Below are 72089 nucleotides of genomic sequence, written 5' to 3'. Positions count from 1 at the left end.
GTTACAGACCCTGTGGCAACAAGAGAGCCTCAGTGGGGAGAAAGCAAAAGATCACAGAACCACAGAATCTTAAAATCATAGAACATCCTGAGCTGAAAGGGATCTGTAAGGATCATCGAGTCCAATCCTGGCTCCACACAGCACCACTTAAAAATCAAACCCTGTGTCTGAGAGTATTGCCCAAACACTCCTTGAACTCCAGCAGCTCATGCTCTGCCCTGGGCAGGCTGTTCCATGCCCACCGCCCCCCAGTGCAGACCCTGTCCCCAACCCCCAGCTGCCCTCCCCTGTCGCAGCTCCATGCCATTCCCTCAGGCCCTGTCGCTGTCACACAGAGCAGAGCTCAGCGCTGTCCCTCCATTCCTTGCGAGGAGCTGCAGTCACCATCAGGCCTCCCCTCAGCTCCTCTGCTCTGGGCTGTGCAAACAAGGATGCTTCAGCTGCTCCTCACATGTTCCCCTGTAGATACTTCACCATCTTTGTAGCCCTTTGAGGCCAGCAATGCCATATTGATGCATCCCAAGATGCATCCCTGCATCATGGCATGAGAAGGCATTTATCAGCACCTGGATCTTGCCTCCTTTCTTGTTCCTTTCCAGCTGACACCTATCAACCAGCAAGGTTGCCTGCCTGTTCAGTTGCATAACTCCAAATTCAGCCACCTCCAGCAGTTTTTCTCATACTGATCCCCTTGTTTGCTGTCCTGGGGAGAGAGATTTGCTCCCTTGCAGGCACGGGAAAGGCAGCAGTGACACAGCAGCCACCTCTGCACATCCTGCTCACAGCAACCTACCTACGCTACCCCTACAAAAAAAATCATTCCAAGAAAAGCGCCTTCTTAAATTGTGGTGATATGGGTGATTTTAAGCTGTCACCACGCTGCCGCACAGATCTGCTCTCTGTGGCTGAAGTTTTCAGTACCGTCTTTCACTTCCTGTTAGTACTGATTCTTGTGGCTCCAGCTCTGTATTACTTTGAAAATTTGCCCTTATGTATCTCCTAAGATCTATCAGCTCAGTTTACCGACACAATCAAATCTTTACTGCTTTCAATGCTGCAGAGCCAATATAGCTGAACAGCAAGTTATGTCTTCTTCTTGCAGCATCATCAAAATTGCCAGCCAAAGTTTGGTTTCTGATGCTTTATTACTGCCAATGAAGATGTACAGAGCCAAAAAAAAAAAAAAAAAAAAACCACCAAATTTTCTACCAGAGCAGAGAATGAGCGTCTGAGAGCAAGTCTGAATTGGATAAAGTAGAGCCAATGTGACGCTTTCTCATTTGAACTCTATGATGGACTAAATTCTCAAACTGTCAGTATTATGATCATAAATTTTGGTACCCATGGCAGTTAATGGCTATTAGTTAAGAGCAATTAAGACCAATTAATAGGCAGTTTATCCCAGCATGTCCCACATTTCATCTTGAGTGTATTTAATTGAAAACACAAATAACCACGATGACACTTTTTGCTTGCCAAAGCCATGTGCCCAACAGTGGGTACAAACTATATGTAAACAATGTGGGGCAGCATAATAAAAATTTGTTTTTAAAAGTCCTAGTCTAAAAATAAAAAAGAAAACAGATGTTCAATACCAAATGCACACAATACAAGGACCCTTGGAAATGAAGCCTGAAGCATCTAACCTAGAGTCACAGAATAGTCCAAGTTGGAAGGGATCTGTAAGGATCATCAAGTCCAACTTCTGGCTCCAAACAGGACCACCCAAAAATCAGACCATATGTCTGGGAGCATTGTCCAGATGCTTCTTGAACTCCAGCAGCTTAGGACAATGACAACTTCCTTGCCTCAAGGTTAGAAGAAAATTGGGCTTTGAGGCAGAGGGTTCACCTGTCTCTGCTGTTGGAGAGGGTCCAGAGGAGGGCCACAAAGATGATCAGGGGACTGGAGCTCCTCCCCTACAAAGACAGGCTGAGTGAGCTGTGCTTGTTCAGCCTGGAAAAAAGAAGGCTGTGGGGTGACCTCATTGCAGCCTTACAGTACCTAAAGGGAGCCTACAAACAGGAGGGGAATCAACTCTTTGAAAGGGTAGATAACTGCAGTATGAGGGGAAATGGTTTTAAGTTGAAGGAGGGAAGATTTAGGTTGGATATCAGGGGGAAATTCTTTACTATGAGAGTGGTGAGGTGCTGGCACAGGCACCTCAGAGAGGTTGTGGATGCCCTATCCCTAGAGGTATTCAAGGCCAGATTGGATGGGGCCCTGGGCAGCCTGGTCTAGTATTAAATGTGGAGGTTGGTGGCCCTGCGTGTGGCAGGGGGGTTGGAGATTCATGATCCTTGAGGTCCATTCCAACCCTGGCCATTCTGTGATTCTGTGATTCTGTGCTGTAAGCTTGGCTAATTGCCCTCAGCCTACAAAGCAACGGCAACACAGATTTTCCCTGCTTCTGTCTGCACTGATCAAGTCATCCTCCTTATGATCCAGAACAGGATGTCCTAGGCCTGTGGGAGGCTCTGGCAAGAGATAACAGCAGTAGGATTTGTCTTCCCATCAGACGTCCATGGCTTAGTACCCTTCAATTCTAGGTAGCAGCCACAAGTAATGTAACATAGAGCTGGATGGGGAAAATCAAAAGTCAAAAGCCACTGTAGCCATCTGTTGTGTATTCTTCTACCTGAAGTTTGTTACCGTGGAAATGGCAGGATATCAGTGCTGGGTGAAGCGAATCCTGTGCTGCAATTGTGAAGACCTTTGATTTAATAAAATAAGACATTATGGTCATTGTAATCATCATTATTATTGTCATTATTATTGTTTGTACAGCACATCTTCCAGTTTTAAAGGCCTGCAGAAACCTGACAGCTGATATGAGGATTAATGTTGTCATTTGCTATGGTTACCAGCAAACCTTTTATTCAAGTCATTGCTGCAAGTTAAACTGTTTTCACATTCTCACTTGTTTTATGGCTGCAGCAAGCTGTTAAGGTAGGACTTGGCATTTGTCTGTTGAAACAAAAATGTGGGCAACTGATTCATTGTCGGTTATGCTGTTTTGTGTACTTTCTTTTTTCAGCACTTCAGATAATGCATAAGCAGGTTTGTGCTAACTCTTAGGGCCCTTCAATAGGTAACACTGGTTCTGATCCACTTCTTGTCAACCATTCTTTTTCTTTTCAAGTAGTTTAAGCACGTTCTTCAACAAACAGATATTAAATGAAATGTATGCAATCTAAACATGTAAGTTGAAAGTAAAGGGATGGAAATAAAAGGGCAACTGCATTGCAGTTATAAAATTAAGCCATGTCAATGTGCCCATTTCCACTAAAATATTGCGCGTTAAAGGTTACCACAAAGGCCACATTGCAGCAATAGTTTGATTTGTGCCTCTGTTCTCTATACGGTATATTAGTCCTGTCTTCATTTTGTCAGCCAATATGCTAGTCTAAAAGAAGGTATGCAATTAAGAGTGAAAAAAGCACAAATAAACAGTGCCATCTTTTGGGCACTGCTTAAACTCCACAATTATTAAATTCCAGATATACGTAATGTGTGAATACTATATAGGAATCCACATATACACCCCATCTTTGTTACAAGTGACTTTAGTGTATTACCTTTACCACTTCTTCATAGGTAGCCACAGGGACTCAAACTGGTAGATGACCTGTTTTCCCCTGTGGCATCCCGGGATCCTGCAGCACAGGGTGCAACACGATGTTTGCTACTGAGGCTGCCTCATGGTGCCTCCATGGTTGGATATAAATCCTGTGAAGAAGTGGATGGATGAATGGGTATTCCTTGTGAATTTCTGTGTTTTGAAACTCAGGGAATAGGAGAATAATGTGAAAATGTGGTGTTCTTGTTTCTCATATAGGCAGAAGAGAGCTCTGTCCTCTCTTCTGATATAACATGAAGTCCAGTGGATTACATGTAATATTGTACTCTGGGACAGTTTTCAAGCTCAAAGAGGGAGATTTAGATTGGACCCAAAGAAGTATTTTACAATAAGGATGGTGACACACAGGAATAGGTTGCCCAGAGAGGTAGTGGTTGCTCTATCCTTTGAGACATTCAAGGTCAGCCTGGATAGGGCTCTGAGCACCTGATTTACCTGTAGATGACACTGTTCTTTGCAGAGGAGTTGGACAAGACATTTGAAAGTCCCTTCAATCTCAAATGATTCTATGATTCTGTGAATTTCTGAATGCCGCAACAAATGCCAAAGCCATATAGAGTTTCTCAGGTGTTTCCTGGTTCTATGTTCGCTCAGCTAGGAGTTAGGCCATGAAAGCTCCTCTGAGAATCTAATTCTACCTTGAAAGGAAACTGACTGTTGAGTCACGCTTTACTAACAAAGTAGCTACAGAAAGAGTTTATGCAAGGCTGGGGGCTAATTACAGAATGTTAGTAAAGTGTTGCACTTACCAGGAATACGTGTATTACAGCAGTCACCACCATAGTAGCAGACAGTATCATGGCTGTCAACACAGTGGATTATAATGAAGGACTAAGCAGTTCCTGAAACACTGAGTAGCTAAATGGACAGAATGGGACTGTATAAGGTGATAAGGCACCTGTACCTCTGCTCCAGTGTAAAAGCAAAATAGTAATTTGTACCTGACTTAGGCAGAGTGCATTTTTTCTCCAGCTTTGATCAAGTTTGTGTTTAGTCCTGAATAACATGACATTTCAGAGACTTAATACTCAGTGTTTCCACGTAACTTCAGTACACTGTGAAGACCAGAAGGCAGAGCCCTAACAAATCCTTCCCTGGTCTCATTTCCTGGAGATAAATCCTTCAGTGATGTACAGGTACTGGCATTCAATTGAGTCCTGTCCTAGACTCCACCAGGATGAGTGCAGACATTATGATACAATATTCAAAGACAGAAATTGTCTTACATTTGAAACAGTAAATGATGCAGTTAGGTGCTGCAGGAATATAGATAGGCAGAAAAAGAGTGAGCTCCCAAAGCAAAGAAAAACAAATTATTTTGTGGCACAGATTTTGAAAGATGTTTAGGCTCCTAAATCTTAAGAAATCAGTTAGGGTTGAGTTATCTGTGATGTTCAGCTGTACAAAATTCCACATGGCTCTTCATCTGCTGTCTCTGTATTCTCTCCTTTCTTTTCCTTGTACAGATCTATGATGGAAATGTTCTTGTATTCTTATGTTACCAGCTAAAGGTACTATTATTTAACATCTCTCTCAGGAAGACCAACACAGAAAGAAATAATCTAGGAGAAGGAGAATTAGACTACAAAGCAACATAACTTGGACAAGGATCCACAACTGAAAGAGTTTCTCTCCAATTTTGACATCTTTAGATCCCCACTGCAATTCTTTACCTGATCTGTGGCCTAAGTGACATGTCACTCATCAGGTTATGGAGAATGCCTTAGCTTTCTCTATCTAATACTGTTCTGCTTTTGGTTTTTCTTTTTAAAGTTCCCAGCTGCTGAATTTGTTAATATTTTCCCAATAGCAGGGAGAATTTTGAAGACGTATGTGCTGTCCTTATTTCTGTAAACTTAATATGCTCTGTTTACTCGGAAGTGTTTGGCAGCAGTAGCCACAGCCCAGTTGCGTATGTCACACAGCGCACGTTGCAGAGAGATCAGCATACAGATACATCTACTCTGCTTACCAAGCATATTGTTTGCTGCTTTACAAACTGTGAAAGGCTTGATTAAATTCAGATACTGTGTGTTTGCCAACCTGGCTTGAGGTCACAGTGGTGGAATCAAAATCTCATTAGAACTGAACTGTACACTGAAGAATAAATCACTGTCTTTCTTCAACTGCAGACTCTTCACGTCTGATGTGCATTGTTTCTGTGTGCAGTGCCTTTTGTTTGGATTGGTCCTTGGTAATAAAGACTGTATCCAGTTGCCTTCTGGTGGCCAAAAGATATTGTTTGACACTGTATAGTTCAAATGTATTTCAGGTTGTTCTCATCTATATTGTTGCTGTGGTAAAGGCACAGAATCAGCAAGGATGCAACAGTGGGGGTCTGCTACACATTGCTTGGTCAAGAGGAAGCAGTGGGTGACACCTTAATAAAGCAACTGCATGAAGAATCCTTGTGTCTGGCCCATGCTCTCAAGGGGAATTTTACCCACTCCAGCCTCTGCTGAAAGGGAAGCATGGTGGGGCTCAGGCAAGCCAGGAGGTTTCTGGGATGTACTGAGGGCAAATTTTATACAGGCACTGTATACAACAACATCTTTGAGAGATTCTCTCCACAAAGAGTTGTTGCTTCAGTTGATTATGTTAACCTTATATCAATAATACAGAGGCAGCTGGAATTATTTTAGTTAGAAAACAATGCTGTTCTCACAAAAAGGCCTTTTTCCATGAGAAAATTTTCAGTTTTGCTCAAAATCATTTTGATTTTCTGTCAAGCAAATGGAGCAGACAGCAGTCCAGCTGCTGACTTGGAAAGCTCTTTCAGCTTTCATGGTGGCAAAAAGACAAATGGACAAAGGCCTGGTGAAGGGGAAGCTAAAGGCCACATACAGACTACTCCAAGATATATGCTATTGTCTGGCCAGAAAAATCCTACAGAAACTTCTGAGCCCTTTCTGCTTTTTTTTTTTTGCCACTGCTGAAGGCAATCTCCCTTTTTCTGGGGAATTCCACAGCAGTCCATTTTCCCTTGCCCTCAGCAACTCATCATCATGCCTAGGGAATCATTCAGCTGTCTTGGAAGGTGGGGTGGCCCCAGAAATGCAGGATCCATACAGGGTATCAAAAGTTGTTCTCACTGAGAATAAACAGGTCCATCTGGATAGCTCTGGGTAGGTGCTTAAGATTCCTAACTGGATGTATCTAAAAATTTGGTATGTAACCGTTAATGTCAAAGTGACCACAGAGATTCCTTGTGCCAACAGGAAGAGTACCTCCACAGGGAGCTTCTTTCTACCTTTTACTGTGGGTTCAGTCCCCAGTCAGGATATCAGTTGTCTCTACTGACCATCAGAAGAGACTAGATGGATAATTAAATGTATTAGTCTCATTTGGATGGCTGAAAGAGAGGTGGTCTCAATACTGAGTTGGCATCTTACAACACTTTTCACTCTGTTAAAATACACCTTATTTTACGGGGACAGCCCGAGGCCTCTCTGCCTCTCCACAATTCCTCTTACATCTCTTGATCTTGTTTATGCCTTTACAAAGGATTAAAGCAATATTTCAGAAATCTAACCCTCATGGGAGTAGCACTCAAAAGACCAGGAACAGTTATGTCCTGCTGGTGGTGGTCCATTTTATCTATCCACTTAGTGATAGCATTCTTTTGGCATCTGTAGTGTTGAATCATTTATTAAGTCTTTGTAGTTAGACAACACAAGAACCTTCTTGAACCCTTTGTGTTGCTTTGGTTCCAGGGAACCGAAATGAACATTTAGGTTAGAAGCAAAATTTTTCATTTGCCATTATACGTCTACAAAATATGCAGAAGCATATATGTAGCTATGTATATTTCATCATAAACCTACTCTATAGTTTACCTTGATACCTCTGCTTTTCAGCTTTTAGATGAAAGCTAAAAGTGACAATTTGGGGAAATAACCCACGTGCACATCTACACGTTTACTAGGAGAATTAAAATGAATAACTTCTCATCACATCTGTGGTGATTTCAAGGACTGGAAAGCACATGATGAATACTAGCATGTGCTGAGGTTATACCAGGTAACAGCATCACTTGAAATTTTACCAGATAACCCATTTCCTGCTTCGGATTTGTATTATGTATTTCAAGTGAAGAGGAAATTCTAGGTAGAATTCTGATGTCTGATGAGAAGCAGCTGCCAGTACATGAAGAAAGGGAAGGTCCCTAAATTTGTGCCCTTTATAACACACCAAATTTGAAGAACATGGTGCATGTGGGAATGAGAACAGTAGGAAAGAGGACAATGCCTAGATCTTGGAAGTATTCAGAGCCTGCAGCCAAAACGAGCGTTGGTGGGGGCAAGTAAGGTGCTCAGCAGGTGTAAAAGAAGTCATTGTAACAAAGCTCATGTTTGTGCCAAATGGATGTATGGCTCCCATGGAGCGGGAAAGGGTAGTGGCTGCAGAGATTCCCCCAGACAAAAAAAAAAAAAAACCATCTGTTGCCATACCATCAAAGAGAATTTCAAGGCCTCAGGAGAGGTCTGAGCACACCAACCAGGGGCAGCAGGTGCAGTACTGTTTGCAGGAGAACGTGGCCCCATTTTCTCTCTTCACAGCAGCCATCCCACTGTTGCTCATTCTCCCTCACAGACAGTATTTGGGATGCCTCCAATTCTACAGAGCAGGCAGAAAGACTTGGTGGAGAAAAGCTTAGTCTGGGTTTTTCTGAGCTACTGAAGGCATTTTAGTTCTCAGCTCTCAGCAAAATGAGCAGCTAAACCCCCGAGTTCAGGTTCTAAAACTTCAGCCAGATTGTGCATTGCTGTTGTTATTCTGTACTCAGATACATTTGACCAGGCATATTCATTATGATTCTAAATAATTAGCGTCCCAGTTACTGTTTGCTACGACACCAAGGAAGGATGTAGTGGGAATGCTAAGAACATGCAGATAGAAACTATTTCTTGCACAGAAATCTCTGCTCACAGGAATCAGAGATGTCAAAGTGTCAAAAGAGTTAGTTTTGGTCAATTGATTCCATGGACGTGGTGGGCATCTGAGGCTGCTTTTCCCGTTAATGAGTCTGAAGAGCCCATTGAGTATTCTCACTTTAGCTGTATAATTTCCAAGAGCTACCTCTTTGCTTGATGTTGTGAGGTTTATTAGCACTAAGATGATTTGTTGATGATTTTAGAAAGTGATATTCTAAATGTCTTCTCTGACCCCTGAAAACTCAAGTGATTTCTGAGTTTGGCACAGAAAACCTCCCCATTACTTATGTAATTTATAGGAATGAACCCAGAAAAGACTGTGTCAAACATTCCTGCTCACAAAACTTTAAATGACTCAGTAGCAGTTCAAACCACATCAATGTTTGCAGCATCAATTATTTTGAAAGGGAAATACATTTCCATTTTCATGAGGCGGAGGAAGATAAAGTGATGTTTTATGAACTTTCTCTTATGTGTCAAGCTGGCTCGGTTGAATTTTGGATAGCACTTAAACACGTCGGGGCTTTTCCAGGAAATGATAATTTACAAGCTTTTGAAACTCATACTCCCCCTCTTCACTAGTCAGAAAGTATGACCTAGTTTATGTTTCAGCATGAAGATGTGACCTAGTTTTACAGGTAGCCTGCACCCATTGTGCTCAGCTCAGCATTGAAAAATTTGGAAAACTCTTCATGAAAAGTGAGCTGGACTGTCTCTTTGAATCATTACTCCTTTTTATCTGGCCCCTGAAAAGCTAACAGTACTGCCTAATTTAGAAAGCTCAGGACATTAAAAAAAAAAAAAGACATCCTTGATTTGTTCTCTCAGCAACGCTTCTTGATCTAGCTCCAATGATTGCAAAAAATCCAACCTGATCTCCTTCCATGATCTAGCAACTCGCCTGGTGGTTGAGGGAAAAGCTGTTGATGCAGTCTACCTTGACTTCAGCACAGCTTTCGACACTGCCTCCCATAGTATTCTCCTGGAGATACTGGCTGCCTGTGGCTTGGACAGGTACACTCTTGGCTGGATAAAGAACTGGCTAAATGGCCAGGTCCACAGGATGGTGGTGAATGGAGTCAAATCCAGCTGGCGACTGGTCTGGAGTGGTGTTCCTCAGGGGTCGGTGCTGGGGCCTGTCCTCTTCAGTATCTTTATTGATGACCTGGATGAGGGCATTGAGAGCACCCTCAGTAAATTCGCAGATGACATGAAGTTTGCTAGAAGAGTTGATTTGACTGGGGGTAGCAAGGCCCTACATAGGGATGTGGATAGGTTGGATTGCTGAGTTGAGGCCAACAGGAGGAGTTCAACAAGACCAAGTGCCAGGTCCTGCACTTAGGCCACCACAACCCCAGGCAACGCTACAGGCTTGGGGATGAGTGGCTGGAAGACTGTGTAGAGGAAACAGACCAGGGGATGTTGATTGATGCTCAGCTGAACATGAGCTAGCAGTGTGCCCAGGTGGCCAAGAAGGCCAATGGCATCCTGGCTTGTATCAGAGAGAAAGCAGCCAGCAGGAGCAGGGAGGTGATCATCCTTCTGCACCAGTACCCTCTGCACTGGTGAGGATGCACCTTGAGTACTGTGTCCAGTTTTGGGATCCTCACTGCAAGAAAGACATTGAGGTCCTGGAGCATGTTTAGAGAAGGGCAACAAAACTGTGAGGGATCTGGAGCACAGGCCTTATGAGGAGCAGCAGAGGGAGTTAGTATTATTTAGTCTGGAGAAGAGGAGGCTCAGGGGAGACCTCATTGCTCTCTGTAACTACCTGAAGGGAGGTTGTAATGAGCTGAGGGTCGGCCTCTTCTCTTGTGTAACTAGTGATAGGACCAGAGGGAATCACCTCAAGTTGTACTGGGGAGGATTCAGACTGGATGTTAGGAAATACTTCTTTTCCAAAAGGGTGGTCTGACGCTGCAATGGGCTGCTCAGGGAGGTGGTGGAATCACAAATCTGGAGCTGTTCAGGGAGAATTTAGACGTTGTGTTGAGGGACATGGTTTAGTGAGAACTACTGGTGATAGGCAAACAGCTGACTGGATGATCTCGAAGGTCTTTTCGAACCTTGGTGGTTCTATGATTCTATGAAAATGTTTGGAGGCTCTGCTGCACATCTCCAGAAAGGATGATCACTGGAGGACCACAGCTCAAGGCCATTTCAACTTTGAATCCAGGGTGCAGTTGCCCAGTGGAGGAGCACAGGCACAGAGAATGGCTGCTGCTGCCAGTAAGGGGCAACACAGGAGAAACACAGTGGATGCATAAGTAAAACACAGCTGTCATTTTTCCTCCTCACACAAAGTATGAAATTACCGAGGAAAATGGTCCTTGTCTGTTCTACTTCATGGCACCTTTAAACACACAGTAAATACAAAAAGAGCCTGGACTTGTTAGTGGGCTTGGTATTATTATTATCCTTGGAGACTCTTTCAACCCAAGCCATTCTGTGACTCTATGATTACAGTAATACAGTAAAAGTCTTACTTCTTACTGTAGGACAAACAGAAGAGTGCTTTCCTCATCTATACCTGAGACAGGTGGGATTTGCTCAGGTGGGCCCAGTGCTAATTAGAAAAGTTTGCTAGAAAACCTTTAGGAGCAAAGACAGACAGTGACAATATTTCTAGAGCAGAAATGGTCAGGTGGGTTTTCTGGGTGCACTTTTCCACTCAAATATTTTTATTCTAGTGAATTATGTCAATTCTAGCAAAAGAATCAGAACCTTAATGAACATATCCTGTAGCAGATACCACCTGAGAAATCTCCATGAGATCACGTATTAATTTTCCAGATTTTTCAGTGCACTAGATAAGGATTTGTCTTAAACAGTGCAAATAATGGAGAGCACTGTTTATCATCACACCCAGGCTGATGAACAAGAAAAGAAATAATATTGGAGAGGGAAGTTTTAAAAGTATTGCCTAACCAAGGAAGGAAATAAAACGGAGTTTTCTTTGTGTGGAAAGATGTATGTGGTCACAACCATGGCTTTGGAGCCATGAATCAGAATGTTAAAAAGACATTTCCAGGCTGAACCAACAGCTAGATCAGCAACCTGTAGGTGTTCCTGCTTACTCCAGGGGTGTTGGACTAGATGGTCTTTAAGGTCCCTTCCAACTCAAATGAATCTAAGAATTCTTTGAAATTCTTGACTCAGAAGGTGCTGAGGCACTGGCAAAGAGAAGCTGTGGGTGCCCCATCCCTGGAGGCACTCAAGGCCATGTTGGATGGGGCCCCGGGAAGCCTGAGCTGGTGGATGGCAGCCCTTCCCACAGCAGGGAGTTGGAACTGGATCAGCTTTGAGGATCCTTCCAACCTGAACCATTCAGTGATCTAATAAACAGCTCACTTCTATGGCAGAAGACACATCAAAGTGCACTGCACTGAAGTATAGCAGTGATGTATAATGTGAGCCTTCAGAGGCATGTGCTCAGTTAATTTTCCTCCTAACAAAAGATAAGTGACCTACAAACATGAGTGCTGCGGGGATTCATGGTGATGGTTATGTGTCATCTCTTTTGCACGCAAATAGGAACGGATTAGATGAACAAAGTGTTGCAAGGGTTACTTAAACCACCTAAAACTAGGTCACATTCAGAAATTCAAAGAAAACTTCTGAGTTTACTGATACATTTTTAGCAAGCAACACTCTTCCGAGTATGCAGGAGATATGACAATATGAGAAATACCAGTATTCTGTTCAGCTTGGTCTTTTTTCGCTTTAAAATTACACCTGTAATGAACTTTTGGGTAAAGGTTATAGAATGTGAAGCAAATGCAGAGCAAGGGGTTTGTTTGTACCCAAACTCGGCTGCCTGTTTCCATGGCCTGAAGCAGCGTTCTGCTCAGTGTCACCTTCAGTCCCCTTTCAGCCTCTGTGAAAACCCGGCTGGCATGTGCAAGGCTCCATGTCCAGTCCAAGCTACTGACTCCAAACAATAGACCACGATGAAAGATAGCTCATCGGTAACCATCGGGCAGCATCAGCTGTAATTACTTTGAAAGGAGGAGCTGGTATTAAACCCATGGTACATTCTTGGTGTTGGTCCTTATTTTAGTGGCTCTTACAGTCTGTTATTTTTTCCTCCCTCTAATGGCCAAGAGGGAGAGGAGATCCTGCCCTGGCAGCAGGAACTTGCTCCAGCAGACTCTTTGGTAACGGGCCCATTCCCATTGTTGATTCAGACTGTCTCGTGTTGGGAGAAAACCCACACTCATAGGCCTTTTTTGCCACTGTCAGAACTTAGATTACTTTTCATTGAATGTGTCTGCAGCCTATAGCAGCCATAAAGGCCATCTGGGAGTTTGGCAGAGGGCAGCAGATGCTGACTGGAGCCTCCTCTGCTCTCTGTCTTTCAGTTTCACAAGTGTCAGTGATACCTGGGCAAAACCAAAGAAAATAAAACAAAAAAGCCTCCATAACACTAACACTGAATTTGTGCTTGAGTTATGTCTTACAAAATTTGCACAAGCACATACGATAAGGCAACATGAAAGCCCCTGGAAATCAGGTGTTACCTGTGTTCCCTCCAAGTTAGGATGGAGCAACCAGGTACTCCTGTTCCTGACTGCCAGTCAGGAATGTTGGAAAGAGACGTGTTGTGTTGGACATTGGTAAGCAAAGACAGCGTTGCCTATTCAGCTGTTAGTAATGTTGCCAAAGTCACTTGGCACTGTCCTTTTAACACAGACAACAGAAATGCCAAAAAGAATTATAAACACCGTGGCAGATCTCTCGAGAGGCACAAAAGAAAAATATGACACCACTGAGCAAAATAAAGGGCAATATTATTCCCTGTTACAAGTAGACTACATATGTTTGAAATAGATGCAGCTAGTGAAACTAGCTAGAAGAAGCACCACTTGCGTTGCTGCTAAGTTTTAAAGCAGTTCACACAGCACAGAGTGACAAACACCAGTACACACCGAAATAGCTACCTTTCAAAAAGGCTTAAAAAGAAATTGTCATATATAATACTAATCTTATTGCTGTCAGCAGAAAAAAAACGTCCTCTGGTTTCAAAGTGAGATGCTAAGCCCTTTCTTACCGTACAATATTAACTGAGATTAATGAAACTGAATGAATTGTAACAAGCAATTTATGTATTTGGGGGGAATTTTTCGTATTCAGCAAGTCTCACAGCACAGCTGGGCCAATAGAGTTCTCAATTATCTCTTTTTATGCGAGCTGCTTTGTTTCACAATCTCACACATCAGCAAAATTCTGCAAATATACAGATGGCATATACCAGGGAACAAGAGCAAACTTGAGGAAATTTGTTTGGATGTTTTCAAATAAATCATGGGAGCATTTCTGTTCGGCGTTTTTAAAAACGTCTTTTTAAAAAGATGGTTTTTAAATGTCACTTTAAACAAAGCTGAAAAAGTAAAAATAGCCACTTAGCAAAGCAGAAGCAGAATAAAGCACTGCTAATCCACAGGAAGCAAAACACAGGAGTGCAGTTCAAGGCAATCAATTTAGTGTAAACTAATTTAGTGTATTACTTTTTATATTTATAACAAAGCTAATTAGGTTTCAGTAAAGTGACCTTTTCTTATTCATAGGGTATAACAGCCCTTTTAGAGTTGAGATGAAATTCGGAGAAGTGGTGATTCAACAGTACAGTTATAGGTGACAATAGATGGTAGAACAGACAGCTGTTTCAGGGATTAGTAAGCAAACTAAAAATGCTTTCTGCTGCCAGATTATTCCCGAATACAACGCTCTCTATTGAGGGTGATAAATCAAGAAGGCAAGAGTTAGGCCTGGACCTCCATTGCCCACCTGGGCTTGTTTTAGCTATCTCACCAGGTCTTGACCTGTTCTGAGGAGTTCTCCCCACCGAGCCCTATGGTATATTCTCAATTCCATGAAATCAAGAGATAACTTTGTGGATTGAAGTGCTGCTCTTGCATTATTTCAAGCTGTTTCAGCTCAGAGACACAGAACAAAAGTGCTCAATGGGGAATCCTATAGAGTCTTGGTAGGACTTGGTAGCATCTCTCAAGTACTAGTGGGGACTGGCTTAAGTGCAAGGTTGTTCTCTATTCAGTGTCTCCTAATTCCAATCCCCCTCCATTTAGCAGGACAGAAATCATAAAATCACTGAATGGCTTACATTACAAGGGACCTTGAAGACCATCCAGTTCCAACCCCTTGCTGTGGGCAGTGTTACTTGCTGCCCAGAGCCCCATCCAAGTCATTCTTGAATGCCTGCAGGGATGGGGCATCCACAGCTTCTCTGGACACCCTTGCCAGCACCTCACTGCCCTTTGAGCAAAGAATTTCTCCGTAACGTATAAACTAAATCTCCCCTCTTTCAGTTTAAAGCCATTTCCCCTTGTCCTATCATTGTCAGACCTTGTAAAAAGTCAGTCCCCTCCTGCTTATAAGCTCCCTTCAAGTGCTGGAAGGCCACAATGAGGTCACCCAGGAGCCTTCTCCAAGCTGAACAAGCCCAACTGCAAACAGGGCTAGCCTGTCTTCATAGGGAGAGGTGCTCCAGCGCACAGATCATCTTCATGCCCTGCTCTGGACCCACTCCAACAGCTCCACAGCCTTCTTGTGCGAGGGACCCCAGGTCTGATCGCAGTACGACAGATGGAGCCTCACAAGAGCTGAGTAGAAGGGGACAATCACCTCCCTCTCCCTGATGGCTACCCCTCTTTGATGCAGCCCAGGATACTGCTGGTCTTCTGGGCTGCAAGAACAACATCACTATCCAATTGATTTTTCTTCAGCAAAGATTTGGAGTTGTGATGAACAAACAATCATTAAACCAGAAGGACTTTTTTTTTTCTTGAAGTTTCATTCGTGCATGTGATATTGCGCAGCAGAGCAGTTGAGTGACACTAACATTGCTGCAGGAAACCAGGAAACTGGTTAAACCCAAAAAGCAGATCATCTGGGAGATATTTATACAAAAAGGAAAGACAATCTGCAAATAACTGTTTAGTGCCCAGACAGCAAAATTAGTATGGACAGGTTTTGCCTGTTGCTAGACATTGGTTGCTCTGGATAACAGCAGGGTGGAGAACATACACTTCACTCAGCCTGATGACTACTAAAGAGTAGGTTAAAACCTTTCAAATTGATGGGACATGAGCTAAAAGCATTCAGTACAAAGGAATACGTACACTTCCCAAATAATTACCTTCTGTGCAGACTGTGGCTGTGTCTCAAGTGCTCCAAAATTCATACTCTGTGGGGCAGGGGATGCTGTTTGTGAATCCACTCCTTACAGGGTAGGGGCTCCCAGAATTGCCCATCAGAGCAATTACTCACACCTGGTAGCGCAGTTTTTTTGGGCACTATTGGAGCCCAGTAACTATAGAGTGAGGCAGCAGCTCCGTCGTGGCTGTAAAGATATGAGAGCACCTGAAATGTGAGTTCAGCTGCCAAAAAAGGATTCTGGCATCCTCTGCTAAATGAACAACTGAGGATCTCTCATGCAGTGAATGCATCGAGAACCAGAAGGTTAGAAAAATGAAAGGAATCTATCATTTTGTGACTTGCAGCTTGTAAGGAGTGGAAAGTAATTGGAGCCTGTGCTTGTCTTCTGTCAGAGCTAAATGTGAATGGTTTGTAGTTAGTGATGTGCAGTCTGGGGAAAAGCAGCACCTCTCACAGGAGGGGAAAATATTGCTTATGGTCACATTCATGAAGTTTTTTTTATTGGAGACTAATTTTGTAATGGAAATGTATAAGTATGTGATGATTGTTTGGAGTCTTCTGAATCTGAGACATCAAACCATGTTCATTTGCTGTCTGAATATATAGCAAAGCCACCTTAGAGGGCAAAGGAGAGGAATGCTTTGATCTGACCTACAGCTGCTGCTACCACCAGGAAAAAGAGCAGTAAGCCAATGAGCGGGGTGAGCAGGATGCCTACAGCTGGAAGGAGCCAGAGAAAGAAAAAGATAAACAGAAAAGGAAACACTCACTGGTTCGAGAGTTTGGGGAGGGATGGGAAGGAGTCCCCAAGCACCAAAATAAGCAGTTGTAAGCCCATGTATGAAAATCTACTTTTTCAGCAAGAATACAAGAAAAGCATACTTAGGTGGAAGTTTTTCACACGAGGGAAGGGTGACGCACTGGAACAGGTTGCCCAAGGAGGCTGTGGATGCCCCATCCCTGGAGGCATTCAAGGCCAGGCTGGATGTGGCTCTGGGCAGCCTGGTCTGCTGGTTGGTGACCCTGCACATAGCAGGGGGTTGGAACTCGATGATCATTGAGGTCCTTTTCAACCCAGGCCATTCTATGATTCTATGATTAATGTGAATGATTACATGCAAATACACATAATTCCAGATAAACTATTTCCAAGTATGATTTTTCTAACTTGGAATTTCAGCAAACTATCATTCTCTACCTACAGACCAACATCATGTTTGAAGATTATAAACTGAAGGTCCCCTTTACTTTTCTTAACCAAGATGACATTATCTTCTCAGTGTAAGTATCTTCATTAATTTATTAGCCAACTCTCTTTGTTAACTGTGTCCCAACAAAGCAATTATTATAAATGAAGCAGACAAACTGCCACTTCTGGAGAAGGCTTGATTGAGCAGGTGGTTCTACTTTCTATGCTTAAACACACAGGCTGCCTTAAATACCCTGTTCAAGCTTTCCAACCTGGGGCTGCTGAGATATAAAAAGCAAAATCAAACTTTACTAGTAGCATTACACTGAAATTCATGCTTTGTTTTAAACAAACGTAAGAGGCAGAAGGACCAAGGAAGATGTGCAGATTAGGACCTCCATACAATGCTACAGGCTTGGGAAAGGCTAGAAAGCTATGTGGAGGAAAAGGACCTGAGGCTGTTAGCTGACAGCTGCCTGAACATGAGCCAGCAGTGTGCCCAGGTGGCCAAAAAGGCCAATGGCATCCTTGCTTATATAAGAAACAGTGCAGCCAACAGCAGCAGGGAGGTGATCTGTACTCCGTAACCCTCTATGCTCAGCGCTGGTGAGGCCACACCTCAAATACTGTGTTCAGTTTTGGGCCCCTCATCACAAAAAAGATAGAGGCAGAGAAGGGCAATGAAGCTGGAGAAGAGTCTGGTGCACAAGTCTTATGGGCAGTGGATGAGGGAACTGGGATTGTTCAGTCTGGAGGATGAGGGGAACCATCATTCTCTACAGTGGCCAGAATGGAGGTTGTGGTTAGGTGGGGGTCAACCTCTTCCCCCAGGTAATAGTGATAGGACTAGAGGGAACTGCCTCAACTTGTGCCAGAGGAGGCTCAGGTTGGATATTGGGAAAAATTTCTTCTCAGAAGGAGTGGGGATGTATTGGAACAAGCTGCCCAGCGGAGTGATTGACTGTCCTGTCTCTGAAGGTGTTCAAGAAACACGCAGCTGTGGCACTGAGGGACACAGCGTAGTGAGCAATAGCAGCCCAATCATCCACCAACCACTAAATGACTTCAGTGGTCTTTTCCAACTTCAATTCTATGATTTCATATTTGCTTATTATTTTGTAGAGAGCACAGCCAGAACAGCGATTCTAATTACAGTTCCTAATTACAATTCCATGGTAGTGCACGTAGCCCCTTGAGGAGTGCTTTGTCCCATCCTTCCCACCTGGTTCACAACACAGCTGGACAATTTGCATACCAAGGATACTTAACTTAAAAAGAAAAAAAAAATAATCATTTAGGTCCCAAGTCATCACACAAGGGAAATTTACAGCCCCATATTGCATTGTTAATTTTGTGCACCTGCAATATTACTAATCAGCACTGATGCGCCACAGAGAAGCTTCTTGGAGAGTGACCTGTAGCTCTTAAAAATTTGAAAGAAAAGGCTTTAATTCTTCTGTAAGTTCTGGCTTTGAACTGGTAACTGTGTGGTGTGAAACAAAATCGAATCCATTGTTTCCAGTTATATTTCCAACACCTGATCTTACCCTGCTTGAAAGTGATAGATGCATGTGCCAAAGTTTATAATCAAATCAAGAATCCATAGAATTTGGTGCAATTCTCAAAATAGTTGACTTGTGCTTCAGTTTTCTTAAGGAGTCATACCATACCCAGCCTGCATATTATGAAGAAAACTATTAAAGCTGTACATGAAATACAAAAGCACAGAGAAATAAAGAAACCACACACATTTTTTTTCTTAGAAATATATTTTGTAAGAAAACAATATTAACATTAAAAAGAAATGTTTATTACATTATTACATACACAGTATAAAATAATTGCTTGAATTCAAATCCATTAATTATAAAAAAAAAAAAAAAAAAGAAGTCTGAGGATTTGTATGAAGCCTCATTTCTTACAGACGAGCCTTTTGCCTTCTGTGATTCCTACTGCATTGAAGAGCAGTAGGTTTTCCCATCATCCTAAGAGTACCCAAACACTCCTAAATCCTCTCTCATCCCCTCCTCACCAACTGTTGTTCCCTGCCTAGATGTGCCCTCAATATCACTGGTAGTATTTGCAGCTCAACCCCTACATTCCCCATACCCACCCTCAGATTCCTACCACCTACCATTTTTAGCCAAGCAACTATACAAGAAACAACACACGTAGCGGCTAGCTAGAAGTTTCCCCATATTAAATTGTTGGCTAATATGAACAGTGGCCAGCCACTGACAAATAATGCAAAATGGCTGAGTTTTTCTCAGCTGTCAGTTCTCACAAAAATCCTGTAAGATTACCTCTTAACACTGCCATTCATCCGCCACATCTGGCAGAAAGGCACAGAGTTTCAAAAGCTACAAGGGGAGAAAAGGACAGGCAATGCAATGACATGAGCTTCACTTTTTCAGGAAACTAGGCTAAAAAAAAAAAAAATGTCATTACAGAATTTGTAACTTGCAGAGTTCATTGTAGGAAAACTTGCCTGCTTAGTAACTATAAATACCCCCAATATATTTCTGTGGCTTTTTTTTTTTTTTTTTTTTAATGTCATGCCAGCTTCGTAATGTTAATTACCCTCCAGGTTGGAAAGACACCCAGTGACCAGCATTCTGGTGTGACTACTCATGATTTTGGTGTGAAATACCCTCCTCTCCTCCCAGTAATACTGACAAGTTTAACAGAAATCTATTAAGTTAAAAAGAACAAAGATATATTACATTTGCTAATTGCAAACAACCTCTTTTAGCTGCAGTTTTTCCCATTGGGATTAAAAAGTGCACTAGTTTAACATGTCTGTACATTAAAAACAGTATAAAACATTAAATATACAAACAGCAAGAGAATTTAAATATCTCGTATCAAATACTATAGGACAATATAATTTACATTTTTTTTTCTTTACACAAAACATTACACCTGAAATATAACTTTAGATATTACAGAATATAAAAATACATATTTTTTTTTGTCTAAAAAATGTCTTTGCAGGTTCTGGCACAATGTAATACTTTAAAGGCATACTGTACTTTGGCAATCTGTATTTGCAATTAGCTGTGCAACAATAAGAATGACCTGTAATTAACCTTGTAGAACTGCAAGGCCAGATGATCTTCCTCCTTCCTGGAATAGCCCTTTTAGTCAGATAAAAACTTAATTTGAACTGTTTAGGTGTTGTACAACTCATTTCTGCCAGGGCTTGAAAGCTCCAACCTTAATCCAGCAAAGCAAGAACATGCTTAACTAAACATGTGAAAAACCACATCAAATGCAATGGAATTAGTCATACGTTCACAATCTTTGCTGTCTCAGGGTCAGAACACCCAGCCCCAAGCAAATCTGAGCATCAAACTCAATCTGGAAGCCAGTTTCTGCCCTGCCCTGTTTGTGCCAATACTTGCAAGAGTAGCACAGGCTATAAAGTACAGTCAGGGTGTGGAAACAGAGTAATATTAATTGCTCTACTTTCAGTAAAATCAGTGTAAAATCATAATTCTACCAAAGCCAATGGAAACATAGGAAGTAAAATTAGCATAAGACTGAATCAGGAGATCTATATTATTATATCCTTGATTTATGGAACTGTTGCTAGAATCAGCACAGGGCAAAACGTGTCTTTAGAGATATATGTTTTATACAGATGCAATTGCGTTGCAAAAGATTTTCATCTCTGTCTTCAAGTTGTGTCTGGACCACAAGCCCCCACCCCCCCAATATTTCAGTACACTTAAAAGATTCAGTCTAAATCCCTTACTTTAAATGCCCCAAAGTAAGTTGCTTCTTGTGATGAATCCAGTAACAATGGGTTTGATACCTGGATACTTATCATATCGCCAGTTTTTAATTTTAAAAATCCTCCAATGTTTACAGAATAAAAATGAAATTCTGAATTCCCTGACCAGTATTTGGTGCTTCCTCCCTTCATCAACACATCAGAGCGCCTTATTTTAAGGTTTGTCTTAGTCATGTACACCATCAGCTGAAGCCCTCTTTTAGTCAGATTTCCTGAAGTTTCATGATGCCTAAAACAAATGTTGGCATAAAGGTAGTAAAATCCATCTTGATTAACAATCAGCTTCCCATCACTGAACGTCATATTTGATAAGTTTGCCTGGCCTTTGTCATGATGCCAAGATGTAAGGTTCACTTTGCGAGTTCCTGAAGAGAGGGGGGGGAAAAAAATTATTATTTATAAATATTTCACAAAGCTCAACATTTAAAAACCAAAACCTCTTTTTTTTTTTTTTTTTTAATTAATAGTAATAGAAAAGCTTTGTTCTAGACAGCCTGTCTTTCATTGCTTCAGGAGGTTGTGGATGCCCCATCCTTGGATGCATTCAAGGCCAGGCTGGATGTGGCTCTGGGCAGCCTGGTCTGCTGGTTGGTGACCCTGCCTGTGGCAGGGGATTTGAAACTAGATGATCATTGTGGTCCTTTTCAACCCAGGATTCTATGATGATTCCAGCTAGAAACAATGAATTGATATTCCACATTTAGAGAACAAATCCCCCTCAAATTACCTTAAGCTGGAGAGCCACAAATTAGGAAAGACGATAACCACTGTAATTTCTCCCTCTCTCTCCACATAGCACCACATATATGAGAATCTAAATATACAGTTACTGTTTGATTACCAAAAACAATTAACAGAGCACATCTAAGCAAGCATTACTGAACTACTACATATATAACTCTCCTCTACTCTGCTTCCACGATGAGAGGCTGGTCAACAAGTCCCTTAACTGTTGAAGTGACTGAATGCTCTGTAAAGAGAGTGAAAGAGTAGCTGAGACACTAGAAATGTTTGACTTGTCAGCTCTATACTGTCACTGAATGCCAACTTCACATGTACAGGTGCAAATGTGTTCCAGGAACTCTGGTCTGAAAGGCACCTCCTGTTTGCTGTCCTCAAGTAGCCACACTTGTAAGAGGTTTCAAGTTGGTCAAGTCTCAGAGGTCATTTCATTTAGATCCTACTGAGCTAAGAGATGTCTTGAGGGATTCAGGAGGAGCATTCCTTTCAAACATCATCACATTTGACACCTCAGTTTGGTTTTAGTGTCAGTGTTAAGCAGCAGACTGAAACATCAGCCCAGGCAGCATGGCTACTTCGGCATATGTATTGTGCAGAGACACTGCTCTAATGAGGAACACCTCCCATAGTATAAACCTCACATTCCCTTGCACCTCCTCAGTTCCAGCACCATTCTATTAGCACCCACCTCAGCTCTCAGGAAGAAAAAAAACAGGAACAGGCAATAGGAGGTGTAGAAGATCCATGGACATGTCCACACAGAGGAACACCAGCACCATTCTGGGGAAGACACACAGGCCCTGACTCTTCCTGAGATGCATCACGGAATGGAACAGCCACTACAACTTACTATTCATTCACAAGACACGTAATGCACAGCACAACAGATAGAAGTTGGACAACTTGCTCTCCTAACCACTACCAACCTCCAAACAAAAACCATTTCTGTTTAAACCATAGCAGCAGTTTAAACCATAGCATGCACAGGCATCTGTGAACCGTAAATCTTTGGCTCCCAGTGCATCTACCTGCCTGATAGGAACATTCAGTACCCTATCTTCTCCACATCAAACCAAAGCAATCTATTTCCACTAAAGTTTCCAAGGCCACTTGGTGTGCTCCAAGCATGTACCCAGGCACACCCAGAGAACTGCCAGTGCTCACAAGCATCCTGGGAAACAGCCTCAGGTACATTTGATTAAAGACATTTCCTGGATTTGTTTGTGCATAAATAAGAGAGGGTAAGGAGAGACAGGGGAATTTGAGAGCTACGAGTCTAATTGCCAAGGACAAGTGACTTTTGCGTGCGAATGCAATACTTTAATGGCAGTCCAGAGTAAAAAAAAAAAACAACCTTCCAGTATCCCTCCACAAAAAATTCTGCAAAGCACAGGCTTTAATAGCAGAACATATATAGCTGTTCCCCTATTGCTCCAGTGTAGCCAAATAGAAATTATCCAAACAAATTCATACAGAGATAAGCCTTATTCTGTGTAGTACTTCTAAAGAATTCTGGAATCAATCAACTAAGTCTCTTATCCTGGAATTATTCAACTGCAAGAGAATGCTGAGGAAGTGGTACCAGAGCCCATCTCAGAAGAACTACTGATAGCTGAAGAAGTTTTGTAGGACTTCTTTTACACAGTGTTGAGCCTATCAGAAATACTACCCCAAGAAACTTGGGCTACCCTGAAAATGAGGAAGATAGGTAAGAAATTAGGGCCTACATTACTGGAAAAGGACAGAAGTACATCAGAGATCTGAACAGGAATGTATACATTCGACCAAGCAGAAAGGCATGCCAGCATACTGTGACTGACTGCTGGCACACCAATAAGTTTACATGCAGATTTCATTTACCTGCCAGTAAACTTTTTAGTTGCCAGACTCAACAACTAAGTAGCAATTCTAAAGAAGTCCTCAGGGAAAATGCATGATTTGCTGAAAGGGGAAGATGGAAAATAGGTGCCTTAGTCACTTGCATTTGTGATGCTGAAGGCAACTATGGGTGAAATTTGGTTCACACTCCAGTGCTGAGAGCAACACATATCATTCATCCACGGTTAGGTGGAAAGGCAGACCAAGACATGATGGAGGATGACCTTGTCTACTGATGTAATTAGACTTGCTTTGAGCAGGAGATTAGTATGGATGACATCTAGAAGCCTCTTTCAACCTAGATTAAAATGCTAAGACTATGTTAACCAAGGTAGATGGATGTTTTGCAACAATTCAGAGCTCTAAGAGGCTCAGCACAGCCAGTGACAGAGCACAAAGATGCATGCAATTTTTAAGCAGGCTCTCAGGACTGCAGGGAGTAACACACCCAAATCTGGAGACACCAAAATAAATATCCCAAAACACAGGCAGAGGAGAAAACCAGGGTGTACAAATGCCAAGTCAGCTGTGACTGAAACTCTAAAACATAATAATCCCATGTTATGGGACAGTCAGAATTGCTGTAACACAGTATGTTTTGAGACAAAACTTACAATGGAGCCATAGAAAAATAACAAGACAAGTTACGTTGACAGAAAAGGCAGAAGTCAAAGATAATGACTAAGGTAACCTTCCAGACATGGTAACAAGCATTAAAAAAGATAATTTACAGTCTTTCTGGTTACTCAAAAAAATAAATCTAGACGACATCTGAGATGTCAGCAGGCATGAACTGAACCTAACATAATTGAGTTCCAGTAGAATTAATTAGTAAGAAAGATGATGATGGAAGGGTAACGGAAGAACAAAACACAGTATTCATTACTCCTTTGCACTGCAGCAGCATTCAGGTATAAATAAAGCCTGAGGAAAGAGCTAAAGTTCTGTCTACTCTGAAAAACCTTTTCTGGAGGCAAGCAGTAGTGAAGCCAAACCTGTAGCTGTAAATAGCTCAAAATACTACACTGTTTCCTTAGACAGTTAAAGGTACCAATTCACATCCCAAATGATATATTTAACATTTACATCTATTTACATTTGTGCTCTTCTCCTTTAAACTGTGACTAATTTCTATAATCAATTTATAAACCAAAATTCACTGTTGTCCTTTTAAAACTTAGGTAAGGTTTAAAGTAAGCTCTTGGAAAAAGTAACCAGCAAGCAACTAGCTTTAGCCTAAGGCAACAAACATAAAAAATACATGCTGCAAACAAAACCACCATGGCTTCTGCAGTCAAATGATGGGTGGGATACCAAGATCTAAGAAGGGTTATTTCCACTCCCTTCCCTGACATTCCTCAACTGCAAAAGTCCATCTGGGGTTTTTAGTTATTGTGAACCAGGTGGATGGAACACATTCAGTCCTTATTTATGGTGGGTGTTCACTTGCAGGCTACTCAACCCTGTCTGATGGTTACAAAACTGATTCTTTTTCCTGACATTGCTCATTCTGGGTCACTGATGACAACAAAGAACTTAAAATGCTGAAAACCAATCTGCTAAGACTCACAGATGGCATAAAATAATTTAGAAGACATGTAGGGCAAGGAAACGTGGGAAGAAAATAGAAATTTGCAGTCAAAGAAAACAGGGTAGGGAAAAACAAAACCTAGTGACTCATAAGCAAATCCTTCATCCTTAATCTCTGTCATGAACCTCTATGCCACCCAATTAAGTGGGTAGTGAAAAGTGATAAGACAGCAAAGTGCCTTACAATCAGTAGAAGGTTCGTGGTTCCAGCTATCTATAAGGATGCAGTACCTCACTGATGCAATGCTCACAGCATCAGCAGAAGCTGTCCTCATGATTAATGTCTGGCAACACTCTTCCAACCAAAGGACACAACCCATGTGCCAGATGAGCTCAACTCATTGCACTGGCAAGGGGTTGACTTGCTCAAAGGAGAAACAAAGTTGTTTTACTACTGGCACTATACTTCTAAGAGCTCCTACAGTTTGTGCTGAAAAAAGAAAACAAAGAGAACAAGAGCAATGCTTCCCCTGCCCTAATGCTAGTTAATTACCTAGAAAGTTAATGCAGCAATGCACATCAGTACAAGTAAAATCAAAATCCAGGCTCCCCATTTATTAAGCTCTAGATTTGAGCAGTGAAAATGCACTTGGAGGGAGAAAGAATCCTATCCTTCCAGGCAAAAAGCTGACTCCTTCAGCTTCCTCTGTTGTCTCCAGAATAGACTGCTGAAAATCTCAGATTTCAGGCCTCAACAGAGCTTCCCTTTTGGTTTGGTTGCATAAAGGAGAAGAGCAATACACTTAACAAAAAGTAATTGAGTTCATTTATGGTAGCATTAGAAGTATTCGCTTTAAACTTACCAGTTGGAATATTCTTATCATCAATAATGAGATGGGCAAAAGGTTGCTTCTCTGGCTTATTTCTCCTGTACAGTTCCATTCCTATTGCCTCCATTGCAGCTGGAATAAAAAGACTTTCATTATATCAGAAAAAAATAAGCTTAGAATTAAAATCTTATTTCTCATTCATAAACCAACACCTACCTTTTTCTGGTCTTGGTGGCTCTTTTCCCAAAATACGCTGGACTTCCTAAAATGAGAAAAATATATTGCTTTGATGTTGTCTTTTTTTCCTCTAATATTATGCATTGCAGTTTGTACAATTAGAACACAGTATCATAGGAATGCTGGCTTGCAAGATCACTGCACCATTTATTGGAAGAGTGATTAGAGGATTTACATTTACAACTATTTCCACTTATGGAACTTGAAATGTTTCACTAAATATAATGTAACAATGATTGCTAAGAACATATCCCATAAAACCACAGAGCTTATGAATTGACTTAATTACTCGCAGTTGAAAGGTAATGAAAGAGGCAGCTCTGCATCCAGACTAGTATGTAATCACACCGCTGAGAAAAGCTAAGCACTGCATTTCATTGATGATGAGGTAAGTGAAACCTCCACCCTTTATGCTTGACCACTAACAGAAGAGGTTTCAAGACTAGTAGGTTTCGCAGCCAAATCTCACTTACAACAAGGTATACAGAAATTGAAGAATTAAGCAGTTTTCACATTTGTACTGGGCCGAGTTGACTGGGTGCCAGAGTCTGGAAGTGCACATTCTCTAAAATTGCAGATTAATTTTAACATGAATGAAGTCCATGTAACCCAAAACCAAGAACAGCAGAAATATCAGGCACCACAGAAAGCCTTGCTTTCAACAATCCACCCCTGCTTTCTCCTTGAGAAAACGTACAGCAGTTTTCAAAAATCTAAACAGGCTCTTGTTAGAAGCTTTGCACTGCTAGGTTTATTCCTCAGTACTGTCCCATTTCCCCATGACTCTCCCTGTTTGTTTCCTACAAAATAAGGATAATATTCTTTGCTATTGAGACTACCCCATACCATGCAACCACCATGAAGAGGCTTAGAAGAAAGAAACATTTTACTGCAGACAAAAGCAAATCATATTCTTACCACTGAAACCTGTGTGGTCCTGTGTACTGTCTTTGTCTCCTGTACTGTTGGTTATCTAATTCAAAACCATGTATATATAACACACCTCAGATTTGACCAGATCAGCAATATTCCATGTATTCTCTATCACTGCCATGCTCTAGAATTTGAAACGTTGCTTTGAAAACACCTGAAGTTCTGCTTTTATGTAATTTTAAAGTCACCATGATATCTGTAACAGCTCTGCTGTACTCTTTCTCCTTTCAGTAGGTGTCTAAATGTTAAACCAAAATGGAAAGCCACAGCAGCATGGAAGTTGTAGTATGACTATCAAAGCATACTACCTCAGCAGAGATATGCTGATTTTGTAGATATGAATCATTAAAAATGCTTTTTGCTGTAGAGACAAGAAGAAAAGCAGAAGATTCGCAACTTCAGAAGCAGCAAAACCCACATCCATCTCCCCCCACTTAGATTCACTTCCCCTCTCCGAGCTTCTTACTGCAACATCAGTTCTAGCAGCAAAGCTCAATTCTAGGAGCTGTGCACCAGCATCAGCCTCTAACCACACCTGATCTCTAACTTCTAACGAAGTAGTAAGAAGAAAAAAATCACAAGTACTAAGGTGATAAAAGTCATAGAATCAAAGAATGGCTTGGGTTGGAAAGGATCTTAAAGATCATTCAGTTCAAATCCCATGCCAAGAACAGGGTGGTCACTCACTAGGACAGGCTACCCAGATCCCCATCCAACCTGGCCTTGGAATGCTTCCAGAGATGGAGCATACACAGCCTCTCCAGGCAACCTGATCCAGTGCCTCACCACTGAGTATGGAATTTCCTGTAATATCTATCCTAAATTTCCTACCTTTTAAAGCCATTCTCCTCTTGGGACTTGTGCTCTTCAACATCTTTATCAACAAGACAGTGGGCTCAAGCATACCCTCAGAAAGTCTGCTGATGACATCAAGCTGAGTGGTGCAGTTACCACAGCAGAAGGAAGCCATCCAGAGGGACCTGGACAGGCTTAAAAAGTTGTCACAAGAAAACCTAATGAGGTTCAACAAGGCCAAGTGCAAGGTGTTGCACTTCAGTCAAGGCATTCCTAGACTTTGAGAAGAACTCCTTGAGATCAGCCCCACAGAGAAGGATTTAATGATCCTGGTAGACGAGAAACTGGAAATGTGTTGACAGGATGCCCTTTCAGCCTGGAAAGACAGCAGTATCCTAGGCTGCATCAAAAGAAGGGTAGCCAGCAGGGCAAAGGAGATGATTGCTCCCATCTACTGCGTCCTTTTAAGACCTCATCCAGAGAAAATAGGATAAAAGTTGTGAGATAGACTAGACTCTCAGACACTACAGCTCTATAACTCCCCCCAAACCTTCCCCAGAAAGGGAAGACTTCTTTGTTTTCTTCCTTTCTTAATGGAGATGTTTTGAGTGTGGAATCTACTTAAGGATCCTTTATTTCTGGGAGATGTGATAATGCACTTGTCTGGAGAGATTGTCATACAGATTCGAGAAGACATATATTTTAATCTTCTAGTATCTAAAATAGTACTAAATGAAATCCCATACCTGATAACTGCATAGCCCTTGAAGTCCCTGAATTGGGCAGTTGCTATCTTTCTTGCAAACAATTTTTTTTTTTTTTTTTTTTCCCTTAGGAACCTAGAGTTCTGTTTCTGCATGTTTCCAAAGATGCTCTGGCTTGAGCAGCTGGTGCTTCTACCCTCTGAGACCTTGCAGTCTGACTCAGCGTATCTTCCATGCAGAAAGGCTGCAGTCCTCACAAAATGTAGTATGAGCTTTTTTTTTTTTTTTTTTTAAACTAGTGGTGTTTTTTTTTTCATCTGCAATATTACTACTTGGTGAGCAGAACAGCTACCTAGGAAGATACAACTCCACTGTCTTCCTCATCTTGATGGTTTTCAATCTACCTATCACTCTCTTCCTACTTAGGAGCAACTGTCACCAAGCTGCAGACTGGACTTGACAGGAACACTCTTGTACTCTTCTTGAATCTAGGCTAATATGCAACGAAAGATGCAAGCATCATCTTGGAATACAGGAAGTTCCATATGAACAAGAACAAAAACTTCTTTAATTTGAGAGTAACAGAACACTAGAAAAAATTGCACAGAAACATCTTAAGAATCTCCTCTGGGCTATTAGAAACCCATCTGGATGCTTTTCTTTGCAAACTACTCTAGTCTCTACTACTCTCCATGCATTAGCAGGGAGTTTGGACTAGATGATCTCCTGAGGACCCTTCCAAACCCTACAAATTCCATGATCATGGCAAAAAAAGGGGAGAGAAGAATGAGCCCAACATTCATACACTTAAGAACCACCTGAGTCTGGCTCATGTTGAATGAATCTTTTGTGTGCCTGTCAGTGGATTACCAATAGTTAGCCTGTGACCAGAAAACAAATATCCTCCATCAGCAGATTTCTCCAAAGCCTGCACCAGTGCCAAGCTTTTTACTTAATTCTGAACAGCCCCACAAAATTCTAATTTTTTTTCTCTCCAGTTGACTAGGAGTCCAGAAAGAAACTGGGAGAAATGCAGGCACTAGTTAATGAAGAACAAGGATGGAGTTGTGGGTTTCCTCATGAAGAATATATACTTCAAAATTGTTCTTGACTTTCAAAAAAATTTTTTTATGGTTCCAAGACACCTGCCTTACACAACCTGCCATAGAAGAACTAAACCTGTACTTGCTTTTCTGATCCTGAAAGACGTAAGGACTGTGCTATCTGAATGTCTACAGATGCCCTCTTAGTGAGCACCTGAATGCCTTTAAGTACCTCACACTTTCTCACAGTGCACGCTACCATTAAGAAAGCAGAAACAGCTCAACAGATCTTGTAACTAAGACATCACTGAATGAGCATGAGAACTCTTGACAAAATAATACCAGTGATTCTCTCAAGACTTTGAAGCACACAGCAAAGTGTGCTACCAAGCAGTTATTTTTAGAACAAGTGTTTGCAAAAAACTCACACCACACATCATCTTCCAATAAGCTGCACTTGTACACCTTTGCGTCATTTGCTCACTGCCCACCGTGTCAACTCTGCTGGTCTGCTTCCCATATCCCAACCTCTTTCATACAATCACTGTTCAAACAACACACAAGCCATCTGTCAAATAAAAAATACTTATTCCTTACTTCAAAAAAAAAATTGTAAGGCCATCAGGGAGCTGCAAACCTTCCGAATTTTGAAAGCTAAAACCATGCTGTAAGCGTCTGAAGTGTCTGGAGCTGCTCTTTCCTCATGCAAAACAGGATGCAGGTTTTAAGCCTCAAGCAACTATCAGACCTATTACCACACAAGCATGTGAGGTCTTCAAAACACAAGTCACAGAATGGCTTGGGTTGGAAGGGGCCTTGAGGACCATCGATCTCCAACCTCCCTGCCACAGGTCCTCCCACCAGTTATGTCCAAGGTTGGACCAGGCTACATGAGAACAACTGAATTGTGAATGGTTTTTTTCTTCCTCTTTGATTATACAGTATCTCATGATCTACTCTGAGTAGCTACAAGTTGCCTTTTGAGACCAACCACAAGAGACCCTTAATATATTCACAAATTGAGGAAGTTGTGACTAAGGCTAAGGCTCCTTTAGGTGAGTGTTTCTTTCTCTTTTCTCAGTGTTTCAAGTTCAGTTAATATCAAGAAGTAGTATCTTGTCAGAAACTCGGAGGAAGAAAGCTAATCAGAAAGGAAGTGAAATAGAAAGTAAATATTCTTCAGAAGATGGAAATTAGCACTGCAGCGTCTATTCAAATGAGTACTTTACTGCCTGCAGAAAAAAAGGCATGTAAAAGGTTGTAGTATGGAAATTGAAATTTTGTCAACTTAAAACAGTCACCCATAAAACCTTCAGTTTGTCCCTAACCACATGCACTTGAAACGTCTGCTAAAAATATGTATCTCTTTATAAGTTCTGCCCTGGAGGTCTACCAACAAAGTGCTTTTTTTGCCATGGAGGGGACTAGTTTATGCCTGTACTCCCCAAGAAGCTAAAAGCTGGGAAGATAGCCAAAAAAAGACACTCATGAACTGACCCAAGATATGTTTGTAGTCCTTTCTACTTCAGACACATAATAGACTTCATAAGAAATGTGGTTAGTGCATCTGGGTTGCCAAAGGGTTTTTAGGGTTATATACAAAAAAAAAAAAAGAGCAAACAAAGACTAGGAAAGCATATTATTTGTCTGCTTGAAAGTTTATATGCAATAATATTGAATGTGCATTTTCTACTGAGTAAGCTGCTCCCTAAACAGCTTCTTTTTTCTGGAATGTTTTTTTCAGGAGACATTTCTAGATCTGACCTTGCAAAAAAAAAAAAACTACACTGTTTTTTTGTAAGAGTATTGGCAACATGAATCTCTGCTTTAAACACTTGTCTACAGGTGTACAAACAAAACAGATGAGAATCAGTGTAGTAAGCTAAAAGCTGTAACCAGACTATAAAATTAAGCAAAAAAAAAAAAAAAAAAGTTGTCTCTTTTCATTTCCTGAACAGTTTGAAATGCAAAAGTCAAACAATTAAAGAAAAAAAAAAAAAATCACACAACTATTGAAGTGCTCCACTTCAGTCACCTAATATACTGCCAATGCAAATAAGGATACTTGTTCTTAAAACACAGGTTAGATTCTCCTTCAGGAAAGTGAACTAAATAGAGAAAATAGGAAACATTTTTCCAGTCACATAGGCTACATTCTCACACAAAGGACTAGCCATACTGGAGATAACATTCAGCTACACCTCTGCCTTTCACTATAGCAGAACCAATGACAGGCATAGCTTACAGAACACCACCAAGGATAATTCTGTTTTAACATTTCTTTCATTTCTGAAGTAAAAATAGAGAAGATGCAAATGTAACCCCAGGCAAACATTTGCCCATCTTTATTTTTCTGTCATCAGTGTGTGATGACAAAGCATCCAGAACACTGCCCCAGCTACTTAATACATTCTGTTGCATTCAAAAATTCCAGTCCGATTACTTTGGCAGAGAAAACCTTATTGTTCTCGAACTAATGGTCATTGACCAAAAAAAAATTATCCTACTCACTACTTATCTTGGCCACTGACATTGCAGCATTTAACCTCTATGCTGGAAGGCAGGATATGCAGCCTCCACTGAAGTCAATTTTTTTGTTGAGTAACCAGCAGCAAATGACCAGAACACAGAGCTTCCCATTCACTTACAGTAACAAGCTCCTTACTGCCAAGGGAACTGCTTGAAACAGCACTCTAGCATCAGTGCACAGAAAATAAAAGTAAGGGTAGAGTCTGAGTCTAAAAAATGCTGAAAGAATGAACAAATCCTATGAGCTAATCCATTTTTTCTGAGTTTTTAAAGAAGGTAGCATGCACCCATCTTCCTTAAAGTTTTGTTCTGAAGATCTATCACTCGTAGTACTCTATTAAAAGGAAACATCCACAACTAAAGCAGTGTATAACTAACTCAAGTACACTCTGTAAAGTGCACGAGTTCAGCTCAAATCTAATAGAGTATCCTTTATGAAAAAAACTGACAGTCTAATGCAGATGTGTGAAAGTAACAGACCAGGTAAACCAGGAAAACCAAGAATTGTAGCACTTCAGCTTCTTAAATAGCCTACAATAGCCCTACTGCAATAAGAGGTGACTGTGTCAGTGTCAGCTCTCCTAGTTTTTTTTATTAAGGCAAATTCACTTTTATTATTTGAGTTTGAGAAACACTGTCATTCTCCCCTGCTGAGCAGAACCTGCCTACTTATCACAGTATGGCAAAGCAGCTCTTTCATCACCAGGGGAATGTCTGCACGCAATGACTGGGCAAGTGAGCAAAAAAAGGAAAGGAGATACCCCTTCATTCTGAGTAGGCAAAATTATTGCACTCCAGAAAGTTTAAGAAACAAGAGCAAATGAGAACACATACTGTCCTTTCCATCTTCCAGACAGTATTTTGCTTGCAAATATTCTTGGCTTGGAGAATCCTCTCAGGAAGAGTCAGGAAGATCAGGTTGGGTGGAAAAAAAAGAAGTGGAACTGCCCTTCTTAACAACTACCACACAGACTCCCCCCCAAAAGTCAGAATGGCCAATCAACTGTGATTAGTTTCCTCAGTGTGTATTCAAGACTTTCTCTAGCAAAACTAAAACCTGTTTGAATTGGTTAACCAGCAACAGGTTCATAAGCAAATACATTAGGATCTCACACACAGCATCAGATATCAATCAAACAAAGCAGTCTTACCTCTGTACGCAGAAGTTGGACACTGTGCTAGATTTACCAAGAGTACAAAATAAAGGAAAGCATTATCTGCCACTTACCTTCTGCACAGCTCTTTGGAGAGCCTGCTTCATCCTTCTGCATGGTTCTGGCATTAACTTTACCTCTTGATTTTCAAAGGGCATGTCTTGCATGTCTATACTCTCTTGAGATCTGAAAAGCATTCTGACACAGTGTGCATCTTCTTTTGAAATTCTACTAGGGTCCATCTGAAACAAAAATATAAGATAGCCACAGTTTAAATAGTCTGTTCGATAAGCAATAAGAACATTCAAGTCAGGCAGGATTTTCAAACATCCAAAATTCTGGCAATTAGCTCTGTTTATCATCTAACGTTTCATTCTAAGAAATGAAGAGAGAAAATGTTTTCCATAGGAAGGTTTACTTCATCCAACAGTCATGTAAGATAGAAGAACAGATTATCTTTTGGAGCGACTCAGCTCATTAGCTTAGACTGGATACTTGACTTTTCTAAGGTTAAAGAATAGCCCTATCTTTAGAATAAAAATCAATAATAATGAATTCCATGTTTAGTTTAGACCACTGAATGCAACATCAAAATTACTTTAGCAGGCAACATACACAGTCATCTCCTCTGTCAATACCAGTTTGTAAGATGACACACAGATGTCAAGAGCAGCAACCTATGGAATGTATGTGCAATATCTAAATCATCCTTTCCAAGAGGAGAAAGAAGTACAGAAACCAGCTACCAAAAACTTTTGCAGGCAAGATGTATTGCTGCACGAAGCACTTGCTGAGATGCTACAAATTCAGGAAGATCAAAAGACAATAAAACTACTACAAAATAGTAGTTTAGTATTGTCAAAGTTTAGTAAATCTGGACAAAGTTTAGTAAATCTGAAATATCTGCAAGATGCTTTTAGCAATTAATTTCTGTAACTGAATCAAATATACTTTTAAACTGTAAGTTCAATGCTCCTGAGTCTTACCAGTTAGATGACTGAGAAAGATATTCCAAGGATCAAGACTGTGCCTTGGCAGAGTTCAACTGCACAAACTTTATTAAAGCCATTTCATCCTTTCTCCCCCTTTCCATATACCTTACACTTAAGAGATATTAAGCATTTTCTTTCACAGATAGCTTAAGGCTTTCAGCAATTGGTCTTGGCATGTATCCTGCTTTCACATCAGAAGGGTTTGCACAGTCTAAACTTGCTCTGAGGTCTCTAATTGTATCTGCCAGTCTAATAAGAACGTATAGAATCATAGAATCACAGAATGGCCTGGGTTGAAAAGGACCACAATGATCACAGAATGGCCAGGATTGGAAGGGACCTCAAGGATCATGAATCTCCAACCCCCCTGCCACACGCAGGGCCACCAACCTCCACATTTAATAACAGACCAGACTGCCCAGGGCCCCATCCAACCTGGCCTTGAACACCTCCAGGGACGGGGCATCCACCACCTCTCTGTGCAGCCTGTGCCAGCACCTCACCACTCTCATAGTAAAGAACTTCCCCCTGACATCCAATCTGTCTTCCCTCCCTCAACTTAAAACCATTTCCCCTTGTCCTGCTGCTATCTACTCTTTCAAAGAGTTGATTCTACTGTTTTCCACGACATATGAGCAAAACAATTTACAGCTAAGAATCACAATATTGCAAATAATCATGATGAGGGAATATTATCCATTAAGGATAACACCAAACCAGTGATCAATTCCTTTTAACACAGCACTGAACAAAGCAGAGCTTCAAAAGGAGCTTTTGCAGAATGCAAAACATCCAGAATGAATCAGATTTGTTGTATCAGTTGTTCACATGAACAGGGATTGAATTTCCTAACCCACCCCAAAAAAAACTAACCTGACTTAAAACCATAAGGTGGGATTACAAAGGTAAACTTGAGTCTACAGCATGCAGCAATCTATCCAACATGCACACGCTGCAGAGAAATTTGTTGCACAGGCAGCAACATTCAGAGCAAATTGCCTTCTCTATCACCATCCACTCACTGAATGCTCCACAAGAGCTGTTTGCCCATTCATTCAAATCAATGCCAGCCTCCATGAGATCATTTAGCTGTCTCACTTATCCCTGCAGATTGGGAAATGAACAGGTCAGTAAAGGCTCCCCTGAAGATCAGCAGATGCCACAGCTTTGAATACAGTGGTTGAGATGAGTTACACAATGGCCTGGAGGCCTTAACATCTTCCTGGGGTGGCCTGATACAACTGAATGCGAAAGAAAATCTGCTATTACTCTATTATAGAGTTGCTATTACAACTCTACTGAGCACTAACAACTAAGAAAGCAGCTGGTGCAGCCCCATTAACTGTTCAAGTAGATCTAAAAGAGCATCTCTGGGCCCTCACCTTCTTCACCATGAAATCCTGCTTCTGATTCTCAATCTTCTCTTTAAACCAGTACCAGGGATGATTTCCTGCTGATCTAGTTTCCTGAAGGATGAGCACCCAGAAGCCACTTCCTGCAAGTGTCAGAAAAGCATCAGAGCCAATACAGGCACAGGCATGAAGGAGCAGGTAGGCAGCATGAGCTTCAATGACCGTACAAGTGCAACCTAAAACTCTCTCTCCCCATAGGCTCCACAAGTATCCAGAAGCCGAGAGATTCAACTACAAATGGAGCAGGGAGAGGGAAAAAACAGCAGCACACAATGACCACCATCAGCTGTTAAAAGGCAGTCAATACAGAATGATCTGGGTTGGACAGTACATAGAAAGGTGCAGTCCCTTCTTCAAAGCATGACCAACTTCTAACTTAGGGCAGGCTGTTTGAAGCCTTGCTTAAGTAAAGCTTTATGGCACCTCCCCATTCAATCTCTTCAGGCAAAGTGCTCTACAATTTAACCTCTTGTATTGTGTAAAGCTATAAAACAATGTGCAGCCGGAATTCTCCTTACTGGAGTTTATAGACTGTGCCTCTTGGTTTTGCTGTGCACTTATGGAGACCCTAGCTTCACCATTTATACAATCCCACTTCAGGTAGCCAGAAACAGTGGGTAGACTCCATCTCAGTCTGTTCTTTAGGTTGAAAGAATCCAGTTCCACATTCGTGATATGCAACAGCCCCTCCTTATAGCAGTGGTCATCTGATAGACTCTATCCAGTTTGTTGATATGTCTCCTGTTCACTACTCCAGATGTATCCTCTTCTATTGGTATTAACAAAGACCTGAGGGAATCAGTGCCTTCAACGTAATGTTGATATCTAAGTCTTCTCCATTCCACACACACCACTGGACAGCAGAGAGAGCCATAACAGATAACTGACAGCAGAGAGAATCATAGAACTGCTCAGGTTGGAAAAGACCTTAAAGACCATCAAGTCCAAGTGCAACATAACCATACTACCCTAATTCTAACAACCCACCACTAAATCACTTTTTATACTCACTTTCATCAGTAATACTACTGGTAAGAAACTATTACAACACTTTCCGGATGCATTTAAGCACATCTTCTGAAAAGCAGGCAAGAAAACTAGGTTTTAAAGAAGAGATTATGAAAGATCATTTGTCATTAAGGGCATGAACATCCATCATGACAAACTGCAGATAGCACAGACATCCAGCTATCACCCATTAGTAATTAAATATGCCTCACAATGCTGCCAGGATAGCAGTAGCAAGTGCAGAGGCACTTATTCAGATCATAGCTTATCTGCTGAAGGCTTGAGAAAGAAAAACCAACATCTCTGCACCTTCAGTTACAAGACTGAAGGCTTAATGGAAACACGGATGGCTTCGGCATCCTATTTTGAAGCTGTGTAACCCACCCTGATGAACCACAAGCATCCAGAGATTTTGTGCCTGATAAGGCAAAGCTCTGATCATGGAACTAGCTAATCTACCTGGAAGTCCTTGAACATTTTCAAAGAATACTCAAGTCTTCACAACTTAACCATGGAAATTAGCTTGCTATTCTGAACAGATACTTTCAGGAAGCCTGCCACTGAGCTGCCATAGATGTGAACAGCAATACTGAGCACCAAAACCATTGCTGTGGACAACAAGCAACAACAACAAACAACTTTCAAGCACACATTCTGAGGAGATATTCCAAAGACTCAAAATGAAATACTGGAATGGTCTACAGAGAGCAGCTTGCTAGCTCACAAGGAACATGAGGGCAGCCCTTGAACAGAGACCTTCAGCACAGAGATCTAAAGATGTCAAACTTGGAAGCATCAAGACACCATCAACAGTACTGGAGAAAGCTTTATGACATGTTAAGGAAGCTCAATATCCTAAATATATTACCCTCTTTAAAGAGAACATCCATTATTTTAACCATGCTAGTATTTGTACGCCCATCTACTGTGTCTGACCTTGAAATGAGATCTCATCATTCAATGCCCTGCGATACCAACATTTCCCAGGATCTCCAATCATTTTAATTGCACCTCTAAACTCCTTTCAGGTCAATCAAGGCAGTCAAAACAGTAAAAATAAACTCCAATACCGCGGGTGAGACCAGAGGAATTTCTAGAATTAAGAGCCAATTTTATAACAAAAGTCCACTTCGTTTTGAAAAACAATACAATCCAACCAATCTAATAAGTGAAATATTGCCTTTTTTTTTTTCCAACAGTACCACATTCTGTACTTTCTCCTTAAAATAAGCCATTTATACTGTCCTTGTTTTCATAACTTAAACCAACTTCCAGTTTAATCATATCAGTTTACACTTCATTATTTTTCTTAACTACCAAGAAAAGGTTCTTCCAGGCTTCCAGAAAGTGCTGGTGACCTCTAGCAAGTGGTTTGCTGTTAGTCACTGCCAACAGATTTTAGATGAAGCCTGAAAGGAGACTGTTTAAAAATACTGCAGCAGAAGTCAGAATACCACAGATGTATGAAATGGTAATAAAAATCTGTCTTCCAGATCCCCATTTATCTAAATGTGAATGGTGCAGCAGAATGCTTAACATTTGTACAGACCACTTTCCCAAATGGAGAAAAATAAATAAGCTCAGAATTCCAGGTTAAACTATAAGAGCTTGACACCCGACCTCCAAATCTAGCTTTGAGCGCTTCCAGCTTGTTTCAGGGCCCACTGGTTCAGTCAGCATTAAACCCAGTTCGTATCACTGTACGACCTAAGTACAGTAAGGAAATAGATCAGCATGAAAAACATAGAAGAGCTTCTGAAGACTATTCATTGCTAGGTGACAAAGTAAGTTACGTAAAACACATGGCGCTCCCACCTTGTGCTGTGCCCAAGTCTCCATCATCTCCAGCTGTATGGACTATCTAACTAAATTTTGACTGCGTTCTCATTGACCATGAGCAAACATTTCTCACAAAGCGTCATCAAAAATAAATACCAGGAGCAACACATTCTGTCAGCGTTTAATTCCCTGGGTTCAGAACTTTGCACAAGATGCTCCAAAAAAGAAAAGCCTTTATCTTTTCACAGTTCAGAATGTCACTGCTGGAATATTGGCAGCATTCAACTCCTAGCTTTTTCTTTTTTAAGCAAATATACCAGCTCCTTGCCTCATTCACCGTTGGGCTACGTTATTTCTTGGCCACAAACATGTTTACTCATGAAAAATCTGGTGTCAGCCTTAGTTTTGTGTCTTGTGAAATTCCAAATGCTCAAACCACAACATAAACAGAACTAAGGAAAAACCAAAACCTCAATCATTGTCTCAGCTCATATTGTGTCATGATCCGGCCCAAATGATTTTATGCAAATGAAAATAAAGAAGTGTATGGTAAAACTGAGTCAGAGTTTACTCAGCCTCTTAGAGTTTTATGTATAAGTCACATTTAATCATGTAAATTCTCACTATGAACCTACAAAGTCAAATCTTGCTAATTCACATTTGGTTAGCCCACCAACCCATTCATATCTTATGAAGCACTACTTCTACTATTAACTTTCCATCATTTTTTAATCAAATACACCACAGTACTTTAGTTCTGTTATTAAAAAAGTGCGAATTTAGATAATGAAATTTAAGAGCAGATAGATTAATGCAATTAGATTTGACAGCGTATTTTTCAAAACTAAGCAGATAGTGCCCCATACAAATAAAACAATTGGCAAGGCAGTTAAATAAGAATCCTCCAAGATCTATAGCACTTTCTCTGCCATCTGTGTTATTATACAATAAGAAATTGAACAAGTATAGATTATCATATCTTATTATTGTGAATTACCCGCTTCAAAAGTACGCTTATAGTCTATTTTTCAGTGGTGGCAAAGACTTTTTTTTCACCATTAGAAAGTTTGCAGGCAAGGTTTCAGTCAAATCTACATCTAGCTACATCTTTGAGTCTGTTCAGAACTTCACATTTCAAATGATCTCATCCAACAACACTACTACAAACTTATAAGAACCCAAAAGTGGAAAGAGACTGCCAAAAGCAGAATTACACCAGACTATGTAAATTTTAAAATAAAGGAAGCAAAACAAGCATAGTTTTTATGGTATGAAAATTCTTTTTACACTTTGTTGGGCACGTGTGAAGCACTGACACAAACCTATTTGAAAGAATCCAGAATAAGGGCAACGAGGGGAGAAAGAGAGCAGGAATACAGGGATTCAAAAAGTGTATTTGTGTTAATTATTTTGATTGCAATGGCTCACTAGTACACCAATGTGAAGCTGTGCATTTCCATGAGCCACGTTTTGAAAAAGATGTCTCTGCAAGTTCATGCAGATCTGGAGTGAAAAGCACTTTGCCATGAACTGAAGTAGGCATTAATTTGTGACACTGTCAGGTAAACAAGTAGCTGTAAGCTACTTTACTACAAGTTCCATGAATTAAATGTCACTCTTTTGAAGTGTATGGGATATGATCAATTAAGTACCATACTACTGCTCCAAGAGCGCATACATTTTGCTTTTGTAAAAGCAGCAAATAAAGGCACCACAGGTAATGAATATGAGTTAGTCCACGTAATAAATGACCAGCATTGTCATTATCTATTTGACAACTGTTCATCTGCTTAAGTGGAGACATGCTTGTGCAACAGCTATTTTCAGAGTGCACGTTGTTAAGAAATCCAGCCTGCCTTTGCCACATCAAGATCAAGCACATCTACCTAGAAAGTCAACCGGAAGAAACCGGTTTTCACTCCCACTAACTTCAAACAGAAAGCACAAAATAACACCAGCAATAATTCTACGAAGGCCACCAGACCTGCGTTAGCAGAACAAGTGAACAACTGATGAGAAGCCAAGCAGGCACCCACAACCTGGCCCCGAGAAGCAAACACCCTGCAGCCCCCCATTTCCTCTGTGGAGGCCAAGTAGCACAGGGCAAGGGGATGCAGGCAGCCAGCCCAGCTGTTTCCAAGAAGTGGGCTCCTTTACTGTCCAAAACCCAAACCACTCAGCAGCTCTCCACCCTGCAGCAGCATCTCCCTGTGCCCTCTGAGAGGCCACTTACCTCTGAAACAGACCTGCAGCCTGGCTGGGCTCACCTACAGGCACGCAGGGGATCCCACTCCTAGGTGTCTCAGCCCAAGCTAAGAGCTACACCATCCCAGATGTGTTTCTGTTTGCTATCCACCTCTAAGAAGCTTCTCGCGCTGGTGAATCCTGTATGACAGCCGAAGGCCTCAGGAAATCTCCAACCAAAAAGTGATCATCAATAACCAAAGCCTCCCCATGGGCTGGAAGGGAAGCCTTCACAAGCAAAGCTCTCCCAGGGCTGGATGGAGGGGAAGCACAGAGCTGCCATCCACCCTGAGAACCACTCACACCTACCCACACAACTCTACGCACCCCACCTTTAGCTGAGGTCACTGGGTCAACACACCGCCTCTCTAAGAACCAGACCAAGTCTCTGCCTTCGCTTATTGCCATCATTCGTATTCTCAGCGAGCCAGAGGTGCCGCTTACCTGAGCTCGGAAATAGAGGAAGAGGGCGACGCTGCAGACCACCTGTCCCAGCCCCAACAGGACGAGGGCGGCCAGAAGCGAGCGCGAGGCGGGCGGCGGGTGCGGGTGTGGCGGCAGCGGAGGCGCTGGCGGCGGCGGCGGGGCGCTCTCGTGGGCGGTGCCGCTGCCCACCTCCTCGGAGCCGCGCAAGTATTTGGTGTAGTCTCGGCTGGCGCGCCGCATGGCGCCGCGGGCACTCCGCTGGGTCGGCTCCACACACGGCTCCACGGAGCACCCCGGCCTCGGCAAACAACCTCGCCGCCCCGGGCCGGGAAGCTCTTATGAACTGGGCGGCCAATCAGCCCCAGGCGGTGCGACCCGCCCTCCCGCCGCCGCCGCCGCCACCCTTCCTCACCGCCCCCTTCCCTCCCTAAGCTCGCTATGTACCCGCCCCAACACGGACCCGCCGTCGGTCTCTCCGATGGTCGGTTTGCCCAGTTCAGTGCGTGGAGCAAAGGGCTGTCAGCTTCTACAGTGTCTTAACTCATCCTCCAACAAGGCCAGGTTAAAACGAAACCAAACTGTGTTGGCTCGCTCTGTCCAAAACAGACAAGGAAGTCCTGAAGTTCTCATAATCCTTTTAGAGGTGCTTGTTGTAAAGGGTCTTCAGATACAAGGGCTGCTCCAAAAGTTACTGTGTTATGATGGCCCTCGATGCCAAATGTTGGTAGTGTGGAAGTAGAGGTTGAACCTTCCCATCAATATTCCATTATGTTTTGTTGCCGTGTGACAGATGGCAGTGGAGGGGCACTGACAAAATGGTGCCTGACATGGAAATGCAGACGAAGCAGAACCATGACTCTGAATTCCTCCATGCAAAACAAATGGCACCCACTGACATTCATGAACGCTTGCTGAGCGCTTATGCAGAGCAAACATTGGATGTGAGCGCGGTGAGGCAGTGGATGGTGCGTTTCAGCTGAGGAGCTGAGGAGCGTGGCATGCAGGCTGTTACTCACAGCTGGCAAAAAAAATGCACAGCTAATGTGGTGACCACATTGAAAAATAACGTTTTATAGCTGAGAATTTGCTCTACCAAATAGTGCTAGTGTGCTTGTTGTATCAGTTGTAGTTTCCATAAAAATACATAGAAGGCACTGCTTTTGGAGCGAGCTACATGTATTTGCAGCCCTGTGGCTGGACATAAAAGCAAGTGATTTGAAGTGCAGATCAGGCATTGGTGAACATGGAAGACTAACACAGATCCATGTAAGTCATTCATACTGTTAAAAAACAACACAACAAAAAAAACCAGGTTATTTTTTGGCTCTTGCTACATGACAGAATATCCTGTTTAGGGCTGCATGTTAAGAAACTGTGAAAATTCACCTCCGGAAGCAGACATGATTACATGCTCCAAGAAATTAAAGAAAACTGTCCGAAATATACTAAACCACCAAGCAACAAATTACTATCAAAATAAGCTGACATCATTTAACACTGTGTTAAATATTGCAGTAAAAATTACTTCACCAACTATGAGACACATCTGAGAAATGATGGTGACAGCACCTGTTTCCCAACATCACCCCCCAGGAAGTCATGGAGCAATAGCCCAACCTTGAGTGGCCTCCTCTATCTCTTCTATCTCTTCTTTCCAAATGCTTACACTTCTGCTCAGAAACATTGCTAGCGTTGTGGTCTGTAGGACCACATGAGAAAATGTTTCTCTACGTGTGTCTCAAAGAACTTCCCTGAAAACAAAAGAAAGAACCTATCATCTCCTGGAAAATGACTTTTAGAATAATCTTCAAATTATGCTCCTCTAGACAGCCCATACTGGATGAATGTTGTCTTTGTCTATATTAACTGTTGTTTTGGTTTTTGTTCTTAGTGAGAGGAAATAATAGTGAATTATTATTTTTTTTTAATTTGTACCTTTTTTTTTTTTTTTTAAGAGTCTGTGTTGTTTTTAAGATCCAGTTGCCAATTACTAAATGGCTGATAAAGTAGAAGTCAGAATAACATGAGTAAAGATGATAGACTATTTTTTTCATGTTTTTCATATGTGAAAGAACTCAGGAAACTTTTCACTTTGGAGCTCAGGTCTCTTCCTAATGAAGAAGAAAAATACTAATTGCTTCTGTTACCACCTTAAGACTTTCATGTGGTTTTCCAGATTATTACAGGAGGAAACTCAAGGAGACTTTGACTGAGAAGCTGTGAGGATCTTCTGACACCAGAGAATCATAGAATGGCCTGGGTTGGAAAGGACCACAATGATCATCTAGTTTAAAACCCCTGCTGTGCGTAGGGTCGCCAACCACTAGACTAGACTGCCCAGAGCCACAACCTCCTTGGGCAACCTGTGCCAGTGTGACACCACCCACTGTGTGAAAAACTTCCTCCTAATATCTTTAAGTAGATCGTTGCATATGAAAACAGCTTTCTTCAAAAGCACTTCTCCAGGATCACTGTGTCATAATCTTCTTACCAGCACCATGTTTTGTGTTATCATCATAAGCGTGCTACAATGGGAAGGTGACTTGGAGTGATAGCAGCCTTCTAACTGTCATAGATATTAATGTCATCTATTTCTTCATCCACAATGAGTTCATCCTCACCAAACTACAGATGCAAGTGGAAGGAACAAAGTGCTTGTGTCCAAACACGAGGATATCAGTCTATTCATGAGTCACCTCAAGAAAAAGACTTTAAATAACCATCCCACCAAAACAGTGTGGGTTCCTAGGATACACAAAGATACATAGATGACATCTGGACCGAAAACTTGGATTCCCTCATTGATTTCTGCCACAAATTTAACAGCCAGAATTGTCCATCAAACTATCTCTGGAAAACTCTTACATCAGCATCAACTTTCTAGACACCACGGTCAACATAAAAAATAGCAACCTACAAACTACCATATGCAGAAAATCCACAGACCAACACACCTCCTTCCACAAACCAACAGCTATCCAAAACAAAGCAGAAAAACTGTGATATAGTACCAGCCCACAAACATCACCTCATTTGCTCTGAGGAGAACATTCGTAGCACACCCTCAGAAGGCAAAAGCAACAGCTGATGTTCATCCAATAGTGACACTCCTCTGTGATTGCATATTTGAAGAAGCCACCTAAGCCCTCTACAAACTTACTACAATACAGAGAAAATCCCTCACTGGTTATCGTGCACCACAATGTGCAAGAAATATATACTGGAAAATATTAACAATCTGCAACTTATATTTTAAGAAAATCATACCTCTAAGTGATTTTTCCTAAAACCATCCCCCTTTTCCTTCCAACAACACTCAGCATCATCAGCTCCAACACTAAGAAAATTTTTGGCAGACCAATATGCACTGGCTAGAACTAGATGACTCCAGAAAATCAGGTCCAAATTTTGCCACAACCTATATAATAAATGCCTGCTACGCCAGAGCTGCCAACATCCATAGATCCTGCATATGCACATCCTGTGATGCATTGTGTGATGCATTCAGTGCTCTCAGGAAGCTGTGGCTGAAACCACACTACCACTGGGTTCTACGTAATTAGGATAGAACAGTGACACTAGTTGGAAAGTAATCTTCCCAAAACAACTATGGGCATCTCCAAACTTGCTGGCCTGACTCTGAAAGATTAAAGGTAGGCCAGAGAACAAAAGTTTGTAACTCTGTTGGATACCAGATATTATATCAGATGCTTTCAAGACAGGCCTGTAATTTTCTCCGTGTTTCAAGAATCAGTGATCTTCATGAGGAATTTCCTACCACTTTCTCTGGTCATCTAAATTTCTGTCACCTCCTGAAGCCTTAGGAGAGCCAGGATCACCTTCCACACCTAAAATAACAAACACTTTTCTCTCAGATGTCTAACTGATTAACACAGTTAAGGGCAATTCAGAGCAATCAGCTAGAAATACCTTCACATTTTCTCTGTTTCAGACCCAACAGGTTGTTCATCCACTTGAAAGCGTGTATGCTTTACCTAATACCTGCTTTACCCAACTGTATATATTGACCTAATAAAAAATGTTTTCTTCCTAAAAAAAAGAAAAAAAAGAAAAGTTGTTTTCTGTGAATAGCAACATGAGGAAAAGCTCCTGTGCTTAAAGTCTTGGCTCTGTTACACAGGTTCTTGAACACTGAACAGAAAGAAGCTCTGCTATTGTCTGCAAAATCCTTGAGTTGCAGGAGATTTGATTATAAATACCTGTTGTGATAAGACTGCTTAACTGTCAAAATTTCTTTATCATTTTGCTTTGAAGCAAAACAGGAAGTACAGTGTTTACATAAAAGACTGTGTTGAAAGTAGGTTCTCACTGCAAAGTTGAAAGTCTTGACAAATCTGCAAGTCAAAGTAAAACAATGAAAAAATACCATGTTTTAGTTTAGTTTGTTCTGCTTCAAAATAAGGAGAACCACTAAAAAAAATTCTCACAGCCTACAATTCCAGTAAGGCAACATTTATTATCTCAAGAGAGACCATAACTGAAATATTCCATTTTAGTAAATCAGTAAGTGCATCCTTCTGACTGCAAAATTTTTTAAGCAGGCATTGTTAAATAAGAGTTGTACTCTTCCAGCAGCTAGCTTTTATTCTGTGGAAAGACGTTCACCATTTTCTTCTTTGCTGGTTGGAATATTGCTGGCAAAATGTTTCATCAGCCAAAGGCTGTTCTGGATGTAACAGAAATATTTCATTTGAGCATGTTTTAGACAGTAGAATCATAGAATGGCTTAGGTTGGAGGGACATTAAAAATCATCTAGCTCCAACCCCCTGCCATCAGCATAGCTGCTACCCACAGGATCCCTCCAACCTGGCCTTGAATGCCTCCAAGGATGGGGCACTCACAACCTCCCTGGGCAACCTTTTCAAGCACCTCACCACCCTCTCATTAAAAAATTTCTTCCTAACATCTAACCTAAGTCTCCCCTCTTTTAAAGTCGTTCCCCCTTGTTGTATCACCATCAGACCATGTAAAAGGTCAGTCCGCTCTTGCTTTTAAGCTTCCTTCAAGTACTGGAAAGCCACAGTGGGATCTCCCTAGAACTTTCTCTTTTCCCAACTAAACAAGCCCAACTGCCAGTCTGACCAGCAGGTCCTTGCTCAGCCATGTTGGTCTCCTTCTTTGCCTAATTTCTTATTCTGGAAGATAGAGTACACTTGTGTCCTCAGAAAGGCGTCCTTTTAGTGCTGCCAGCCCTGTTTTGTTCCTCTGTCCCTAAGGACAGTTTCCCAGGGGATCTCATCCAGCAGTATCTGCGTGGTTGAAATCTCCCATCAGGATGGGAGCCTGTGAGCACAATGCCTCTTGCAGCTGAAGCTAGAAGGCCTCCTCAGCAGGCTCCCCTTGATCAGGTTGCCTGTAGCAGACTTCAACCATCAAGTGTTTTTTATTGATCCGGTCCCCCATTTTAACTCACAAGATCTTGACCTGTTTCTCAGAGGCACCTCTGAGACCTGTGGCTCCTGATCCCTTCAGCAGATTCCCAAGTGACATCAAGTGTTTTTTGATAATTTTGATTTTCCTAGTTGCAGTCTCTTTTTTTTTTTGTTTAGTTTTTTGTTTGTTTTAAAGTCCAGGAGTGGATACTAGTCCTCCAGCTTTATCATGCCTGATATTTTGAATGCAGGCCCCTGGCAGACAGCAAGCCTCTACAGAGAGGTTATCCAGGCTGCAGATAGGTGCCTAAGTGCCTCTCAGCACAGTCTCTCATTACCGAGTTCCTTCGCCTTTTTATTGTGGCACTGGTTGTGACTCAGATTCTCAGTTGAACCTTCTTAATGTGGTTGCCCTTTTTGGTTTTAAACCATCGCACCCGCTTCTCTTTCCATCCCCAGAGGTTCACAGGGGGACTCTGGGGCCAAGGGGGAGGTTTATTCTTCTGCCCTGAGCAGAGACGAGGTTACAGTCTCCCTCATCCTGCACGTGTTTACCCTCTGTCAGGTTGGAAACCTTCTTATCTTTTTCCCCTTGCTGGGACCAAGGACAGGGCTGTCAGTCTGCCTGTGCCACCTCATGATACCAGGCATCGGTCTCTCCCTCTGCCTGCTGGATTCATCTCAGTCTGATGACTTCCCCTTACAGCCTGGTCAGCTGCTTAAAAAGATCATCATGCTTACCTCAGTCCCTCCAGTGACTTCCAGATTCTAGAGCTCCCCACAAGCAGAGGTCTGGGCATCTCTTGCTCATCAGAAGATCCATCTGGGAGCATGTGTCAGCCCACAGAGGTTGTGGCCCCTCAGCCCAGCTGTTGTGGCTGGTAAATACCACATTAGTTTTCAATAGGGTGCCTCAGCCCCAGTTTCCTAGACAAGAGAAGTAGCCAGCCTAACGCCTTCCCTTTCTGAACTGCTGTGCAAACTGACTCGTTGCTTTAGGAGGAAATGAAATTCCACAGCCTCAGAAACTGTAATGAAATGAAGTAACATTTTTTTTTTTTCTTTTACTTCTCCAATTGCTCTGGACAGTGATAATGTGGGTGACAAAGCTGCCCAGGGCAAGGCTTTGGAAGTGGATTAACTTTAAGGTCCCTTCCAACACAAGTCGTTCTATGGTTCTACGACTCTATACAGTGCTGAATATAAGTAAATGTATAAATGTAAAAAGGAGGGTGACAAAATATGACCAGTGGCCTAGAATGCCTCACTGAAAACTTCTGCTTTTATTTAGAACTGTCTGGTAGAAAAGGCTGGGAAACAGCAATTGATATGACAGGAAATAGTTGTTATATTTCAAAACAGTGGAAAAATGTATTAAAACGTCCTTTAAGTTTCCCAGTGAATTGCTGTTCTGCTTCTTTCTAATCTGGTAGATTTGACAAGGTCATAAAAATGAAGCTGATTTTGAAATCTCAACAGAACTAGTATTAATGTCTCATATTACTATGATAAGTTTCATATTATTATGGAAAAAATCTCAAATTAAGGTAATGAAATATATATTTTTTCCTGTTCAGGAAAAATTACTTAAAATTAATTTAGAACAATGTTCTTTCACTGTTTTGGAAGTCAGTAAAAAGATGTGTTGCAAAATACTGGGCAATAAGTAAGAATCAGAATGCCAGGGATTGGAAGGGACCTCAAAAGATCATCTAGTCCAATCCCTGCCAGAGCAGGAACACCTGTATTAGGTCACCAGAATCACAGAATGACTGGGACTGGAAGGGAGAATGTCAGAGACTGGAAGGGAGAAGAATTGCTGTCAGTCTACATCAGGTAAAAACAACAACAGCAAAAACATGGTGGTTATCAATAGTTATAGTCTGCAGAGGTTGTTAAAAAGCTCAGAGAAATTGACAAATATATTTGCAGGATTTTCACAGGTGGTGGACCAGGCATCCCCAGTCTGCAGGCTTGAAGTCACATCATATTAATTTCCACCATTTATTTCTTCACTGTATAGCCTTTACATGCAGGACTGTATCAAGGACTGTACAAGGTTTCTTGTGCAGAAAAGGAACCTTTTGCATATGTAAGCAGAAATGTTCTGCCAGATGTGCAGAAACATTTCTGAACAGAGTCCTTTTGAGGCACTTTTGAGGCTGTCATATCACATCTCTACATCGTGCTGAAGTTACAAATATCCTCAGTTAGAAAAGATTTGTAACTGAGAGACAGGTGACATGTAGAGCTGTGAGTCCCTGATGCTTCATGAGGTGTCAGAGGGGAAGTCCATGCTGGGCTTATAATCCATCCCAGGAGAACAGTCACTGAAGCCACTGTGGTCAGAGGAGCTCCATGTTGGAGAAAGCCACTATGGTTCAAACTATACATTCTAAGTGTTTCAATTTTGATTTTCTAAATAAAACAAAATTAATAGATTAAATCAATTGCAGAAAAAGTATGTTCAATTAAACCATGTTGTCAGAATTAGATGACTATTGTCTTTCTAGTTTCACAGAGCAGCCTTTCCTTCTCCATGACTTTATGATGAAATGAATGTAGCCCTAAGCTTTTATTAAGACATTCTACCCAAACTTTATTATTTCAATCTACAATCCAGTTAGAAGCTATATAATTTTGAATTCTTGTGGCCATCCTCTGAGAAGCAACTACATGTCTACTGCTTTCAGTACTGCCCAGAAATGTTGGAATTACTTTGATGCCGAGGAGAAACCAGTGGCTGGCATTATTATAAATTCAGATTTAGTTAAGATACATGCAATTGAAAACAAATCATTTGTTGATAGCGTTAGAGCAGAGTGTCTGTTTTCTCACACAGGAGAATGAGAGCAGCAGCACTGAGTCAGATGGAGATCCATTGAGCTCACAGTTGTCTGTGTGGGTGGCAGCTGCTACAGAATAGGAGCTGCAATATCCAGCTGTGGAGAGCCATGTGGCTAGCCCAAGCCCTGCTCTTTGGAAACCAGATTGCAGTTCCCTGGGGACTGTACTCCACTTTGTTAATCAAGTGGAGTCTGGAGCTCCAGCTACTGCACTGGCATTTCATAGACTGAGACTCTTGAATTGGATGGAAAAACAGTACCAGGATCATTTCCTAGTACCTCCTGTATTTCACCATCCATGGTGACAGGGGTTAAAATACTTGAGTAACTCATTCAATATCCTGACTCTCATGCTGCCCAAGAAACCAACAGCTGCAAATTCAATTGTGAGTAAATCCTGCTAAGGCAAGAGAATATGTTCTGCTTTCAGAAGTAATAGTGGCCAACAGCGTACGCCTAGGAAAAAAATAAAAGAGCAGGGCAGGCATGTAATTAGACTTCCCAGTACACTTGAGCAGCTTGTGGCTCAGAGCTACCCTAAGCCTGTGGTGATGTTTTTTATGTTTAAGGCTGTGCCTGAAGATGCCTGAGGATTGTGATGGCGTGTGGACATGTGATGGAGCCTTGGTGGGAGCTGAGTCTTGGATGGGGCACAGGCAAGTGGCTGTGACACAAAAAGAAAAGACAAAACACAACAGTAATTACAACAGAGAATATGAATCAGAATCTGCCAGAGACCTAGCAGTGACTGTGGCTCACAAGAGGGACACAGAGTACCAGATGATGTAGCAAAGATCCCTCAGAGATCATACTGAACAGAGAATACCTGGAAACATGAAGAACTGGCTGAAGAGACACAGGGCCAGTGCGAGTCTAAACCTCTGGAGGTCCAGTCAATGTGGAAGCTTTTTCTTAAGTTGTAATATGCCATTGTTAATACTATATATAAAGTGGGGATTTGAAAAGAAATCAGCTGAAATAAATTAACTGTCTACTTGATGTAGATCAATTTTTGTCGTACAAAAGAAGCATGGCATTCCTAGGGCATATGCAAGGAAGAGAAAAGGTTCTGCCCCTGCCCTTTTCACTTCCCAATTTAGACAGTTTTCTCATCTAATCCCATCAGATTTCACAAACTACACTCGTTCTGCCCATCCCACTGGCACCACCATCTGTATGGTGTTCTTCTCTCCCACCACTGGCATCTGTAGGTGGTCTTTGAGCACTAGACTGGGTTTGACAAGCAACAGCCATTTGGAGGAGATGCTGGACACTCCCACAGGCACTTGATCTTATCTATTGGGTCATAAACTAGAACACTCCACAGGATGTGGGAGATTTGCCTTTACATTCTTCTTTTGCCAGTGGGATCCAAGCCCACACATATTCCAGAATCCCCAGGAAGAATCCTAACCACATATCTGTGTGCTGTCTGAGGAATGTACTCTCCCACTTTTCATGGCAGTATTAAGAATTTGGAAGTGGAAGAGAAAAGGGAGAAAGAGAATATTTGTCTGTGTGTGTAAGTGTTCCTATATATAACATAATTTGCCTCTGATAATATCTCTTTCTCTGAGGCATCTGTATTCATCTCTCACTTCCTCTTTTATCCATATATTTCAGTGGTTGGTGCATGAGGAAAGAGCCTACGGATACAATACCACAGAAAGGCACAGAAGCACGTTCCTCTTCCCTGGAGAATGGCACAGACATCATGCTATTCTAGCTTTTGCCCAGTCTCACCTGAGCTGAGTTGCTTGGAATAACTAGAAGAACATCAATTCTTTGTCAGTTGGGAATTTGGTCTTAATTGTAGCTCGAAATGTTTGCTGTATAGATGAGAGGAGAGCAAAGGATGTCGTGCATTTTGATTTTAGCAGAGTTTTTGAACTGTCTGCCATAACATCCTTGTAGATAAGCTTAGGAAGTGTGGGATAGATGAGTGGACAGTGAGGTGGATTGAGAACTGGCTGACTGGCAAAGCTCAGAGGGTTGTGATCATCAGTGCAGAGTCTAGCTGGAGGTCTGTAGATAGTGGTGGCCCCAGTGGCTAGTACTGGGTCTTGTTCAAAATGTTCATCAGTGAGCTGGATGAGGGGATGGAATGCACCCTCATCAAATTTGCTGATGACATGAAGCTGGAAGGAGTGCCTGACACATCAGAAGACTGTGCTGCCCTTTACCAAGGCCTGGACAGGCTGGAGAGTTGGGTGGAGGGGATGCCAGAAAGGAAAAAGAGCTCATTTAAATTAAAGGATTACAGATAAATAAATGAGTATAAACTAACAAGGAACATATTTAAGCAGGAAATCAAAAGAAAGGTTTTAAACAGTGATGTTCTGAAAAAAACCTATCAGAATCAAGGGAGCACTTCTTTAGAAACTTACCTAGATAGACTTTACTCCATTTGTGAAAATAATTATTTAAGCATTTTATTTCAAAACATTACTACAATAGCAGGGTTTACCTCGGGTAGGATGTCTATTCCAACCCTTCTGTCGTGTTGAATTCTTCTGGATATCAAAGACTACCTAATCCTTAAAGGGAAGATATTCCTCTAATGGAAGACGCACAGCAGACTTACCTGATTTCTGTCTTAGGGGAGCAAAGTTGTGGATCTACACAATAAAACTGTGCTTTATACAAATTTTAAAAGTATAGGAGGAAAAAATTTGAACCAAGGCTCAACATCTAAGCATTGCTACTAACATGAATAGAGAAGTTTAGAGGCAGAAATTACAACACAGGTTCACAATTCAAGCTCTGCACAGCTTTCTTCCCTTGGAGACTAACACTTATTCTGCCTGTAAATGGCACAGAACTGAATCCAACAAAGAAAAGAAGGGCTTACAAATTGTGGCAGTAAAAGGCCAACATCTGTGGCAAGACTTCCAGGTTAATGATCTTGCAAATTAGGAAGGGAGTCTGGAAAGGAGGACAGATGGAATTCTGTGCCATACAAATATGCTGGCATTGGACCCAAGATGTATTGTGTGTCCTTGGACTGTATATGCAGGTGACAGAGCAGTGTCTTTCATGGAATCATAGAATGGCCTGAGTTGAAAAGGACCACAATGATCATCTAGTTTCAACCCTCCTGCTATGTGCAGGGTTGCCAGCCACCACACCAGGCTGCCCAGAGCCACATCCAGCCTGGCCTTGAATGCCTCCAGGGATGGGGCATCCACAACGTCCTTGGGCAACCTGTTCCAGTGTGTCACCACCATCTTCGTGAAAAACTTCCTCCTGATATCTAACCTAAACCTCTTCTTTCTCATTTTAAAACCATTCCCCCTTGTCCTATCATTATCCACCCTTGTAAACAGCCATTTCTTCTCCTGCTTATATGCTCCCTTCAAGTACTGGAAGGCCACAATGAGGTCTCCCTGGAGCCTTCTCTTCTCCAAGCTAAACAAGACCAGTTCCCTCAACTTCTCCTTGTAAAAGAGGTGCTCCAGCCTTCTGATCATCTTAGTGGCTCTCCCCTGGGCTTCTGGACTGCAGGCAGACACTGCTGGCTCATGTCCAGCTTCTCGTCCACCAGGACACCCAAGTCCTTCTCCTCAGGGCTGCTTTCAAGGAGATCTTCCCCGAGTTTGTATAAAAACCTGGGATTGTCCCGACCCAAGTGCAGCACCCTGCACTTGGCCTTATTGAATCTCATCAGGTTTTCATGGGCCCATTTCTTCAGCCTGTCCAGGTCCCTCTGGATGGCTTCCCTTCCTTCCAGTGTATCGACTGCACCACTCAGCTTTGTGTTATCCACAAACTTGTGGAGCTGAGGGTGCACTCGATGCCATCATCTATGTCATTGATGAAGATGTTGAAGAGCATCGGTCCCAAGAGCGACCCCTGAGGGACACCGCTTGTGACTGGCCTCCACCCTGACACAGAACCATTGATCACAACCCTTTGACTATATCTAGCCAGCCAATTCCTAGTCCATTGAACAGTCCATCCTTCAAATCCACACCTCTCCAATTTAAAGAGAAGGGTGTGGTGAGGGACCATGTCGAAGGCTTTGCAGAAGTCCAGGTAGATGATATCCATTGTCCTTCCCCCATTCACCAAAGCTGTCATTCTATCATAGAAGGACACCAGATTGGTCAGGCATGATCTGCCCTTGGTTAAGCCATGCTGGTTGTCTCGAATCACCTTTTTATTTCGTATGTGCCTTAACATAGTTTCTAGGAGGATCTGCTCCACGATCTTCCCAGGCACAGAGGTCAGGGTCACCAGCCTGTGGATCCCCAGGTCTTCCTCTCTCCCCTTCTTAAAAATGGGAGAACGTTTCCCTTTTTCCAATCACTAGGGACTTCACCAGACAGCCATGATTTTTCAAATATGATGGAGAGCAACTCGGCAACCACATCAGCCATCTCTTTCAGAACCCTAGGATGGATATCATCTTGCCGCATGGATTTAAACACATTCAATTTCATGAGGAGGACTCAGACTTGTTCCACTGTTACAGTGGGACAGAAACCACTCCCCACACCCTCACCTAGAGGCTCATGGTCCTGGCAGACACAGGAAGCCTGACCACCTATGTATATTTCCCTCTTTTCCCTCAGTTTAAGCTGCAGGTCCTTGCACAGCTATGACAGTCGCCTGCCTTCTCTGCTCAACTTCTTCTACTGGGGGATGGAGAACCATTGCACTCTCAGAAGGGTGTCCTTAAAGAGCTGCCAACATTGTTCTGTGCCCATTCCCTTAAGGACAGTTTCCCAGAGGATTCCACTCAACAGTTCCTTGAGCAGCTGTAAGTTTGCTCTCCTAAAGCACAGGGTCCTAGCTCTGCATTTGTCAGACCCTCATTGCCCTCTTTCAAGATCACAAATTCCACCAAGGCATGGTCACTAAGCCCAGGCTGCCTCCAATCTTAACCTCTCTACTGTTCTCCTCTGCATTAGGGAGCACCAGCTCCAGTAAGGTTGGTCCATCTATTACCTGGACCGGGAAGATATCCTTGACAGACTCCAGGAATCTCCTGGATTGTCTGCCCCCTCCTCCATGGCGCTATCCCAGCAGATATTCGGGTGGTTGAAATCCCCCATCAGGACAAGAGCCCACGAGCACGACACCTCCTGCAGCTGAAGCAAGAAGGCCTCGTCAACAGTCTCCCACTGATCAGGTGGCCTGTAGCAGACCCCAACCACTAGGTGCCCTTTAGTGGACTGATCCTTGATTTTTAATCACAAGCTCTTGACCTGATGGTAGCTGCTCCTCAGACACAGCTCTTTGCAAACTATCCACTTCCTAACATAGAGGGCAACTCCGCCACTCCTCCTACCCTGACTATCCCTTCTGAAGAGCCTATAGTCCTCAATCATGGGATTCATCCCACAATGTTTCCATGATAGCAATTAAGTCATACTTTCCCAATTGGTCCAAGGTTTATAGCTCCTCCTGTTTATTTCCCATGTTGCACTCATTGGTATAGAGGCCACTTCAGCTTAGCTATTGGCCTTGTTGCTTTCTTGGAGGAGCCCTCCTGAGTATTTCCAGGACAAGTCTGGGGTTTTCCCTTGCTGCCTCCCAAGGTGACAGCATTCCTACACGCTTCTCTGTCACCCAGTGCACCCTCTTCCCCCACCATATCTAGTTGAAAGCCCTTTTTCTATTTCCCCAAGACATAGGCAAAATCTTAACTAACCTAGTTCTTTGACTTCCTTTTTTCTCTCCAGACATCTTTTGATGGAAAAAAAAAAACAACCCACTTTGGTCCAAGGTTTGCTTCTAGTTACAAGACTCACCATTAATTAAATGGCAGTTTTTCAATCCCATCGCCACATTTATGGACAGCAGAGTTCAAGAAGTTCATGAACTGGTTCCCCACAGTTATCTTGAACATGAACTCACTGTTTAGTCAATGGCTTAGAAAAACAAGGCTGGACAGCTGGTCTCTGTGCTACTTACCACAGTCTCAGGGCAGGGACAGAGGAAATTTAGAGAATATTTCCAAACACAGTCTGCCAGATTATTCAAATCTACAACATATCCACAAAGATGTTTGCTATTATTTGCTCTCGAATTTAGCATACACTGTAATATGCCCTATTTTATGAGGTGTGAAGGCTGACATCTGAAATGATTGCTGTGTCCTAGCCTGATATCCAGTTGCTACATCTGGCTGTGTCTTATAGTCTGGGGAAGTGCCCTACCGCAAGGACTTGACCCGCAGAGGATGGTGAGACAGATGAAGCTAGATAATCTTTTTTATGTCCATGAGGGTCAGTCTTTCAACACCAAGAACTAAAACAAATAAACAGAAGTGGGACACACTGTAATTAATGGCTCCAGAACACAATAAATCCGAACAGCTTCTTTTTTTTTGAACCGTGGCTCACTTCAGGCTAATACAGAAGTTTAGAGGTGGAAAAAGAAACATGACTCAGTCATTTCTTTCTTTTCTTTTTCTTTTCTTTTAACTATTGAATTGGATCCATCTGACAGAACCACTTTCAAACTAAATATGCACATGGATCACTCTCCACGTATGTATGTATGCACGTCTGTGCAAGTCATTTGATAGGCCTCTTCCTCTTCCAGCATTTCCTCACCTAAAGTAAACACTGTCTCCTCACGCTATAACTGGAGAGCAGCATTTTCAAGGACTTAGATACCCAATACAATTTAATCCTGCTTGGGTGTTTTGATCTAAACTGATTTTTGTTTTTAAGTCCTTAAGTGTCAGCCTGGAGGAAGAGATGGAACGCATCTGCAAAGACTATTTTCAGTGTATTTCCAGATTCACACACGCATCCACTGCAGGTCTGTAATATGACAAGATTTGTCTTATGGGAAACTGAAGATGAGTTCAAAATCTCATAAATCTTCCTTATCATAAAACTCCGAATCTCACTGTGGTGCATTCAGTTCACTTTTTAATTTGTTAAACACATCAGGCCCAATTCAAAGCACTGAAGCAAATGAAATATTTTCATTTAGAGACAAACTGCCTTCTCTCACACCGCACCTCTGACACCCCAAGGCATCGTCTTCACTCCTCCTCTTTGGTTTAGCTCTGGGGAGAGAAGAGAGGACCAAGGCAAGATGACCAGGATGAAATCCCTGAGGAAGTCCATCATGTGTGCAGGCTTCATGCCTGACGTCTGTTTAGATCAACCCAGTGATTCAGCACTCTCACTGCTATATATATACTGTTCATTTTGAGGAAAAGCTTCCACTTAAATATCATATCTTGAGGCTAGCTCTTTTTTACTACATTTTTAGAAGCTGATTTGGAAGTAGTCTGTCTCTTCTCATTACAAACATTCAGACAGGACCTTTCTGTAAGACACATTCAATCCCTCTTATCCCTTTCTTTTTTTGTTCTTGTTCCCCTTATTTTGAAGTACTCCACACATGTGGACTGTCAGTGTGCCAGCCCTTGTTGCAAATAGCACGCTGTCCTTCTGTGCCCTGGGCCTCCTGGTTGGTCTGGGAAATGCAGTGTGCTAGGAGTTTCTGGCCTCCTTTGGGGTTAGGTATGATGGTCTCCGTTGTGCGTAAGCAAGTGGTTTCAATCTTTAATTGCAATGGGGAAGTGGTCAGACAACATACAGTCCTGGCAGGATAATGGTAAAATGTCTTGGAGGAAAACCAGAAAATAACAAATACATTACATATGAACTGAATATGTATTTCTAACATAACCTGGAAAATGTGTAACATATAGGAAAGCAAAATACACAGTTATTTTTCTTTGTGATGCTTACTTGATGCTTGAGCACTGTCTCATGCTATTCCCTTTTTCCTCCTTACAGAAATTAAAGTGGACTAAACATTTTATTCTCACCTCACAATTACACAATTCCAAACACTTATTCTGAAGAAATGGATGTGGGTTTTGACTGTAACTACGAATTTGCAGTGAGCTGTCAGTCATCAGAAGTGAGGCATGGAATTACAGGATTTTGCTGTTCTATGCAATAGGAAGAATTGCTTAATCACAGCAAAACCTGTGAATTAGACAACTCACCTCTTCCAGAGAGACAAAAAATCTTTCTCAATATCAGCTACATCCTTCTCAGATATGTTTTACTTTACTCACTTTACAGAGGATTAAGCAGAGACATGGAAAACTTAGCAGCTCTATGTCTCTCTATAATTCAACATGACAGCTGGGAATTACTCCCAGGAATCTTGTTTCCCTTGCTTTCTTACAACCACTCTAGTGATTCTCTTGAAGACATGCTGGCTTGGATAAAATTTAGCTCACGCTCCGAGTCTTGTTTGTGGAGCTGATCATCTGAATAAATAACAGTCATCAGGCACATCCCCAAAGGAAAAAAAGGATTGATCCCCAAGGGACTGATTTTGTGTGGGTATGGATGGATGCTGATTTCAGTTTGTATCCACAATCACTTTACACTCACAGACATTAGGGTGACAGGATATTGTATGTATAAGTTAATGCAGATAATAGCACTGAAGACCTCGGTGTCCATTTCTCAGCTTTCCTCCATGCACCTGTAAGTACATTCCTAAGCACATGAACATTTTTGTACAGACTGAGGAACTGGGGCATGGTCACTTCAGAGCGGTCAGGAGACACTCTCAAATTTACAGAAAAGCGAGGGGATGAGATCACAGAAGGTCATGGAGTCATAGAATCACAAGGTTGGAAAGGACCTACAAGATCATCTAATCCAACCATCCTCCCCTATGCACTATTATCCACTAAGCTACTAAACTGTATCTCGTAGCTCCTCATCCAGATACCTCTTGAACACCACCAGGAACGGCAACTCCGCCACCTCCCTGGGCAGCCATTCCAGTGCCTGACCACTCTCTGAGAGAAAAGGTTTTTCCTCATGTCTAATGTAATCTCCCCTGGCGCAACTTGTGGCCATTTCCTTGGGTCCTGTTTGTTGCCTGGGAGAAGAGGCTGACTCCTTCCTCATCCCAACCTCCCTTCAGGAAGCTGTAGTGTATGATGAGGTCTCCCCTGAGCCTGCTCTGCAGGTCTCTGCTGCAAAATCCCATACACATTGGGCAGTACTGTCTGCTCTTAGCCAGTGTAGGAGCATTAACGCTAAGCCAATGCTATCTCAATACAATGCATCAATAACATGTATGCAAATACTAATAAAGCATCAAGACACTAGTTAACCCTCTGAAGTGAAACACATAAGCCTTGTCATTGTCCCACTGCTATCACACGTGGGGTTTTTTGCCTTTGAAAGAGTGGAACTCATAAACACACATGAAAAATTGTACGTCCATAGGAAGCACCGCTGGTTTAGATCTTCCCTGGCTACGTAATAAATCCTCTGTCTTGTTCAGTAAAAGCTAAAGCCTATCACTGGTTTTATGTGGGAAATGCACAAATAATAGTAACACCTACTTGGTTCCAGTCCAAAATGAAATATTGTTTGGAAGATAAGTCTTTAAGACTCTTTACAAAAGCAGAAACGATTCCTTTATTGCCATAGAATATATGCACAGAAAAAAAGCTCTAGGCTACAGCCTTGTTCAGCAAGAAATGTATTAGCTTACATCACCTGAGACGTAGTGGCAGTAATTCTTAGAGAGCTGGTGAAGATCTTCTCCTAAATCATTTCTTACTCAGAAATGAGGTAGTTGGTATCTGGTGCCAGTGGGACTGTGGAATTGTCTTGCATGTCTATAGGACATGTGTTACCCCAATCTATCTTGATTCTAGTGCACTTGTGTGGATGATGTTTGTAGCTGAAAAAATACTATAAAAAAAAACAACAAAAACTGTGTCTATGCCAGTTGCCTGTTTAGCTTTGACAACAAGCACAGCAAATCCTGGCACACCCATCGGTGCTCCTGATTTACTCCAAGAGAAGCTGGAGTAAGCAGCTTTCCCTAGTTAGCCTGGCACTGGAAAAAGGGTTTTTCTTCTACACTTTCTACAAGTCAACACTAAGATATTGTGTGACCTGGAACCCCTGGAAACAGCTACTGCAGGACAGGTTTGGGGCTTTCTGTATGCACCTACAATTTATGATTCACCTGAAGTACACAAATTTGTTAGCAACTCAGTCACCACTGTGTAAAATAGAGAAGAAATATCCTTCCAAAATTTATTAGGCTTCTTACTGCCAGTCCAAATGATTTTGCTGATATTAAAGATTTTGTAGCTGGAGGCTTCACTCAGTCTGACCGAAGAGTGGCAACTGAATGTATTGTAAATGTGGGTGATGTTTTCTGTATGTTTTATGAGGGAGAGGAGAGCAGAGGAGAGATGAGGAGAACTGAGCAAACATGAGGAGAGAGAAAGGAAGGAGAGAATGTTATGTTACTCAGGATTCTATTTCTGAATTAAATATAGAGCATTTTAATGCGGATTCTTCTAGAAAAACTATGTACTGGGGAGAAAAAAAGAGTATTTATACTGAGGACCCTGTTTCAGTTGTTCATAATCAGAGCTCTCTTTTCTCACATAGGTTTAACCAAGGACTGTACATAAAAATAACTTGGGGAAATGTCACTGCCATTTTTCAATACATTAGAATGGTTTCAGATGGCTGGAGAAAACTGCAAAGACATTTTCCACTCAAGATGACATTCAGAGCTCTGAAGCATAAGTGAAAACATCAAATTGGTTTGTGCAGTTTCCATTTGCTCTTTTCGCTTGCTTGCAGTACACTATTTTCAGTATTAGACCTCAATACCTGGGGAGTGAGTTATCACGAAACAAGCATAGCTCTCCATTCTGATAAAAGTTTCCCAAAGGTTGAGTGTTGTTCACTCTAAAACTCTGTTAAAACTTAAGTTTCTGGAATGTTTTTTAGAGGTTCCATCATATGATGCAGTGTACTGATAAGTATAGGTGTTACTATAATGTTTTTGAGGGAAGAGTTAGATTAAGCCTGATATTAACCAAGCTCTGCAAGGAAAGTCAAAGTATAAAAAATACTTAAAAATCATAAAAGTAAAGAGAGTGAGTAATTAATATTCTCTGATACATTTTTAATCTCCAAAATGCAGATAACTGACAGCATCCCCCAGGTGTTTTAGAACTCTTCAACAAGGTCGTGCTAGTAGGGGGATATCTTCTTAGTTGGTTTCCCAACCATTTGACCAAAAGAGTGTATGAAAATAATCCTGATAGAAAAATCTAAAGGAAAACTTGAGGTAAAGACATTCACATCATGTTTTATTGGTTTAGTTCTTTGCAACTCTATTTCCTGTTCTGTGATCAATTGCTTACCCTCTTACTAGATTAACATAATTTTCATTACTTACCTTCTCTAGTAAAAACAAAAGCAGTGTGGTAGGAGCAGACAAGCAACATATCTTGCAATACAACTCCAGGAGTCGGTTTAAAAATAGCTGACATCAAGGAGAGATTGTGCAGAGAGAAATTATTTTCCAAGAACAAACTATCACTCTGTGGACAAAAAGAGGGTGGTAAGAATACAGCTGATTGCCTAAAATCCTCATATATAGATTCCTAAAATCCTCATATATGATTTTGCTGGCTTATATGGCAACAGGGAGAAATCAGCGTTGTCTACAGTAGACCACGCAAGCACAGCCAAATACCCAGAGAATGATACATGAAGCCAACTACTCAAGCTGCAATATTCTGGTTCTCCAAATGGAGTAAATGCCAAGTTAGATCTCTGAAATCTGCTTCATTAACACCTTCTCAGTCATGTCTCATTCACTTGAACTCGTAAACTGTGATAGTTTCAATACCTAAGTAAGGCAGCTCTACCAAGAAACATGATTATGATCTAGCCTCACTACCAACATCTCTGGAATCTGGTTTTAGATATGTTGCAACAAATAAGAAGAATTCAAAAGAATAAAAGGTGCAAAGGTCAAGAGAAAATAAACGAGATTTTGAGACTGAGATTTTGCACAAAACATCCTTGTGACCTAATCCTAAATTTGGGGACGTATTTGGTTTGTTTTTCTGACCTAAGCAGTTCTTGCTCACCAGTTCAAGCTGTAACATTCTAATTTAACTTCTTAACACTCAGTACTTCTTTAGTTCTCCAGGTTGAAACTGTTGATGAGTGGATTACCTTACATTTGACTCTTTAAAAACATAACCTACTCAAAAACATTCAGTTTGGACATGCTCAGTAACATATTGGTAGCTGGCAGCCAAGAAATCTTCTTTCACTACAGATGTTTCAGTAAAGGGATTTTCCCTGCAATTATGTTGAATTACCCACAAACTCAGTTTCTCCCTTAGTTCAAATTGCAGAAGCCCATGTACTGGATCAAAATGTTACAGCCTCTCAAATTCACATTGCACAATACCACCAAGCTCTGGAACTTCAATCTTTTCAATTTGCTTGTTTAAAGTTCTAGGAAGGAGATACATAAATGTAGTAAGAGTACAAAAAGATGGCAAAGAAAGTTAGGAAATGTAATATGTATATAGTTATGATACTTCCTGCATATATCAGATTCATATACTATTTCACATACTATTTTGCAGAGAGATTTTTTAATATTTATTTTCTAGCAAACCTTATTTGAAGATAGAAATGCTTTGGGAAGGCATCAAAGAATTGAGTGTGGTACAGAACCGGCCAAACTCTATCTTCAAAGCCTCAAGCAATTCAAGAATGGCTCCCACAATGAAAGTATGTCCTGTGACCCCTTGGGATTGGGCAGAAATGAGCACCTTCAAGTCTTTTTATCCCCAGAACAATGCGTGTGGGGGATCCTTTGGGTCACCTCTGTGCCCCCAGCCCAACGCGTGGTAAGGTGCAAGATCCCTGAATATCTCCTAGCCCCAAACTCCTAGAGGTCCTGATCTGTCTGTCTTTCTAAGGTCTGTGGTCCTGGTCTGTCTATCTTTCTAGTGTCTGTGGTGAACATCCTGCGGCTGTCAACCTGATGAAGTTTTGGTGTGTGGTTCTGTGTGGGGTCAGGAGTGTCAGCAAACCCCGCTGTAACGCTTGTGCGGCTACAGCAGCAGTGCAGTCAAGGATAACTTGCTGCCCCCACATTGTGACACAGCTGATTACAATAGAAACTTTCACTATTTTATGATGTTGCTGCAGTGCCCATTTGTGTAGTTGTCCAGCTTGTCAGCTTGCAGGTGAGCTGAAGGAAGCACTCAGAACCAAGCAACCTGGCCAAGATTTCTGACTTTATCTGCCATAGTCCAACATCTCCATATGCAAAAAAAGCCTCAAGGTATGAATGATAAATGTCTGCAGAAGCCCTAGCTCCTTCACAGGCAAGAGATGCAATGATTTCCCAGCTGCAGTACTGAAGGATGAGACAGCCTGGAGCTGCACGCCTGCATCAGCATAACCATCAGTCAGTGCTGGCTCCCACCAGCTCTCTTTTCTCCTATAGAATGGAAGTTGGGTTATCAGCAGCTACAGCAGGACATGCAGACTTCATAGCCCCCAAAAAACAGCACAGGACTCATGTTCCATCCCTAACAAGGGTCATCAAAAATCAAAGATTCCCAATAAAAGGGAATGCATAATCGTAAAGGATTGTAGGACGGTTTCTGGAACAGCAGTCTTAAAGCTAGCACTAACTCCTGTGCATGGGATTGAAGAGGTTGACTATCTGCTGCATGAAGTCCATGAGTAGAAATTTCTTTTTAAAACATGAATTTTTGTCATTTTCAACATTATTTTTGAACTCTGCCATTTTTTCTTTCTTGGCCTTTGGTGTCTGAGAGGAGTTAGGGGTGAAATGTGAATTTGTTGGTGAATTCTGGAGGTTGTAATGACCAACTTAAATATTTTTAATTATCAGTGGCTTACTTCTTCACTTAAATGGCTGAAAGTCCTTCTCCTTTTATGTTTTCTACTATATTTTACTTAAAATCAATATAAAGATGGGTTTTGTTTTTACCAATTCTCCTAGCACTCATTTTTTTCTCTCAGCATATGTTTTTTCCAAGTGATATGTGATCCCAAGAGAAGAGAGATGAATTGCAAAGGGGAATATATATTCCCATGGCCAGGGGGATAGGATGAAAAACTGAGTGAGGAAAAGGAAAAAAAAGTGGAGAATGAGAGTGATAGCATTTGTTTTCTCAGATGAAAAGCTACTGCCCTTTGAGACTGCTTAATGTATTTATCTTTTAGGGAAAGAAAAGAATTCCCACTAGATAGACTGAAAATTTGACAAAGGTCTGAGAAATAGGATCTTCTCAGGCTTTGTCTGTAGGTGGGTAAAGTCATAATAGCTCTGTTTTTCTTGGTTTTCTTTACATGAGAAAAACTGAGTAAGAATGCCTTACTGTGCATAATTGTAAGGATATTCATTTCTCTAAGACTTTTTACACTGCATCTCAGTCAACTGAAAGGTCAATTTAGTTATTCTTCCCTCCCTCACTTCCTATACTAAGGAGAAAAAAAAAACACCAAAACATGTAGACAGGTCTTTCAGATTTCAATGAAAATAACAGATGTTACCCATCAAAACAGCTTCTACCCAGAGCAAGGATGACATAACTACAAAGAGACTGAGATTTTCCTTCCAATAGACAGAGCTCTATCTCAGACAGAGCGAGGCAGCACTCTGCTTGAGAGAAACTGTCATAATTTCACTGTAGAACATCCTCTGCTTTCAGACAGAAAGGAAACTTTTGATCTAATTGCATCTAGCTAGTTATCATATAGACGATGGAGCTTATTGATTGCAAAACTCATCCCACTCAGCATTTGTTTGAGATGGAGCATGCAGAGCATATTGTTTTGCTCAGAAGTAGTTTTTGAATTCTTTCCATGTTGCCTGATCCTTCTGCTGGGAAGACCACCAATCATTTGGGTGGGCTCCGAGATAAACCTTTATTTCCCAGTATAATTAAATTCAGGGCATGAAGTTGTTGTAACGCAACCACAAAAGCAGTTGAGTTTACCAACTAGAACCTCTTCTCTGGTGGCTTAGAAGTAGTAACAGCATAACACAAAGAAAGCACACATGGTTTAACAAGGATTTGGTTTCTGCCCTAAATCAGGGAGTAGCTGAGAAGATTGACACTTCACATATGTACCAGACTGCAGGCCAGGCATGGATACAGTGCAGTAGGGATCTCAAATTCAGTCTGACTGAAACTAAGCTCCTGCTCAGCAACACTAGAGCACAACAAAGAAAGGTTGAACAGACTTCCATACTGATCTTGGTCCATTGGCACAAGGCTCATAAGGTGTATGTCAGAATCAAAGAATGACACAGGGCAGAGAAAGTATGGCTCATCCCTTGGTGGGATCTCAGCTGGCTGTGCACCCACAAGGAGCAGCTCATTCATGGAAGCTGGGATGCTTTTGACTGCTCTTATGCTCCATTACTCTAACCATCCACAGAGGGAAATATATTTAATAAGAAGCCTTCAAATAGGGTTGTGAAGGACACATACTGTGCTTCCAATGACACTCAGACCCATTGTCTCTAGGTCAGAAGAGAGCAATGAATGGTACAAGAACTACAAAAGATATTCAATTTTAATTAATCAATGGAGTTGAACACTTGAGAAAAAATCTAGCTCTGATTGGACGTGCTCAGCGTGCTTGCATTTGGTTTCAAGATTATCAAAACCAAAGTCTTGCTACTTCAGGCTGTTATGATAATAAGGAGATACAAGACCAGCCATGAGAAACAGCTTTTGCCTGTGTTAAAAGGCATCATCAGTGCTAACTTTTTTTCCAGCTGACAGCTCGTGACAACTTTTTCGCCCTCAGTGAGCTCCATGCTCGTTTGGGTTCTGGAGGGTACTGCAGTGCTCTGCCTGTGGCCCTAAGCAGGGCAGATCCCAGCAAAACTCACTGCAGTGACTGAGCAGCTTCCAGTAATGGGGCTCTACACACGAGGGTTTGGTTTGCAGGGATAATGCTGTGGCTTTTTTACATTGTCTTGGAATATGCAGAGCTGCTGTGTGTTACAAGTACTTCTCAAGAGACCTGTTAGATACTTTTTAATATTTCAACCTCTGACCTTTGTGTTAATGTGTTGTTAAAATTGGAGAAGTCACTCACCCTTACTCAGCAGTTTAACTCTATGTGTGTGTTCCAAATCCTGCTTGCTGCCTTTATTGACCCACATTATAAATTTAATACTTCTCCTCTTGCTGAATGCTATTATTGCCAAGTCCCAGGCATGCAATCTTCAGCCCCACTGATGATGCATAAGCCAGAAAGAGACATAGTTTGTTTTTTGTTTTTTGTTTTTTGTTTTTTTTTGTCCAGGACAGAAGATGAAAAGGAGTCAGGTAACAAAATGAGGGGTAAGAATGAATCCTTTGGATAGAGAAATGTTAATCTGGTTCAGTAATCCTGTCAGTACAGCTTGGAAGAATGCTTGTTCTTAGCCTGTCTCTGGCAATGAGAATTATTTGTTCACCATCAGCATAATATCTGCCCATCCCTTGCTTGTTTAATACTGTATTTGAATGTCTGTTTATTTATTCTTTCCAGTTTTGTCCACGGAAGCCGGAAACAGATCTATTCCTTGGTCTGGAGTTAGACCATACTAATTTCTGCTGAAGTGTGGCCACAGGTACTAACTTGTTTTAGAGCATTTGATTTTAACTGTAAGCTTAAGATGAGCAGAGTTGTCCTAGAGAAAATGACGGATAACCAAAAAAAATAAATAAATAGGGAGAGAGAAGGAGAAATAGCAGAAGAATGGATGGAAAGATTTAGAGCTTTTTCATCAATGGAAAAAGTAGAGATTTTCTTACATCATACAGAGAACACTAATTTGAGAAGGATGAGTTCAGTAATAAGAAACGAAATTAATATAAGAAGTTAGCACATGCTTGTACATGCAACTTAGTACCAATTCTCATCTTCAAATTAATTAAGGTTATTTTTATTTATTTATTTATTTATTCATTTATTTTAGGATGAACACAAAACTACTTCAACATCAGCTTAAGTCTTTCAGCAGAGTATAGAAAGTTGAAGTTTGGGAGTTTGGAGCTGGCAATAGAGATAACGCTTGGACCAGGTCAAGGTCAAGACAGTGCTGTCACCCCAAGGGCAGGGAGGAGCAGTGCTAAAGGGGCAGAAGTTTGAAAAGTCTTGCATGGATACGCTTGTATGGCATTCAGCAACATCAGAGGTTTCTACACATTGTGGCTCAGCAGCATGCATGCCTTTCTGGGACTCTATCAGAGACAGCAGTGAGAACATTGCTTCAGGCAGCTGTTGTCTCTGCCTGTGTCTGAAATTAGGCCTGTCCTGCTAAACTGGACATAGCTGGAATCACACCAGAAATGAATCAGCACAAATCTCATTTATCCTCACTGAATACACTCATGGACACCTCTCCCATCTTGTTTTGAGGAATGTGTTTTGGGACTGATTCTCTACCAGCCTGCAGTGATCCATATATGTTCCCTGTGATCTCTTTGACCTCTGCACTGGTTTGTGAACCATGTCTAGCTGGGATGAACTGTTTTGTTGGGATTTTGTGTGGTTAATTTTTGGTGGGTTGGATTTTAGCTATCTGATCTTCCTGAATCTACTTGATACACATTCACACTCATTAGTGCCAGCAAAGGAAGTAGTTGGGAAGGGATGTTCAGCAAGAGGAGAACTGGACCACATCATTTTCAACTCAAATGAGCTTCAGTTGTTACTGAACCACAGTGTGAGAGCTGTGGTCCAGGAGAAAGCTCTGAGAAGGCTCACGCTTGCATCACCCTCTCCGAGTAAATTATCTAGCTGCAAATCTAATCTAATGAAAGAAGTGCTTGCTTAGAGATTATTATGACAAGGCACAACTTTTAAACAACTAATTTCATGCCATGCTCAGCTACAGCGGTAAGAACCTCAAATAACTCTCAGGGTTTCATTTCCTCTGTGTGGTCATGGATTTTCCAGACGAGCTCAGCACCTTTGTGTGCAGACCATTCAAGCAGTCCCATTGCATGAAAATCTCACAGCAGTGATTGACATTGTCAGCTCCCTCAAGTTCAGCTCCCATTTGTACCAATGTTGATTTGAGGTGTTTGTAAACAGTATGTGAATACTCCAGCTCACTGTGTCCTTACAAAAACCAGCAGCATAATCCCACACTACAGACAAGTAATGAGTATTGAGTCATCGTAGTACAGCTGCTGCTGTAAAAACATTGTGAGCTTAGATGAATAGCCTGTGGGAGACAGCCATACTACCTTCTGACCGTACGGTTTTGACAATAATAAACGAAAAATATTGGGATATCCTGTGTGAATGTGGATATTTGCTCTCAGATGCGAGTGAATGCAATCACTCACTCCATTCCCTTCATGAGGAATTGCACAAACTGTGTCATTTGTTGATACTGCTTGAAGGGCTGGGGAGTTTTGCTCCTTCAGATCAAATCTTGTGCATAGGAATTTTTCTGTGCAGGTACATACCTTATTATTAAGAATAAATCTACTGGAAAGTGCTATTATTGATTATGGGTATTCTTGTGAACTTGAGACATTCCCAAATGGCAACATTTGCTTCTGCAAACCTTGAGAAATGGAAGTATTAGCAAAAACAATAGCACCAGGCTTAAAGCAGTAGGTGCTGGCCTTGAAAAACTGATTCATTTTAATCACCAAAGTATGCCAGATTTTGGATCTTGATCCAGATCCCAGGATATCAGATGGGCGTCTGCCTACTCCCTATTCTCAACTGTTGCACAGTAAAAGGAGTAGCACATCCTCCACTGTTGGCAAGCTGGAGTTTATTGCTAAGCCAGGCAGCACAGAAGTGAAATCCTTTCAGTCATAGAATCACAGAATGGAAGGGACCTTTAAAGCTCACCTAGTCCAACTGCCCTGTGGTGAACAGGGACACCTACAGCTAGATCAGGTGCTTAGAGCCCCATCCAGTCTGACCTTGAGTGTCTCCAGGAATGGAGCATCCAACACCTCTGTGGGCAAATTTTCAGTGTTACCACCAGGATGTTGACCTCTCATGCCTTCCAGCTTCATTCTGGCACCAAGAAGAGCCTGTATGTCTGGAGAGAACACTTCCACCTCCAGGGATGGGACTGAGTACAGCAGGCTCTGCCTCTGTAGAAGGTGTCACGGTTGTCCTCCTAAAGTCTGAAAGTGGTGGCTTGCTGCAAGGAGGAAATGGTTGGAAGAAGCAGAAAACTTTGGGTCAGTAGCTCATTGCTGGGTGGAGGCTGCTGTGTAGGAAGGGGTGATGTTGGTGAAAAACATTTTCCCACTCCTCAGCATGGAAGTTTCCAGCTAATAAAAGTCATGTTAAGGAAAGCAGCTAGATGGTTCATGTCTCTGGAAGTGTTCTTGGGAATGAGGAATATTTTGCCCTCCCCTTCTGAAGAGCGTAGATGTCCATTGTCCTATTTGCTTCAGGAAAGGGTTCTGTGCTCCCTTGGTGATTTCTTGACACTGATCCTGATGAAGGTATCAGACATGCCAGCTGCCTGACTAACCTTGTGGGTCTCCCTACAGTAATGAACTCCACCATCCTACTGAGACTTAAGTGTACCATAGGCAGGGGATTGGATATGGCAGCAAAACATAATCATGTTCTCCAGGATGCTACAGTTTCAACCAAGCAGAAGCAAATCCAGATCCTTCCAATGCTAAAATGGACAGAAGGTTTGCTGGCTTCCATGCTCCTTTGCCTGCCATGGAGCATGACCTAGGAAGTTAAAAATCAGGTTCAAAGCCTAGACTTGATCTTCAGTTAGTGAGCTCTAGGCAGCTAGGTGCCTTGACTGTGTTTTGTTTTCTTTACAACTAGGTGCATCAATGAAATAATGCTCTGCACAAGGAGAATTCACACAATATGTTGAGATATTTAATCTAGCACATTCCAGGTTGCTACCAGGCTAAAGGATGAAGGCATCCTAACAAAGATAATGCGCAGGTAGAAAAATTGTTAAGAAAAAAACAGTCTATCCTTAAAAATACTGTAATACAATGATGCACTGCAGTGATGAGGGAAATCTTTACGTTTTCTGTATTACCAAAGAAGTGGAAAGAGAATCATAAAGAAGACAAATCTGATCTATCTGCTATCTTGTCTCTTGTTTGGAAACAAAATTTCACATTGTGTTTTGGATATGTGTCATCTCAAAAGCTCTAAGCCTCAAGCACAGGCAAGAAATAGGTACACAGATTTTAAGCTGGGTCAAATTCAGGCGTTTTTTTCACTTTCTCTCACTTGTTTGAAGATTAGCTGGCTAAGCAAAACACTTCTGTATCTCTGGGTAACAAAACGGAGCCTGGCTTTTCTTCAAGGCTGTGGGTGTTTGCTGTTGGTTGTAGTGACACATTCTTGTACATTTCAAGGGGAAAATGTCTTAGTGTGGGATTGTCAGAAAGGGTTTAGAACCCACTGCTGCTGTGCATGATAATATTTTCTTCTCCATTTCATTTTCACTGTGCAGCAAAATTGTTGTTCTGCTCTAATTTGCTAATGAACAGAGCACTGCCATCTTGTGTCCTATTTAGCAAGCACAATTATTTTGTTAAATATTTTGAAGGGAGAGAATAAATGCTATAGAATCATAGAATAATAGAATTGACCGAGTTGGAAGGGATCCTTAAAGGCCATCCAGTCCAACTCCCCTTCAAAGAACGGGGACACCTACAGCTAAATCAGGGTGCTTTCAGCTCCATCCAGCTTGACATGAATGTCTCCATGGATGGAACACCCAGCTCTTCTTTGGGCAACCTGTTCCAGTGCTCCACTACCTTTATCATAAACAGCCTTTTATTTATATCCAGTCTAAATCTGCCCTCTTTAATACGAAACCGTTTTCCCTTGGCCTATCCCAACAGACCCTGCTTAAGAGTCTGTCCCTTTCTTACTTATAGCCCACCTTCAGATACTGAAAGACTGCTAATCTTCATGTTAACCTCTGAGGAAGGGCATTAATTCATGAAAAGGACAGCATTTGCTGTATTATGATTTATGGGACACCTCTGAGTATCCATGAAGATGATGCCTGAAAATTACATTCCACCTCCATAACTGTGCCTCTGTTCACATTTGTGATCTTTTGGTGTATGGACCTAAAAATGTAACAAATCAGTCTAAATTTAAATTGTAATATAATTTTGAAACCCGATCTGTATAACTTCAATATATACATTCAGATTTGAAGCTTTCTTCCTACCTTTTTGTTTCTAAAGGGGACAGAGAATATCATTATCATGGTAGCTTCACAAGCTGGAGCCTCTCAGTCTCTCTGTAAACTCATAGACCACTTTTGTAGACTGTGAACTCAAAATCCATCAGTTATTCTTGAAGTGTATTGACTCATGGTCTTGATGGTAGAAAGGTATTTCTGTGAAGATATCCTAGACCCAAATGTAACAGCTCTTTCTTACAGGTATTAATTCCAGGACTGGCTTTTGGGCTCTTCGTGAGGTAACAGATGTGAAACAGCATTGTTTGAAACACTCCAAGATGAAACCAGGAACCAAGGATTGCTTAGCATGGTTCTCCAGAACAGGAAGAGATGCTAATTCTGCCTTTCTGTATAAAAATCTTAGTGTCTTAAAAAGAGAGAGAAAAAGAAAAGAAAAAACAGTCTGCTTTGCAAACTCCTGTTCTCTAATGAGGAAGTGTCAATATAATAGGATCAAGGCATACCTACATATCAGTGTTGTTAGAAAAGTCAAAACATATTAATTAGTATCAAGAATACCAATCATGTACTTTCATTAGTTTCTTTTCTCCAAGAGTCACTGAGAGTGCCAGTATGTCTACAGAAGTGTAGATAAAAGTATAGAAAGAAAGAGTGAGAAGCCACTTCAGAATATCATAATTAAAGAAAAACTGGGCAATTCAACAATGTGTCACAGAGATGGGGTTTAAACTGGAAACAAACCAACCAAGCAAACCAAATCAAAAGAACAACAACAAACAGAACGTCTGGGAACTTAACCTTCCCTGTACAACTTCTGTTTGGCATCATGAGCAATGTCATCTTTAGCAAAGCCATCAAGGCCAATTTATTATCTACCATATTGTTTTGCTTTTGTAATATATTAAAGGACATCATGAGAGTAACTCAGCTGGAGTATTATGAAGAGCTTCCCCAGCCCTTAAAACTGAAGCCATTGCTTGAGGCTATCTAGATGGACCCTAATTAGGACTAGCAAAAGTCAAGCCAATCAGCCTATATAGACCCTGGCTATTCCTCTCCAGAGGCTTCAAGGAAGAGCTTGACCTCTATGAGTCAGTGGAAGATGAGAGCTGAGAGACATTACTGTACAACCCTCATCTCCACAGCAGTAAAACACGGGCCAAAAGTAATTCAAAATGGGGAGACAGGGCCATCTCTGACTGGTGCTTCAGGTGGTGTCTTGAGCATTACAAGGAATTAAGGCCATCGTTTTAAAACCTGTTAATCGCCCGCAGCCCGGAATAGTAATGGCTTCATCCAAGACAACAACATCTCTTGCCTCTTGCCAGGAATAAAGTGTGTGTCACTTGACGATGAGGGACTTTTCCTCTGACTCAACATCTAAGGGAAAATCTTCAGTGACCAAGGCCCCCTGCTTACAGTCCCTGGATCCAAGAGCTGCCCTCACACCCTTCCTTCTCCCATCTTTTATGGTTGTGCTTAGGCTCCTGAGGACTTAGGCTACAAAATTGTGCTTAGGCTACAAAATCCAAATCATCACCGTGGTCCATGTCCAAGAACAAGAAACCTAGTCTTTAAGTGGAAATTAGGAAGATGGAGGGAGCTCCCCACATTCACCGAGCAGTCCTTCTCCCAGTCTCTGGAGTAAGAGAAGATATGATTGGGTTTAAATATGTATTGCAAGGAAATCAGCCCTGAAGAAATCACTACAGGGCTTTGTCATACTCTTTGTTATACTTCGTATAGTTTAAATGTGCATTGCCTGCAGGATTCTCCTGCAGTGTGAATTTGTAACTGGCAGTTAGGCAAAGGACAGTCCAGCCTACAGTTCCATCCTTTGTTCTTGGAAGCAGCCTAG

At 41.7% G+C, this 72089-nt stretch overlaps 1 protein-coding gene across 2 annotated transcripts; it reads right to left on the bottom strand.

The window, feature by feature from the left end:
* Positions 1 to 19462: 19462 nt before the first annotated feature.
* TNFSF11 (TNF superfamily member 11) lies at positions 19463 to 47323 on the bottom strand. Of its 2 annotated transcripts, none has more exons than XM_042839341.1 (5): positions 47106 to 47323; positions 33184 to 33351; positions 25931 to 25976; positions 25748 to 25846; positions 19463 to 21100 (listed from the first exon to the last, which is right to left on the bottom strand). In XM_042839341.1, the coding sequence occupies exons 2-5, from the start codon at positions 33349 to 33351 to the stop codon at positions 20679 to 20681; spliced, it is 735 nt and encodes a 244-aa protein (XP_042695275.1). In that variant the 5' UTR covers positions 47106 to 47323; the 3' UTR covers positions 19463 to 20678. The 2 variants fall into 2 exon arrangements, with proteins under 2 accessions (XP_042695275.1, XP_042695274.1); XM_042839340.1 differs by lacking the exon at positions 47106 to 47323 and adding an exon at positions 40989 to 41210.
* Positions 47324 to 72089: the final 24766 nt, after the last annotated feature.

The sequence above is a fragment of the Centrocercus urophasianus genome, unplaced genomic scaffold (genome assembly GCF_019232065.1).
Source record: "Centrocercus urophasianus isolate 14NV4802_14NV808 unplaced genomic scaffold, USGS_Curo_1.0 seq_9, whole genome shotgun sequence".
Taxonomy (NCBI): domain Eukaryota; kingdom Metazoa; phylum Chordata; class Aves; order Galliformes; family Phasianidae; genus Centrocercus; species Centrocercus urophasianus.
Note: the sequence above shows the minus strand (reverse complement) of the source record. Positions and strands in the feature narration are given on the sequence as shown.

Coding starts and splice junctions, on each gene's coding strand:
- TNFSF11 (XM_042839340.1), bottom strand. CDS start 41,210: ATGCGGCGCGCCAGCCGAGACTACACCAAATACTTGCGCGGCTCCGAG. Junction 25,977..33,183: donor TCCAAAGAGCTGTGCAGAAG/GTAAGTGGCAGA, acceptor TTCTCATTTTAG/GAAGTCCAGCGTATTTTGGG. Junction 21,101..25,747: donor TGATAAGAATATTCCAACTG/GTAAGTTTAAAG, acceptor CCCTCTCTTCAG/GAACTCGCAAAGTGAACCTT.